This window comes from Ascaphus truei, chromosome 5 (assembly GCF_040206685.1).
Source record: "Ascaphus truei isolate aAscTru1 chromosome 5, aAscTru1.hap1, whole genome shotgun sequence".
Classification (NCBI taxonomy): domain Eukaryota; kingdom Metazoa; phylum Chordata; class Amphibia; order Anura; family Ascaphidae; genus Ascaphus; species Ascaphus truei.
Window position 1 is genome coordinate 95055422 of NC_134487.1, and position 72089 is coordinate 95127510.

At 43.3% G+C, this 72089-nt stretch overlaps 1 long non-coding RNA gene across 1 annotated transcript; it reads right to left on the reverse strand.

The window, feature by feature from the left end:
* Positions 1 to 3127: 3127 nt before the first annotated feature.
* LOC142494405 (uncharacterized) lies at positions 3128 to 46242 on the reverse strand. The gene is made up of 3 exons (XR_012801420.1): positions 46170 to 46242; positions 45644 to 45805; positions 3128 to 3633 (listed from the first exon to the last, which is right to left on the reverse strand). It is a non-coding gene; the product is annotated as an uncharacterized LOC142494405 (long non-coding RNA).
* Positions 46243 to 72089: the final 25847 nt, after the last annotated feature.

Sequence of the window (72089 nt, forward strand, 5' to 3'; positions counted from 1 at the left end):
ATCAAAGAGATTGGCCATTTAGGAAAATATATAATCTTTATTTTTGATTTATTAAACTAAAATGTATATATAATATATATATATATATATATATATATATATATATATATATATATATATTATATATATATATATATATATATATATATATATATATATTATATATATATATATATATATATATATATATATATATATATATATATATATATATATTTACATTGATATGGTCTTTATTCATTTTTCATTTATTTAATTAATTGTATAATTCTGTTCCTCGGATTTAAGTGTTTAGGTGTTTTTCATATATGTTTGTAGGTGTTCTTATATCTATTCATACACATTTTTTCTTTTATCTGTTTCTTTATGTATTTGACTTGTTTCTTTTTGGTGCCCAGATGTAACAGTTGTATCTTTCTGGTTGACTGGTTTTCCAGGGATAGCTACAACGTTGTAAATATATGACAAGATCTGTATAGCTTGTACACAAATTCTAAGATGTTTTGAGCATACTTTAGAACATCAGTGATACTGACACCAGTTAGAGATAAGCATGTGAGTTGTTTTTAAGTTGTACAGGCTCCCTTTGTGGGCTGACTGTGGATCTGTCGACAGGTCTCACCTGCAAGCTTTCATTATCCCTCAACTGATCATACTCCTTCTGATTCATGAGACAGGTGATTTTTGCTGGCATTTGCGCAGAGGCTGCTATAAAGGGAGCCTTTTAGAAGAGGCATGGCTCAGTGAGTTACGACGCTAACTCTGGCACTGAGTTTGAAGTAGGGGATCCTGGTTCAATTCCTGTGTCATGACCTTGGGCAAGTCACTTTATCTCCCTGTGCCTCAGGCACAAAAAAACACAGATTGTAAGCTCTACAGGGCAGGGACTGTATCTGTAACATTCCTCTGTAAAGCACTATATAAAACTAACAGCGCTATACAAGAGCAAACAATTATTAATTATTTTTACTAAATACAGGTCACTCTTTGAAAAAGCCCTCCAGAAGCGGGAAATACATCAGAGGACCCATTTTTTTCTGTCTGTAAGTCTTTTGGCTACCATGCCGTAATAAATGTTTCATTTTTAAACATTTTTCCTCCAGCCAAGTTCTTAAACTGTGCGCAGCCCTTCCTTTTTTATTTTGTGTTCCTGTATCGCACTGGTCTGCAGCACGCCACGGGAACATTTACTGCATGCATATCAAGGAGTTGGGAGTATACTCATTGACTCTGGATTGTCATTACTCGCTCTAAATAGCCAGTGTGGGTTACGGTGATTCATGTATTGATTTGGAGCTACAGGAGAACACTTACCTGCAACCTACACTTGCCTGCAACCTGGAGGGGCTCTGGTGATGCAGGACCTTTTCCATGGCTATACAGGTTTGACATCGCTCTTTCCCTATATTTGCTCACAGTGAGAATCAAGAAATATACTCTATCCCTTATTTACCACACAACACTGGGCTTATTATACACATCAACAAAAAGAACTATATCCAGCAGTTTTTATGGACTGTTCCACTAGCACTCAACAATTGAAGTGTATACTTTTCAAGGTCTGCATACCCACCATTGGAGTTAGAAGCACCCATTTTTGGATTAATTTCCTAATTTTTCTAAATCCACAGCTAAACCCTGAAACAAATGGTTACAGCTTGTGGCTTCACCTTGTCTCCTCCTCCGCATCCGCGTATCGATAGTGGATTATGTTTTTATGTTTGAATTATTCATTCATCATGCAGATTGCAAGTGATAGAATGGTTTTTTTTTTTTTTTTTTTTTTTATTTATTTTTTCTCGGAAAAGCCAGATTGGCCTTTTTGAGACTCATCTGTGGACCAAAGGAAGCGGCAGATCCAAGGCGGATCCACATCCATCAATTTTTTTTGGCTATCTCTATGTGCAGTATGTGCAAGATTGTGTGTGTTTATGTGACCGTATGTAAATGTGTCTCTACAGTATGTACTGTTAGGCTGCGAACCCGCTGCGGCCGGCGGGGCGCGTGGCCGCGAACCACCAGACCCCTGTCTGAATGGTCCCTGCCCCCCCTGCCTCCTTCCGGCAGGGCTGACTACGTACTGTGATGCGTCAGCCGGCCGATGCTGCAAGAATCTTGTGAATTTCGGCGCTGACGTGTCACGTGGTATGCGAGTCAGCCAATGGGGAGGAGGGGAGGGAAGGAGCTAGATGGGAGGCGCCTTGGGCGGGGAGCAGGGAAGGAGCTGCGGGTTAAAGTGTGTGTGTATGTATGTGTGTGTGTATGTGTATATGTGTGTGTGTATATGTATATATGTGTGTGTGTGTGTGTATGTGTGTGGGGGGTGGACGGCACCCCAACTAGATCCCGACCCCCTCCCTCCCACTCCGGCTCCCGGCTCCCTGCAGACCGCATATCGCGGTCTGTGTCTGTCAGCGCCCCGCCTGTCTCTATGTGCAGTATGTGCTGACTGAGGGAGCGGGGCCTTAGCCTAAGTGTGGGTGTGCTTTTGTGTGCTGTTGTACAGTATCTATTTATGTGTGTGCTATCATTATATACATTTGTCTAAGTTGGTGTGTATGTGTGAATAACCACATACTGTATAAAAGTGAGTCTATACATGTGCTTGTGTTCTGTGTGCTTGTGTGTAAATCAGCATGACTGTCTATTTATGCATTGGCTTGTATGAATCTGCTTAATCCCTGCTATAAGCATTGCAACTTTGGAATCAGCATTTTTGCTCATATTCTGAGATATTTGTTAGTGAAATTTATGGTAAGGCTTACAGTTTAAACTAGCAGCAGGATACTGTATGTCTCTATAATTGGGTCCCTACAGTCAGACACTTTGCACAGCCAATTATGTTGTCATATAACATTTTGCCCTCCTGACATTTAAATATGCACATTATGCTTCCTGAACCACGAATTCAGAAAGACCAAAGACTTATCACTACTGGGGTTTATTCAAGACTATTGCATGACTACTGAGGAGCCTGAAAAGTACATTTCCTTGAAAAATAAGCAGATCAGTCAAGTTAAATTATACTATTGAAAAGACGAAGCAAGCCACTTCTAATAGGATCACAATGGGGTAGATATGCAAAGCTCCGGTAAATCTGGCCTACTAGTAAGTGACATAACGCCCATGAGCATGTAGCAATTTGAAATGTAAATACAAAGAAACTGATTTAATTGGCCACATCAGAAAAATAGCTCAATTGTTGATTTTGCTGAGCAAGCATCCACCTCTTCTGCTGGAACAACTTTAGTGCTTTAGTGTCTTATGCTCTGAGGATTTGCAGCCTCCAATACACTGATCAAGAGCTGGAAATCCTGATCAATGGAGTAGTTGACAACCATTCCAAACTCATGGGCTTTGTCATCCCGCACAAGCACAGCTAAGTAAAAACTGCATATTTGGGGAAACATTCTCCACTAAATTAATGCCCTGGGGGAAAACTACTCAGTTAATATGCTGAAAAAGCACTAGGCAGACAGCAAGTGCAAAGTCAAGTGTAAACTGGCTTCCCAGGAAGACAGAAGGGGGATCACAGCCATCTCACCCATATAGAGGAGCAGCTGTGTGAGGGGATTGCCATCTCTCTGGTAATTGGTCTTTCTGGAATCGTGGACACGAAGGATCTGGAGAGACCTGGTAAATGAAAATACATTACATATGTTATACACTATATATCTATATTATGTGTACATGTCGCTTTATACACAACCTTGTGTGCACTCAAACATACAGGGGGAAGGAGTGGCTCAGTAAGTAAAGACACAGACTCTGGCACTCAGTTTGAAGCAGGGGAGCCTGGTTCAATTCCTGGTGTTGGCTCCTTGTGACCTTGGGCAAGTCACTTTATCTCCCTGTGCCTCAGGCACCAACAACATAGATTGTAAGCTCCACAGAGCAGGGACCTGTGCCTGCAAAATGTCTCTGTAAAGCACGATGTAAAACTAGCAGTGCTATACAAGAACATGCTATTATTATTATTACAGTACTTAGCTACTCTAAATAATGTATGTGCTATGGTTACTTGTGTGCCCTCGTGATTAGGAGATACTAGAATCCATGTCTTGTATCTCCTAAGAATCATCATCAGCAACTTGCTTATAGTCTTAAGGTTCACTGATAAATATTGTTGTTCCTTCTGCTAACGATCACCCCACTGCTTTAGTTATTGGCCTGTGTCCCTCAAATCATCTTCCCGTCTAAATGCTGTGATGTCTCGTCACAGCGTAGGATCTTGTGTCCGAGATTAAGGCAGGAAACGTAGTATTTCTCTATATGGGGTTTATTTACAAGATTAAATAATACAATAACAGGCCCACCGTCCCTTTAAGTCAAAACAAAATCATAAAACATATGCCTACTCCTTTTAGGAGACTAACTACACATTCAGCTTCAACCCTTACTAACTGGATGGACAAATAAGCTGGTTACCACCCCAAAACAGGTACTATTATAGTTAACCATATACAATCTCTGCACACAGTAATATAGGGTTTCTCTTTTCTGCTATTCCAGGGTTTGGTGCAGATGTCCATGCTCCAGCATCGTCTCGCGTCCTTCCTAGGGGAGGTCGGCCCAACGAGAGCTCATAGAATCTCTTCCATGTAAGTCCGATATTAAGGACAGGACATCCCCACTTCAGCACAATCTCGTGTCTTTCCTTCTTCCTGTGATTAACAACCCATGCAGTCCCAGCAGGCTCCGGGACCACTGTCCAGTGAGCCTAGGGAACTGTGCCAGTTTCACATAGCTGGGGAGAACTCTTCTCTGTCCCCGTTCCCTGGGAACAGCAGTCAGTCTCATTGTGTATAGTCACTTCCTGACTTTTAAAACGCCATGAGCAATCAGAAGTTCAGCCTGCTCAATTAGCAAGCAGCAGCTCCTGGCTTCTCTAGGGAGATTAACTCTCTGTGCGCTGGAAAGTCCCAAAACTGCCCTATTCCAGCACCTAGAGGACAATGATGGTATCGCAATGCATTCAAGACTTCTAATGTTTTCCATTGTGAACATGTTATTTTAAAGTACTTAACATGATGCTGTGCCCAGAACATACTTTAAAATAAGCAGTGTATCTAAATGTACTGTACTTGCTACACAAAAGGGTGATAAACTATAGCCTGCCTTAGTTCTTAATCATGTGAATGGTAGTAAAGGCCTATAAACATTTTGCAAAAGTTTGTGGGTAAGGAGTTCTGTTTTTTGTTCTGCGAAAATGTTGTCTAAATAAAAAACTTATTTCAAAATGGATGTTTTATGCAGATATTATATATCCAAATATGCGTATTTGTACTCACATTCTGTATGACTGTGTTTGATTTTAATATGTCATTTTTCTTGCATGACCATAAAGCAGTCAGCACTTGCGCCAGGCTGCAGAGTCTATGAAGGAAGAGTAGGCTGAGGAGGAGATGGTGACCCTGCCCCCACGAGTTTACTCTTGAGCAGTTTCTTGTTCATAATCTAAGTGCCCCTGCTGCTACTGCTGCTGCTGCTCCAGCCGCTCCTCCCGCTGCACCAACTGCTGAACTTGCTGCCCATACAGCTGCACCAGACATGGCACCTACAGCTGCCTCAGCTGCTCCACCACCAGACACTGTGTCAGCTGCCCCAGCCAGTGCAACACTAACTGCATGTGATACCACTCCTACTGCACCAATCTGCCATACTTCAGCACCCCTGGCTGAGAGCAGCCTTCTGGCCCATCAGCAGGAGCTGCTGGAGATGCAGCAATGCAGGTTCAGGAATCCTACGACCCAGCTTAGCTACATTGAGGCTACTTCACAGTGGATGGAGTAGACCTCATGCTACCTGGAGCAAGCAGGCTGCCACAGGGAGCAAGCAGGCCACCCCCACCAGCGCATCATGACTCATGTCAAGCGGCAGCACATTAGTGCAGTGCTAAATGGCATGGGTCAGATAGCAGCAGCTCTCTATGGCCTCATATGGCTATGACACAGGGCCTGGAGGGCATCAAAGTGCCTCCATGCTCCGTACACTCGGTACCTCCAGTAAGTTCCTGCCAGCATGAGAGGTCACTGTTACTGACCACCTCACCTCTTCCTCCTCCATCCTCTGTGGAGTTGGCCACTCCATCTACAGAGGCCGTGCCTATATTGAGGGGTGGCATGCCTCACACCAGAGGGCAGACTTAGCCGACTAAGAGCAGGCATTGTATTATTTTTATAGTTACTTTGTTTATCTGGTTATTTTGTATATATTGTTAATTAGTTATGAGTTTATTTAAATTAACTGTGTGAATAAAAGTTATTTAATCAACTTCTGTCTCTTTGTAATTCTTGTTCATATATGTTGAAAGATTACGTGAGGTTTCCAGCACCTCGGCAGACGGTGATCCTCGCTGAAGGGACTTTAACCTTTTGCTTTAGGAACTTTAACCTTAGGACTTGGCTGGGGAGATTTTTACCATTGGCACTGTTATTGTTTGTTCCCTCTATCACGAACTGCAGACGTCTGGGAGAGCGCCAAAAAAGACACAGGACAAGTTGGTCCATTCAAGCGCTCTCAGTTTATTGCTATTCGAGCTGCATTTTTTTAGACTAAAGAAAACATTATCCCTTTTAGGGGCGTTTTAGGGGTGCACACTGTCAGATCGTAGGCATTTACACTGTCCTCTGGAGGTGTTCCATACCTGTTAGAGGCGTAACAGACTTTTGGCGAAAGCGACTTGATTACAAAGCTGGTTTAAACAAGAATATATGTAAAAGATGAGCAAAGTGTTTTTCTCTTGGGAATAATAAATCACGCCACATTCTGTTACACCTCGAAGGCCACTGCTTCCTGAGAACAGTCTCTTGGGTTCAGAAGTATATCTAAGATAAAAAATGCAAGCTACTTCTTTTAAAACCGCTAACAAACTATAGCTTATAAATTCACAAAATGGAGAACAGACAAAATGGAGGACAGACTAGTCATTTTAACCCTTTCATATGTAAACACATTATTATATACTGATACTTAATGCACTCAATATTATCTGCAATAGTAGGCCACACAAACATATCCTACTTTCCCTTTAATCATTAAAAAACATAGTATAGTTAGTGTCTGGATTTGGAGAACAGTCGCAGTACTGCAATCTCCAGGACTATATACTTTCCCCGACGGACCTGAGCCTCAGGGAACCCATCCAGCTACAGCTGCGGCCGCCTTTATCCTAATGCGACCGGATCCACGGCGCTCTGCTAACCGCGGCCAGATGCGGTATATTTTCTTACTTTCCGTAGCACTTTCCGGTATGTTAGCGCTCGGATTTTTAGCGCTGTCCGCTATACTGCAATACCGTCTAAAAACACATGTGGGCGTTCGCGAGCTGTTGTCTTAAAAGTCTAATAAGTCTAATGCATGTCTAATGCATTATGTCTGTGCGCGCGCGCAGTATTTGTAAAATGGAGGATTTACAGTATACAGTATTACAAAAATATAGCGTCGCATCTTCTTTGAATATAAAATTATCACATTTCTATACAGTATTGTATGTACTGTATTATTTTGTAATCAGTACTTTTACTTTTACTTGTTTTCATACTCTTTTTATACAGTATTATGTGTGTACCATACAGTACTGTATGTCTCATTTGAACATTGTTGAAACGCATAGGCGTGTTACAGTATCACATTTCGGCACATACAGTGCTCTCCCTCTCGCCCCGCACACACACGGCTAAAGTACTATTTCAACTTCTTATCTACAGTTCAGTACACCTCTCCCAGCCAGATGGCTTTCTGGCTTCAATCATCCCGAACCTGTCATCACATTCCTGCGTGTATAACGTACAGAGCCTGGTGTCACATTTCAGCGCCTGCGTGTAATCATGTGGAAGTTGAAGACTGGAAAAAAAAATATTTCTTTTTTTTTTTATGTTTCGTTTCCAGACGTGTGCCTGCATAAAAATTTGTGTTATTCTGATATTCTATCGGTACAGTAGATTTTTAATGTTACACTGGTCATTCACGTGCTTTATGTAATTTTTATTGATTTGGGGGTCTGGGGATCAAAACATTATGATGACCTGTTGAAAATATGTCTTTGAACTATAGTACAGTACTGCTAATCCTTCATGCAGCTTTACCCCCTCCCCCCGCAGAGACACACAAGGCTCAAGGATTTCAACTTCTTATCGACACCTCTTGAAAACCATTCATTTTCAAAAGCTTGGCTTTGTGCTTTTAATCGTCCCGAGCCGAGCCTGGCATCACATCTCTGCACCTGCGTGTAATCCTCTTTGGGAAGGGACCTAGTTGATGATTAATGCGCATGCATGTATAACTTCACAATCATTTTCAAATGCTTGGCTGATTAGCCAAGCATTATGCTAATCCATTATGATGATCCCCCAACCCTTTGAGGCTTTGTTTACGGTAACGCAAGCGCACTTGTGATAAACCCTTCTCGAATTTAATATGTTAATCTGATTATATAACCAAAGAATAAAAATGTAACCAATGAATAAAAATGTAAGCCTTCTTGAAGAATGCCCCCCCCCCACACACACACACACACACATTCACAATGAATTTAAAGTTCAAAAAAAATAATGTGAATGTAATGAAATATTTATTTTATTTTATCAGGAATAAAAAATACAAATAATCATTTTCAGTGTTTAACTTCTTTGTACACGTACAGTAGTGTACTGTAGTTATTCTGTCAGTTGAAATTTTAGGGCCGGTGCATAATAATGGAAGAATGAAAAATACAAATAATCATGAATAATGCAAATTTATAATAATAAAAACAGTAATACAAATGTTTAGTCTTAATCTTGTTCGTCATGGCCACATTGCATTCTGTAGTTCATTGAGAGAGGGGGGGGGTTTGTGTAAATCATGACTGTAGATACACTATACACACAGTTCACACAATTTACACATGATACCGGTCCCCCCTCCCTCCACCCGTCCTTTTATAGTGCAGCCAGCTGTCTCTGAAAAGGAAATAAAAAATGAGTGCAGTTAAGTGCATATAATTGCATTGCGTACTATAAAACTACTCCATATTGGACTACTGTATGCAGTTACTACTGTCAAACTACTGTATACTGGAACTACTGTACTGTAAAATACTTTGTAACAAGATTGGTAGTGCAGCCAGCTCTCTAAAAATTAAAAATTAGTGCAGTAAATTGCATGCTATATACTGTAAAACAATCTGTGCCATACTTACCTGTATCATGCTGTACTTGGTGTGCCAGTACTTACCATACTACAGTACAGTACTATACTACCTTCCTGATGCTTGCCCATTACGCTCTATCACAATGGGCAACACTGTCACAATATGGTCGAAATATTTATTACAGAGTTCCTGTCTTTGAGACAGGAAGAGATGTTGTTCCTGAGTATCACAAATAGTGGCACTGACCATAGGGACAGATGTCTTGAAGCCTGCCAGAAGAAACAGCACGCTGCCTGCAAGACACAGGGGAAAGAACCTCTAAACCTGAATGCTGACATAGCCTGAGGAAAAAGGCAGCAACACAGGAAGAGAGAAGACTTTCCCTCCAACTACAAGAAACAGATAAGACTTTCCTTTATAAGACTTTTTTGTATATCTGCACATATCAAGATATATGTTTGGGGCTGGGAGACATGCTTATCTAAAGGGAGTTGTGAACTGCATAGGTTTCACTAGAAATACTCCCAAGTGGAACAGAAGCGTTGTTTGACCCCTTTTTTGAATATGTTTGGATGTTTTTTCTTATTTTAAAGGAACAGGCGCAATAAAAGCCTTATTTAATTTCACCTTGACAAGTCTCCCTTGCATACCTCTGCGCACGTCCTCCTACATAAATATACAGCGATACAAAAAAAATAGATAGATACTGTATAGAAGAGTTATATAAATATTTAGCGATAACAATAAACATAGAACGATACTGTATAGAATAGAGTTATATAAATATACAGCGATAACAATAAACATAGAAAGATACTGTATAGAATAGAGTTATATAAATATACAGTGATAACAATAAACATAGAACGATACAGAACAGTACAGTACAGTACTTACGCGGTAGTTACCATTGGTGTCCTCTTTACTTTTTTGGTCTTACCATGGGCATGATAGCGCACGGTTGCTGCTGGCACAACAAGGCCAGAAGTACTTAGCCAGCGCTGAATATCCGCAATTCGCTGTCCTCTCGTGTACATCTCATTTATTCTCATGCTGAGATCCTTAGAAATCTTTTTAACAGATGCATGTAGAAAGCAATACAAGATCAAGAATGTATATTCGATGTTTAGTCGATGTGTATTCAATGTGCAGTGAATCCACAAAATGGATGGTGTATTTATACTTTAATGAGTCACATTAGAATACGCCCACTTTTAACACCTGCACCTCGTCACCATGCATAAAAGGTGACACACATTGCATAGCCTCCCACTCGATGATCTGTATCTGAACTTGCCCTTGTCCAGAGACTGCATTGTGCCATCTGCTTCCATGGATCAACCCCGATTCTACGGACACAAGAACCCACTCGCCTCTGCTGTGCCTGTCATGCAGAAAAAGCGAAAGGTGGCAGCCGTTTCCAAGCCAAGGCCAAAGCGAAAGGCTAATAAAGGCCCCCGGGCTGAAAGGCGTCAGAGGATCCGCCAGACTTTTACCTTGATGTTGGAATAAACGGTTCTTCACACCACCACTGCCTGCTTGTGATTCGTTTCCACGGCTGTGCGCCGTTCCTGCCTCCCACGGGAGGAGTGTTTATCCGTTGCTGACTTTCCCCGGCTGCACGCCGGATAGCTGCATTACCTGTCGTCACTGGACTGAGGGGGGATACACCCACATTGGCACAGAGAAGTTTCCTGGCGGTCTGCTGATCGCCGGTGCTGCTGTTCATCCTTACTTCTGGCTTGTGATTGCTCCTACAACCGTGAGTCTCCTTTTACAATTTTACTGGTGCTCTGAGGAGAGCTATTTGTTTATTTGGAGAAGACTTTCATTCACCGGTTTACTGCAGAGACCAGCCAGTATTGTGTTTATTTGCTCATATCTCATGACTCTTTGAAGCGCCTGGATAGTTAACCTCTGGTTACCTTGTATTCAAAGGCTTTAAAGAAGCCTTATTATGTCAAGAAGAAATATGATGATGTACACTCAAAGCAAAACAAATGGTCCCCTTCTGCATCAGCCCTCGCCGCCGCTGCCACTTCTCTCCTGGAAACCCAGAGGACACCTTCTCCATCATTCCTCGCCGTCGCTTCTCTCCCGGAAACCCAGAGGACACCTTCTCCATCACTCCTCGCCGCTGCTGCCGCTTCTCTCCCGGAAACCCAGAGGACACCTTCTCCATCACTCCTCGACGCCGCTGCCGCTTCTCTCCCGGAAATCTACAGGACACCTCCTCCATCACTCCTCGACGATGCTGCCGCTTATCTCCAGGGAACCCGCATCTCATCCTCTTATGCACCCATCCACACAGATGTCCACAGCACCCCATGCACAAGATCCAGCTCGTTAGACTGCATGCTGAATGGGTTAAGTGTCGATATCCCTGGGAACTCTATGCTGGGAAAGATAGATCTTCTTTTAGAGACAATGCTAAATATAGATCAACGGATGGAGAAGATTGATCAACGGATGGAGAAGATGGATCAACGGATGGAGAAGATAGAGACTGACATAGTGGGGATACATAATTTGCTCGGAGTTCATGCCCCTGTATCTCGGACGCCGGAGCAGGAGGGTGGCCTGGATGGGATGAATGGGACCTTCAACCTTCCATCACCAAGCGCACCCCCTCCATCAGAAGAATATGTGTTCATGTATGCCGTTGACGAGGATGTCATGACAACCCCATCAAGACCACGCCAGGAGGCAACACTGACAAGGAAACCAAGACAGGAGGAAAGCATCCTCCCAGACATCCTATTCTCGCCCGCCGCCACAAGCACACCCGCTCCCAGAAGAACCCCCGCTCCCAGAATCCAACCCACATATGCTTGCATTGAGAAGGTGCCCGACATCATCCTGCGTGAGCTGCCCCAGCCACTCAGGGAGAAGTATAGGTTTGCAAGTGCTCGTTTACCCCAGAGGCATGCCTTGTTAATTTTCAAGCACACGTGCCATACTCGTTGTACTTAGGGTGGGCCCACAATGTGAACTATGAACGGAATCACGAGAAAAAGGCTCTTTCTAAAAATTTGAGAAAGACTATTGTGGAGGAATTGCGGCGCTATTTTTCTATTACCGATCCTTTAATGAAAATCGTGCGAGACTCCATTAATGGCATTTTGCGGCATACAAGACATCGGCCCTGGAAGGACAATCTGCTGGGGATCGAATTCCTTTCGTGATTGCTCGTCTGTTAAAATGTTGATTCATTTCTGACTTGTTCATTGTTTAAAATTGTATTCTAATATGTTTTTTTAAATATACCTGTATGTTTTTAATTACAGTACACCATTAATGTTTTATTACTTACAGTACTCCACCAATAAAATTAATGTTGATTGTTGTAGATTGTATTCATACTGTCAATGTTTTTACTGTATTGGACACCATTAATGTTTTTGTACTTACTGCACCCACCAATAAAATAAATTGCTGTTTTTTTTAAATATACCTGTATGTTTTTAATTACACTTACTGCGCATTACAGTACATCAAAATAGTATTAAAACGCATTATCTGTATTTGTATTATTATTAGAGTAGGACACACATACTGTACTGTAATAAATGTACAGAATAAATGCATACTTTTTATTTTTGGGGGTTATTATACAGTACTGTATGTAAAAAAGTATGTAATAAAGCTCAGTTATTCTATCCTAATCAATAAAAATTGCACTGATTCAGATTCAGCAGTGTGCAAGCATCGTTACAAAAAGCGATATTATCCATCGAAATCCCTCCATTTGCCGTTCTCAGGCTGATGACAAAATTTATTTTCTGAGGAAGAAAAATAAATACTGTAAATACTGTAATGGTTAGTTCAGTAGTCAGTCCCCTAAAGAAGTTCCCACAGTCCGTACCCGCAGTCCCATCGGTCAGTCCCAACAATTATTTTCTCGGGGGCGTCTCTTGTTCACATACACGCATGCGCCTAGATGTGATGAGACGCATACAGTATGCGTTTCAACAAGGTTCCAATGCGCATGCGCCTAGCTGTCCACCAATCTACTGTAGAAGCTGCTCAGCCAATGATATTGCTGGACTAAAGTTTGGCGAATTGTGACTAAAATAACTACAGTAAATAACCATAAGCAAAGAGATTGATTACAGGAGAATCGCTTTACTGTGCATTGATATTGATATTTCAAAAAAGAATAAAATACGGCAGCCGTACTCACCATAGACTTTGCCAATCGGTTGGCGACAAGCCACTGCCAGTCCCGTAGTCTTGATTATAAATGTAGTTGACAGGTGACAGCGGGCCTGCTAGACCTGTAGTTGCCAGCTGATGAAGCTTGAAATCGCTTTGGTATATGCAAGCTTGCTGGTATCTGCACGTGAAATCCTGCTCAGGCTGCAGGTATCCAGGCGGGGGCTGATAGCAAGGGTTGCCGGTCAGCAGGTTTTCACAGACGGTCGGACCGTTATTGGAAGCCGGTGCTGGCGCATTGCTTGCCTGGGACTTACGATTCCTAGTTGGTTTTACAAAGGTACTGGAAAATTCAGGGGCAACACACCAATACCCTCCTCCTGTAACTCCGGGTGCAGGAGCAATACGAAAAAACCGTGGATCGATACTTAACTTTTTCCTTATCGCGCGCTTCCACCCCAGAGCATCTGGTGAAAATCTGTAAAAGTCATAATTTTCGATAAAATATTGATAAATTTGACCAACTGTGGCCATCTTATCATCTGTTGAACTAATTGCTGACCATATTACAGTAAATAAGCGTACGTTATGTTGGGCTTTCTGAACACGGACTGCAGTGATGTACTCATCTCTGGACCTTTCTGGACAATGGAATAGAACACCAGACAGTTTGCATTTAGTTTTTAATATGAAACGCCTAAATAGATACAATGTTGTACAACTTTTTCAGTACCAAGGTCAATTCACAAAGGACCACTGGGGTATTTTTTATACACCTGCAAGTCGACACATTACTGAAGCGCATGCGCATTACAATTCATGAATATCTGCCACGCGAAGAATTGCAACCAATTAAATCCGAAACATTCTCATTAAACAGATCAAGTGCGGTGGACGCCGGCATGATTGCGACATGAATACGGCACGAACGACGCATGAACGCGGCGAAGCGCGTGGCATTCGGAAAAAGTCACCGGAAAATATCGGTGAAGTGTTAGAATAAAAGGGGCCGTGGCTGTATGTGTGACTTTAGGTATGGATCTTGGGGTTGAAAATTGGAGTCTGGGAGACACTGTAGGGCCCTAGTGCAACTAACCGAAAATAGTGCGAGTAAGACAGGGAGAATTCTAGGGCCACAGGTAACTTTATCCCCAGACCCTCCGCAGTCAAAAAGACTTGCTTTTCACCCCAAAACCCCACCTAAGACTTAGAGTCCCAAAGTTTGGAATCTCTAGGGCACAGGGAATAGAACAGAAAAATAATCTCTTCATTTCTGTCTGCCTTATTTCCCCAAACACTTTCCCTTTAACTCAGTTTAGACTCTCAGAATCCCCCCAACCTTATGTATGGTTGGGCACCCATAAACCATATATTTTTTGTGGGTCACCTTGGCACTTGCTGGGGTAACCCCCTTAACCCAGGGATTCCCTCAGCTCTGATGATACACATTTATCCCTGTGCCTCATACTCCTTTCCGAATTGTGCTGAAGCAGGGCTCCCTAGTGGTGAGTCACGCTTACATACAATATGCCTACATGTATCCGAGAATCAGGCATGATTCCCGGGTGCATCTGTTGGGGAACTGGTAACTCTGGACCCCAACCTCATAGGCCCATTCAGACAACAGTTCCTATGCAACACCCCCTCCCCCCCTTGTAACTCATATACTAGCAATCCCTGCTTGATTGCCTGCCCGGAAAGGGATAAACACAAAAAAAGTTTTTCAGAAAAAGTACAATGCAATAATACAATGTTACTGGGTCCAATAACTCACTCTCAAGGACCCTTATACATGGAGCAGGGGTAACCAAACGGGCTTTGAACTTTATTATATAGCCTGGTTAACCCTTCATGTCACTTTCACCAAACGGAAGCACGGCTGTGCATTGGAATAGGAGAAGCCAGTGTTTTCCGAACAAGGTCTTTAGTCGGTGCTCTGAGTGGTCTCAATACTTTTAAATTACTGGTGCAAGTGAGTGTATTTTCACTGCTCTGGTTTATATTTTAATTTCATACAACATGTATGCACTATGCTTCCTATATCTCTATGGGGGTCTGAAAACATAGACATCATTGTAATGGTCGTGCTCGTCACAAACCAGGACCGGACCATGGGGATATGAAAACACCGACCTGAGACCGCAAAGCCAGGTCCTGATTGCGGATTCCGTCGTCGTGGGTAGCCATGTCGGGGTTGGAGAAGGCAGGGTAAATGTTATCCAGGCTTGAGTCAAGGCAGGCAGCACAAGAGCGATGGTCGAGGTCACATGCTGGGGTCAAGGCAGGCGGCACAGGAGGAGGTCGAGGTCACAGGCTGGGATCGGTTTCAGGAAGACCATTGTAGAGCTTCAGTGCACAGCTTCAGCATAGGTGCTTCAGCACAGGAAGGCTAGACGGGCCAAGGAGGGTTGCTTAGACAAGCACAGAAACAGATCAGAAAATGTTGAAGGCCTCTGGAAGCAGGGTATGCACACAGGCCACAGGAACAATGAAGTATTAGCACTGGGGATTCAGCGCTTCAGCACAGGAATGGGATTTCCGAAGCAGGGTAGGAACTGTGAGTAATGAAGGCCTCTGGAAGCAGGGTATATGCAGACAGGCCACAGGAACAACAAGGCTATAGCACTGGGGATCCAGTGCTTCAGCACAGGAACGGAGTGGCCCAAGGTAGGCCAGGCAGAGGTGCTTGTAGCAAGCACAGGTTACATCAATGAAAGGATTTATGCTCAGCCACTTCCTGGGGGGAAGGGCTGACCCTAAATAGCATAAGCAGCCAATAGGGGAAGAGCTGCACACCAAGCAGCATCAAGACAAGCAGGAGTCTTAGTTCAGAACAGGTGATTCCAATTGCTGCTCAGGGTAGGGTTGCCAGGTGTCTGGTTTTTACCCTGACATACCGGTAATTCCGATGCCTGTCCAGTATAAAATCGGTGGGAATACTGGACATTTATTTGTCCAGTATATACATGTTGCGGGCAGCGGAGGCAGAGGCAAGCGCAAGGGCGGTGAGTGCGGCTGTAAGTGCTGTGATGCTATTGGAGGAGAGGACGGCCAATCGGAGGACAGCAGAGGCAGAGCCCACACCCCGGCAGCCCCGAGACAGGTCCGGTGATGTCTGCGTCCTACCAGGAAATAAGGTAAGGGTGGGGGGGTGTAAGATGATGATTGGAGCCAACCTGATGAGGTGATGATGATGGGGGGAATAAGATGATGATATGGGGGGGCCACATCCGCTGCCCTCCTTCCGCATCCATTGCCCTCCCTCTGCATCATCTGCCCTCCCTCCGCATCCTCTGCCCTCCCTTCACATCCTCTGCCCTCCCTCCATATCCTCTACCCTCCCTTCGCATCCTCTGCCCTCCCTCCGCATCCACTGCTCCCCCCTCCGCAGCCACCGGGCCCGACCTGACACCATCCCCAAGATAATTTTATATGTATTGGGGAGGTGGGTGTATTTTGTATATGTATTGGAGAGGTGGGGGTATTTTGTATATGTATTTGGGGGTGTGGGGGTATTTTGTATATGTATTGGGGAGGTGGGGATATTTCGGTTTTGTATTAGGGTGGTGGGGGTATTTTTTCTATGTATTCTGGGGCGTCGGGGTATTTTTTATTTGTATTCTGGGGGTGTGGGAGTATTTTTAATATATATTCGGGGACGTGAGGTTATTTTTTATATGTATTCGGGGGGCGTGGGTGTATTTGTTATATGTATTCAGGGTGGGGGGGGGTCGCATCTTTTACCATTGTGTCCAGAATTTTTGGACAAGCCATCTGGCAACCCTGGTTTAGGGAGTGTTTTGCCTGGAACCTCTATAGCCCTGGAAGGGTGAGTTCTAGCCAAACCAGGACCGAATCCCTTACAATCATAAAGGAAAAGAATCAAGACTCTACAATAACCCTTCATAGATTTGAAAAAATCTGCATTTTTCTTATACCATGTGAGTGGGCAGTCTATAGAATTTATTGCGCACTTTGCTAATTTATTTTTTGTAATTTTGCACTATATAATTTTTTTTCTGTCTCTCTATGAACCCTGACAGCGTTTGCAATTTCCATATGTTGCTGGGTAGCACTCAAGACCTGCTCTTTTTCCTTGTAGGCTAATCCCTGAAATAATGCTATCATAATGATAGTCTGGATCTGAGAAATGGCATGTTTTGGAGGATGGAAGATCTGCGTTCAATAAAAGGCTCATTGAGCCTTAAATATGTAATACATTCAGATACTATACTAAATATCATGACAGTGCTGCCCTTATAAAGTTCCATAAACATCATAAGGGCATCATGAGATGTACAGTAAAGGATCTGGAAAAATATGGTCTACTTATAGCGATAGTGTAGCATGATATCCCATATGATGTTAAAAGGACTAAATCTACAGTAGCTGATTAAAGCATTTAGTTCATCAGGCTTTGTAATTATTCTTAAATAATATTTCAAAGTTACTATGTAAACATGACAGGTTAAAATGTAAGGTGTTTTACATCCTACAGCTACAATATTGTAATTTGTGTAATAGCATTGTGCATTAAGCAGGACTTGCTCTTATCTTTCACTAAGAGGCCTATGCTAGAAGCCTTTCTTAAATCATCTCGCTGGGCCTGTTACGCCGCCAGTTTTGTCAGCGTAGATATCATGGTATTCACAAAGTTTCTGTAGACCGGCGATAGCTAAATTCCCAAAACTGGCGAGGAGCAGCGATGTGATATACTCCTCTCTCAAAAGGCTTCATTCATCTACCTGAAGCAATCTACTGTGATCTAGCCTGCGCATATCTCGCCAGCGATCGCAGGGTTTTAATAATAATTTTAATACTAGTGTACGTGTGCAGGGGTCTCCTGAGAAGACCTGTGTTGATTTGAGGTCAGGGGACCCCCTGCTTCTCGAGATACAGGCCCGTTATGGGGTGCCCGGTATCTCCTATGCATTTAAATGTCCCGGTCACGTGATACGAGACAATTAAATGCATAGGAGATACTGGCACCCCATAATGGGGCCTGTATATCGGGAAGCAGGGGTTCCCCAGACCTGAAATCAATGTGGTTCTGCTCCTGATACCCCTGCTCGCATACACTAGTAATAAAATCGTTATTAAAACAGCTTCATTACCTTAGCGTCAAGTCGCTAAGGTAATGAAGGGGTTCAACTGCAATAGTCTGTTTATTGGGGGAAGAGGGTGTGGATGAAGGCGACAGTAGCCTCAGGGTAGGTGTTAGGCCTGCCGGGAAGGTTGCAGGAGGAGTTAACCCCTTCACTACATAGCAGTGGGAACCGCTATTGTAATGAAGGGGTTAACCAGTCCCACTACCCCCCCCCCCGAAGGCCTAAACACCCACCATTGGGGCTAAAACCCGTTTCATCCAATCCCTCTATCCCAATAAAACAAAATAAATACAACAACCCTACTACTCACCTCCTCTACCCCAACAAACCCCCTACCCCCCTAACACATACAGTACAGTAATGGGCAAAATTACTATTATCCAGATACGGATAATAGCTAATTTGCCCATTCAAAATCAAACATTAGCCAGCCAGCATAAATATATTAAATAAACAGTACTTCTTACCCCTACCATCATGAAGGGAGTCCTCATCAGCATACTGCAGGTCCATGTCCACTGTTGGCAGCAAGAGTACAATAAATAATACAATCTAATGGCCCATAACCCCTTAATCACCTTAGGGGCTAATAACCTCTATAGTAATTAAGGGATTAACCCCTGTCCCCCGCTACCTACCGGGAGACCTAACACCTACCCCGGCCCCACTATACCCACCCTCTACCCATTGATTGGCATAGTGGTACATCATGCCCATATTATATGGGCATGATAAGCCACTATAGCAGTCAATGGTCAACCTAATAAAAATTGTTAAGGCCAAAAATACACAATAATTAACGAAATATACAAGCACCTAAACACCCCAACAATAAAATAACTAAAAAGCCGAAAGTACACATCAATAAAATTAATCTATCACCAAAACAGCAAAATAATTAAAATTATGCTCTTCCAAAACATAAGAATATAATTAAATAAATACCTATCCAACAAATCAATTAAAGAAATAAAACTACTAGCCAACAAATCAATTAAAGAAATTATGCAGCTACCCAACAAAACAATTAAATACATAAAACCACCAACCAATCCTAAAATGTAGTAAAAACAAGCCATGCAAATACCAAACAGTTTAGTGAAAACAATAAACAGAAATAGAAAAAATAATAATCAAGCATTTGACAAAAAATGCATTGCCTGTACCCTATATCTGTACCCTAACAGGTAAATACATTGGCAGTCAATGGACGATGAAACACATACATATAAATAAATACAATTAAAAAAACCTGAACAAAGACAATTATATACATTCAATATTTATCTTAACTTTAGAAGTCTTCACCCTCTGAATAAAGGTGTATCAGAAAGCTCTCGACCCACGATGTCATCCATTGCAATCAGACTCCATCATCCTTGAAGAACAGCATCAGGTACAAAAATCTTCTTTCTTTCATCTTCTTTGTCCTTCTATCTTCTTCTGTCATTATTTTCTTCTTTTCTTTAATCTTCTATCTTCTTCAGTTGTAATCCAAAATACCCCATGGTGAATCCAGCAACGGAAATTGTCTCAACATCTTCTTGAGTGAAAATGAGATAGTACAGGCCTTATATAGGGCCTGTGATGTCACATTTTAGAGTCAGATGGTACAGCTCCAATCCGATTGGACGCTGTATCATATGACCAGCTTTTTTTATTTTAAGGATGCAATGTCATCTCCAAGGGAGGTATATCACATTCTTTAAACCACATGGCTCATATAACATGGTATTACAGCCAATGGGACTGAAGACAATCCCATAGGTTCCTGTACCATGTGATATGTTCCATTAGTTAAAAGGATGTGACATCATTCCTTAAAGTGATATGAACCATATGGTTTTAAGGATGTGATGTGCCTCCCTTGGAGATGATGTCACATCCTTTAAAAATAAATAAAAAAGACGGTCCCATGATACAGCCTTCAATCGGATTGGAGCTGTACCATCTATATAAGGCCTGCTCCATCTCATTTTAGCTCAAGAAGACGTTGAGGCAACTTCCGTTGATGGATTTACCATGGGTACTTTGGATTATAACTGAAGAAGATAGAAGATTATAGAAAAGAAGAAAATAGTGACAGAAGAAGATAGAAGGAGAAAGAAGATGAAAGAAAGAAAGAAGATTTTTGTACCTGATGCTATTCTTCAAGGAGGATGGAGTCGGATTGCAATGGTTAATGTCGCGGGTCAAGAACTTCCTGATACGGCAGGATTCGGATGGTAAAGACTTCTAAAGGTAAGATAAATATTGAATGTATGTAATTGTCTTTTTTCAGTTTTTTTGAGTGTATGTTTTTCCTTATCTATTGACTGCTAATGTATTAATCTGTGCCCTACAGATAAATACAGTGAAAGGCAATGCATTTTTTGGCAAATGCTTGTTTACAATTGAATGTTATTTTTCTATTTCTATTTATTTACCAATTATTTGATATATGGATGGCTTGTTTTTAGTACATTTTTTGATTGGTTAGCGGTTTTATTTCTTGATTTGTTTTGTTGGTTAGTTGTTTCTTTAATTGTATAATAGTATTTGGTATAACATAATTTTTATTCTTTTGCGGTTTTGGTGTTAGAATAATTTTATTGATGTGTAGGTGAGTCTTTTTAGTTCATTTATTCTTCTGGTCTTTTGGTGCCTGTTTATTTCTTTAATTGTTGTGTATTGTTGTGCTTGATTGTTTTAATAGGTTGGCCATTGACTGCTGTAGTGGCTTATCATGCCCATAATATATGGGTATGATGTATCACTGTGCCAATCAATGGGTAGAGGGTGGGTATAGTGGCCCTCGGGTGGGTGGTTAGGCCTCCCGGGTGAGTAGTAGGGGACAGTGGGTTAACCCCTTAATTACTACAGCCGTTATTAATCTCTAAAATGATTAAGGGGTTAGGGGCCATTAGATTGCATCTTTTCTTGTACTCTTGCTGCCAACGGAGGACAAGGACCCGGAGTATGGTGATGAGGATGCCCTTCATGATGGTAGGGGTAAGTAGAAGTTTTATTTTCTTTATTTATGCTGGCTTGCTAATGTTTGATTTAGAATGGGCAAATGAGCTATAATCTATATCTGGATAATAGTAATTTTGCCCATTACTATACTACTTCTGTTGTTGGGGCTAGAGGAGGTGGGTAGTAGGGTTGTTGCGTTTTTGAATGTTTATTGTAGGTAGTGAGTATGGATGTCATTGGCACTTGGCCCTTGGTGGTTGTTTATACCTACCGGGTGGGTAGCGGGATGGGTTAACCTTTTCATTACATTAGTTGTATTAACCTCTAAGGTAATGAAGGGGTTAACTCCACCCGCAACCCCCCACGCAAGGCCTAAACACCCACCAAGGGCCAAATACCACCTTCACCCACTCCCACTACCCACAATAAACATGGCACCGGTAGTTAACCCCTTCATTGTCTTAGCGGTGAGGAAGTTGCCTGTAAATGCATTTTTCAGGCATCTGATTTATGCCAGGGGCCTCAGGTGCTGATATTAATGTGTATCATCTCCAGAGACCCCCGGCTTCAATCCGATGCAGGAAAGATACATTTTTTTTTCTAAGTCCTTCTCTCACCACCGCCTCTGAAGCTTCTTGGCAGCTTCATGCCAACTTTTTCTGGTGAGAGGAATTTGGGAGGAAATCGCCATCCTAGATTAGCTAATCGAGGCTACTAGAATTTCACGAGTTTTAAAACCTGTCGATAAGTGGCTTATCGCGGCTCACTTGGCAATGTGTTTTTGACGGCAGCAAAAAAAAAGGTGATTCAGCCCACTTATCGAGGCTTTCTGAATCGCTGTAGGCATTTTTGGCCGATAACAGCTAAAAAGCCTTGGTAACTGGGTTACGAAGGATGCTAGCATAGGCCCCTGAGTGTCCTCCACTGGGAGAAACTGTTTATTGATATACGGTAAAATATATGGTTTAGGATGCTATTGAGAAATAACTTTAGTAACAATGAAATAGTAAAATTGTTGTTTTGTTATTTACAGTGATTTTATTTCTGTTCTTTATTTTAGAGCTAGTGGGACTGTTCCTTTAAGTGCTAAACAAAAAGCTCAGTAGCTGTAGAGAAGCAGTTTAGATTTATTGAGCTTTGGAGACTCTGAGAGATAACAGTTAAATACTGCAGAGTTTGTTTGAGATAAGCAACAGCTGCACTTGGAAGATGTGAAGTGGAAAGTTGCTATACTCCCTGGATTGAAACAGGATAATCAATCATCAGTGAAAGTTTGGAAGCAGAAATACTTCCATAAAAGATCTGATTCTCAATGACTGTAGGAATATTCATGTTCAACTCTAGCATCCATGAGAGGATAAAAGACTATAAAGAGTGTTCCTGTGTCTTTCCCTAAGCACAAAACAATTGAATTTCATTTATTTACACATTAGTTTATTGTAATGTAATATTTTTTATATATTTACATGTGAAATATTTTCATATTTTTCTTTGTTATATATGTTATATAAAATATGTTTTTAAATTACGGAACAGTGATAAAAGAAGTGAAAGAATTTAGTTCCAATTAATATTGTAACTGTCACCTATGAGATGGTATCCACTGTAATTTATGTAATAAGTTACAGAGGATGCTAGTGTTTAACTTTCTTTACCTATCCTAGTTTGGCTTTACTATTTAAACACTATTACAGTGCTTGCTCGGGCTAGATCACTGTGGTTAACAAAACACTGTGGTTTTTCGTCTGTTAGAACGCTGTGGTCACAGATTGTATTGTATTGTATGTCTTTATTTATATAGCGCCATTAATGTACATAGCGCTTCACAGTAGTAATACATGTGGTAATCAAATAAATAACAGATAATATAAATAACAGATCATTGGAATAAGTGCTTTAGACATAAAAGTAACATTTCGGAAGAGGAGTCCCTGACCCGAGGAGCTTACAGTCTAATTGGTAGGTAGGTAGAACGTACAGAGACAGTAGGAGGGAGTTCTGGTAAGTGCGTCTGCAGGGGGCCAAGCTTTATGTATCGTGTTCAGAATATCCACAGTGCTATTCATGTGCTTCTTTAAGCAAGTGTGTCTTAAGGTGGGTCTTAAAGGTGGATAGAGAGGGTGCTAGTCGGGTACTGAGGGGAAGGGCATTCCAGAGGTTTGGGGCAGTCAGGGAAAAAGGTTTAAGGCGGGAGAGGGCTTTAGATACAAAGGGGGTAGAAAGAAGACATCCTTGAGAAGAATGCAAGAGTCTGGATGGTGCATAACGAGAAATTAGGGATGAGATGTAAGGAGGGGCAGAAGATTATGATTTCATTAGGATGAGGGTTTTTTCTGAATTTGAAAAGCTCTCTCAGTAACTCTTGAAATTGAATTAATATTGTTGTTTTTGGATATTGTGTAGAGAGCTTTAGGGGTCTATGTTAGAAGGTACGATAAGTAACTCATTGAGCATTTTGAGCACTTCTCAAATGAGTTGGCATATGTAGCTATTCAGAAAGCTTGGGAAGCATGCAAAACTCGCTTGGGAAGTGCTTCTCCCTGCTCGGTCATCCTCAAGCACAGCTCCGTAGTCTCTTGAATTCTATCCGATGCAGTAAAAATAAATTTTTCTTCTACAGTAAATCACATCGTGGATCCCAGCTCGCCAGATGAGAACAAGTGAGTTGCTGTGAGTTGCAGCCATGATGTGAATATCGAAGCTACCTGAATAGCGGGATATCAAAAAAAAAATGGGAGTTTGAGGCATTGTTTAAATGTCCCATGTCACGTAACGAGGAGATTTAAATGCACAGGAGACACTGGCACCCCATATCTGGACCTGTAACTCAGGAAGCATGGGGTCCCCAGGGCTTTAATGAATGCAGTTAAGCTCCGGAGAGCCCCTGCTACAACACTGTTATTAAAATCAAATAAAAAATGTGTGGTCACCTGTAAGAGCTGTTTAGAGAGATGCAGCACTCTCTATGAAGCTCTCTCTGTGCAGTTCTAACATACTGTGAGCAGATCGCAACAGCAGAACTTAGAAAAAGGCTAAGATAAGGCCACTGGTATCCCGAGCTATATTGGCAATTTCCTACCTCACTGTTTCTGACTTTCGATAATTCTTTCTAGATACCTTGATAACACAAATGTTAGACCGTGAGGTAGAGTCATGCCAAATCGTTCGAATAGGCAGTGATCTTATCAAAGCTACTAGAATAGGCCCTTTAACTTATATAAGCAGTCTGTTTCTCACTGTTGATTTGCATTCTTATGTGAGGTGAAATAAACACTGTGAGGAAACTTAGAATATTTACTTTGGCGGATCATTGATAAATTAGTATTTGTGCCAGATGGAAACCTCTAAAATCTTTGCTGTTTGGTAAATCATGTTCAGTTCTCTAATCATCTTTAGCCGTGAATAGAGATGGGTGAATTTTTGGGGCAAATTTGGATCCTCAGTGGATCTTAAGGTTCCTTTGGTCCGCAGATTTCAGTGGGTCAGTGTCAAAAAGGACAATTCGTGTTTTGCGGATTTTTTTATAATTATTACTAATACACTCTGCGGATTCCGCAACCCACGGACGGATTTGTAGAACCCAACTTGCGGATTCATCCATCCATTGGCGGATTGTTAAGAATTGCTGAATCCGTGGATTGGATTTTACAAATCAGTCCACGGGTTTTATATAATGGCAGATTTTGATGAACCCACACGGATTGAAACTGCCCAAATTCCTTTTGCGGATTTTACATTGCAAAATGGATTTTGGGGTAACATCAGTGAAAATCTGGGAAACGGATTTAGGCAGATTCTCTCATCTCTAGCCGTGAAACTGTTAGCCTTAGTGTAGGCTTAGACCTGGAGAGTGTTATATTTCCTTTCAATAATCTTAATAGCTAAACACTAGGTTGTGCTGGAATCTGTTGCTATGCACTTGAATCTTGTCCTGTGACCTTCTACAGCTAAAATTTAAACTGTTTGCATTAGAGGCAGCTGCATCATAGAGCATGTTGATTTAACCATCAGCTGAACTATTATATAGAAACCTATTAGGTGACTACTTTGTTCTGCCTTCTACCTCTGATTATTTATTTATTAATAAAATGTTTTACCAGGAAGTAATACATTGAGAGTTACCTCTCGTTTTCAAGTAAGTCCTGGGCATAGTTAATATGACAAATAATACATGGTTACAAATACAGTTACATAAATGAACAGGGTATACATTATATACAATACATTGCATGCACAGTTAGAGAAGATGTATATTTTAGGCGTATGTAATAGTTACAGACCAGATTAAAATGTGAGACAGCCTTAGTTTTGAAAGAACTTAAACTGGTGGTGGATGTGAGAGTCTCTGGTAGGTTGTTCCAGTTTTGGGGTGCACTGTAAGAGAAGGAGGAGCGGCCGGATACTTTGTTGAGCCTTGGGACCATGAACAGTCTTTTGGAGTCAGATCTCAGATGATAAGTGCTGCATGTGGTAGGAGTGAGGAGCTTGTTTAGATAGGTGGGTAGCTTGCCCAGAAAGTATTTGAAAGCAAGACAGGAAAGGTGAACTTTGCGCCTAGACTCGAGTGATGACTAATCTAGTTCTTTGAGCATTTCGCAGTGATGTGTGTTGTAGTTGCATTGGACAACAAAACGACAAATTGAATTGTAGAGGGTGTCAAGTTTGCCAAGGTGGGTTTGGGGTGCCGAGCCATATACTATGTCTTCATAGTCGATAATTGGCATTAGCATCTGCTGTGCAATACGCTTTCTGGCCAGCAGGCTTAGGGAGGATTTGTTCCTGTAAAGTACACCTTATTTGGCATAGGTTTTGGATGTCAGGGTATCAATGTGCATTCCGAATGTTAAGTGGGAGTCAAACCATATGCCCAGGTATTTAAAACTAGTAAAAGGAGTTAGGGTGGTGTTAGCGTTGGTTCTGATCTGGAGCTCAGTCCCTGGAAGCTTTAAAAATTTAGTCTTTGTACCAAATACCATTGTTACCGTCTTGTCAGTGTTTAAAAACAGTTTGTTTTGGGAAATCCAGTTTGAGTCTCAAAAAGTCAGACTGAAATATGTGTTCAAGGTCAGAGAGGCTATGACTGTGTGCATATAGGATTGTGTCATCTGCATACATGTGTATTGAGGCTCCCTTACAAGCTGTGGGGAGATCATTGATGAACACTGAGAAGAGTAGGGGCCCCAGAACAGAGCCTTGTGGGACACCAAAGGTGATATCCAGGGGGTTGGATTTAGAGCCTGAGATGGACACATGTTGGGATCTACCTGATAGGTAGGACTGAAACCAGTTTAAAGCATGCTTCCCTATTCCAGAGCTCTGGAGTTTGTTAAGCAGGATAGCATGATCAACAGTATCAAAAGCCTTTGCAAAGATTAGTCAGTCAAATAATTAGTTCACCTCCAACCACGCTTTCTATTGACTACCAATATAATGTAGCTATGGTTCCTGTTCAAATTTATGTTAGAAAGCAGTTTTTCTTTCCTTCTTATAACTATATGCAGATTATAAGATTATCTCCTCACATATATGAGTACTCCCCTATTTTTAGTCACACTCCACTGCCAATATTTTAATTCCCTTGTATATATTCCACACCCAGTGTGTTATTTTGCAGATATTAATAAATGATTTTTTGTTTTTTCTACTCATTATGACTGGTTATACAGTATAGGATACTATCCTGGATCACTGTTATCCTAGCAATAATTATATCACATGAGTGCAATTGTGAGGGATTCTTGTGGGGATAGGATTTTCTACAATCCTATCTCCTATGTGTGTATATAGTATTCAATCATTCCCTTGTGCACCTGTGATATCTTTTATTTACTAAGTTGTTATAATAGGAGAGCGGTGGATCTTGTTATAACTATATGTGCATTTTCTGACATTATTGTATTAAAAAATAAACTACAGTAACAGATACACGGAAAACAAAGAACAATTCCCGCACTCCTCCCAATTGGGTTACAATATACTAGTGACATGTTTACATTTAGAGCCTATATCTGTGTGACAAAGGAGTCATTTGGTTGTATCTTTTAATCAAAATATGATTCAAGTCGGCAAACCTCGTCAAGGTAGACTCCGTTTAGCAGGTACCTATACTGTATATATGTAATTTCTTATTGTCCCATCGACTATATTTTGTGAAGTATGTGAATGTGCCCTGAAGGGGTTAAATAAATTAAGCATACTGCTGCGGCACACTTTATTCGAGCATTTGCCCGTTCTGTGCCGCAGCAGTAGCCTGGCGCGCGCCCGAGTGTGACGGGCGCGCGCCGAAGCAGCGGAAGAGCGCCCTCCGATCGGGGCGCTCTCCCTACCGCTGCCGGGTCCGCCGGGTCCCCCGGAACCCCCTGCCGCTGTCCCGCGATCGCGGGACACCAGGGCTCCCTCGGGGAGTCCCTGGACACGCGTGCAGGGGGCGCACGCTCCCGATGACGCGTGACCGCGCGTCTATGACGCGCGGCACGCCGAGGGGCGGCCACTAGCAAGCCGGGAGATTTCCCGGCTTGCGGTACCGACCACACTTCAATAAAGTGTGTCGGTAGTGGATGCTCATCTGTGATTTGATGCAATTAAAAGCTGGATAAAGCCAGTAACAAAGTTCCCTTATTATAAAGGTAAACTGTGGGTGCACACATACCCTAGTGTGAAATATTAATACTTACACATATCTCTTCTTTCTGTCAGCCATAAACACTCACCTACCTCTTCAGTGGAAGGTGAAGTAACAGACACATGCCAGGTACATAATCACAGACACAGATAGTATTAACATGTTACATCTACAGGATTTTTGCAACTTTTTTTGGGCTGATCTAGAAGATCATTACAAGTCTGGATTTTGTTCCCAACTTGAAATTCTGTCTTACTGGATCAATCAATGCTCGACTACCTGACCTAATTAAATGACTCTGCTTCTACCTGGTGCTTTCAGTATGCATGTATGTATAATTGTACTATATAGCAACAACAATGTAGGCAGTGCTGTACAAAATTACAATACAAGATACAGTACATCAATTACAAACAATGGTATAAGTGGAACATGTAAATGATAACATATGGTAAGGGGAGAATCTGCCCCAAAGAGCTTATCATTTAAAATGTATTTTGGGAGGCTTACAGACACAGTAGGTGTATAAGTGCATTATTAAAAATGCAGTGAGGGAGATTAAGGGCATGTGGAGCTTGTAGTATCGGCATAGAATATTTAAAGAGATGCTTGTTTTTAGCCGGGCTTTGAATGTGGAAAAGGAAGGGGCTTGAGCATTCCATAGGAATAGAGAGATTAGAGGAAAAAGGTTTAAGACAGGAGGGAGTTGTAGAGGTAAAAGGTGCAAAGATGAGACAACTTTCGGTTGAGTGTAAAAGACAAGTAGGGGTTTAATGAGAGATCAGACTTGAGATACAGCATATGACGTAACAGAGGAGTGTAAAGCCTTAAACGAAAAGAGGAGAATGTTGTACTTTATACGGGATTTAATAGGAAGTCGGCAGGCAGAGTTCAGAAGGTCAGAAGCAAATATTATTCTAGAAGAGCAAGAGATGATTTGGGCAGCAGCATTTTGAATGGATAGTAAAGGTGACAGGGTTGAGGCAGGGAGTTCAGATAAAAGTATGTTGCGGTAATCAATACCAGAGAGAACAATGACATGCATTAGGGTACTAGTGGTAATGGAATATAGAAAGGGGTGTGTCTCAGCAATGTTGCGAAGGAAGAAATGGCAAGATTAAGTACTAGCATTTATACGTGGGGAGAAAGAAATGGAGGAGTCAAATGTAACTCCTAGGCAGCATGCTTGCGAGACTGGGTGACTATGTGTCATGGGAGAGGGGGTTTGGCCCGGTATTAAAGGGGTTACACCCCATTTGGCCACCCCTTGCTCTCACTTGGGAAGCAAGGGGTTAACTGGACTGCCGTCCAGTAATGTGTTTTTCCCCTGCTTCAGCAACCAAATGTATATTCCCCTGTAAAAGTGTATTGTTCTCATTCCCGTGTTTGCACCAACACATACACTGGGATTGATGCGGGAGGGAAGGGGTTAATGTTCAGTGATTATAGCCCTTTGTTCCCTTTTCCTGCCTTTTCAGGCTCCATTTTGCAGCCTCCCATGGGTCGCCATTGCAGCTCCATGCATTCCAATGGCAGATCTGGCGGTTTTGGGCCTGTTTCCATCGAAGACCAGCAGGTGGCGTCCGAGAGGAGTAGCGGCGGTTTCCCATTATAAGTCAATGGGGCCATTGACTTCAATGGGATTCCTCGACGCCGACCTCTAGGAACGGGTTGGCAGCCATCCAAAGCGCAGACCGCAACAGCGGATACAATGTCTTTAAAAATAGCTTTTATCACTGAGTTCAAGTTCACCTGCAATTGGCGTGGGAACCTTAGGTTCTAGGGCACCTCGAAATAAAATTCTTGTTGCGCTAACCCCTAGGAACCCCCCACACACGACCACCACCGGGTCCGAGAATGAGGGACCCCTGTAAAGGGTCGAGCTCAGCAAGAGGGTCGCGCCATTGACTCTAATGGCGGAGCGGAGGTCCCATTGAATCTAATGGCGGCGCTCGCCCATGCATTGCCTATGGCGGCAACGACCATTGATTCCAATGGGAGAAAGCCGCGTGGCATTAAAACGGCTAAGTCCAAAACTGTGAAATGTGTAAGTCCATATCTCCGGTTCTGCGAGGACCAGGGGGCTGGGATTTGGGTCGCAGGTAGTCACTGCTCCAGCATGACCGCATGGCCATTTCCAGCCCTCTCCGAACAACCAGATGGAGTATGGGCAACTGTAAAGAACTTTGATTTTCCCCATAGACTCCAATGGCGGCGTTACTCCATTGAAAGGCTATGGCGGAGAAGCCTCATAGACTTCAATGGCGGAGTTGCCCCATTGAAAGTCTACGGCGGCGGAACCCATTGACTTCAACGGCGGAGTTGCTCCATTGAAAGCCCATAGTGGCGGAGCCCATTGATTTCAATGGGAATAGAGTGAAAAGCAGAGATTCATTTTAAAGCGGAGAATCCTGTATTAAAGTAATAAGAGTTTTAAACTGCATTTGTGTATCTCCGGTTCTGGGGGTCGCAGAGAGCTGAAACTTGGCCACCATGGAGAGTCATCTCCGGCATGAGGGAATGGCAAGTGTTAGCCCACTGGGCCCAGCAGAACGGATTATTTTACTATGTGAAGGTATTAAAGTATGAATTGTATTTTGGGTCTGGTATAAAAACTCAGAGCCCATATGTTATGTTAATGATCAGGATGGGAGACAAATGGTCGATCATAAACTCCTGATCAAAGACTCCCCACCCTGCTTGTGTATGTGAGCACACAGGAATGCAGGACATGGGTACTTGATATTATGTGTGGTAATTCACACCTGGGAACAAAGGGTATCCTGGCAAAGCCAGACTTGAAGACGCCAAGCTTGTGGGAGAGGGGCTGAGGAAATAAGCCCCCTGTTTAGAATATTACCCACCCAGTGGGCAGGTATTACGGTGCCCCTCAGGTGAGGTGGCAAGGAGAGATTGGGTGCCGGTAATTGGTCTCGAATGGTATGCACTCAATAATAAAGTATAGGATTCGAATTACATATAAACCAGTGTCCATCCTATGCTCTGTGTTCTTCGTGTCTTTGTGTATTTTTGTGATTGCTGCATGAATTGCTAATCGTGTAACCTGATTACTTCATCATTCCAACCCTAAGTAAGTGTATATTTTGCCTGTTATTTGTATATCTTGTGTGTTCACCCTCTTTAAGGAATAAACTGTATTTATTATATCTAAGCCGTGTTCAATTCAAAACAGAGATATATTTTGGTGTGTATTATTATAGCCTCTCACAAGTTCCCATGACACTATGGGCTGGCCCTAAGCTTGCTGGGCCCAAAGCACCATGCTGGCAGCGGGCCCCCCACTATAAAAAAGTTAAGGGGACTTAGTTTGAAGAGCGGCAGCATTGAAAATCACAACTTTCATTTACTACAGGGTGGCTGACTATTGATTGCTCCTGAATGGGCAAAAGTGCTTTGAGCTAGATGGCTAATAGGGCTTTTGTCCATTAATGTGTGTGACTGGGTGTGGGGGACAGTAGGGTGCCCATTGGTTGTTAATGTGGCTATCTGTGTCCCCCAATGAGGGCATACAGTAGATACCCACAGTGACAATCAATAGATTAAATGTCTTTTGTATTTTTTAAAGTTTTGTAATTAGTATGTTATTTTATTTTAATGTACAGTATAGTATTTTTAAATGGGCAAAAGCACAATTAGCCATATTTGTCTTAATAGGGATTTTTCCCATTCCTGTGTGATGGTGATGAGGCGGTGGGGGTTTGTTGGGGGTAGAGGAAGTGGGATAATGGGGTAGTTGTCCATGGGTGCATGGTTAGGCCTCCATGGTGGGTAGCGGGAGAGGTTAACCCCTTCATTAATTTAGCGGTAGTAACCGCTACAGTAATGAAGGGGTTAAGCCCTCCCGCAATCATCACGGGAGGCCTAAACACCCACCCTGGGACAACTATAACCTTCACCCACCCCCTCTATCATTAAAAATCTGGGTACTGGCGGTTAACCCCTTCATTACCTTAGCAATTATCCACTAAGGTAATTGAGCTATGTTTTTATTTAATTTGAATAGCATAGTATTAAACCAGGGAGTCTCTGGAGCTAAACAGCATTAATTTCAGATCCAGGCACCCTCTGCATGTCACGTGGGTTATTAGGCGTTACTGGCAGGTGATACGGGGGCCTGTACCTCAGGAAGCAGGGGGTACCCAGAGCTGAAATTAATGCGGTTCAGCTCTAGAGACCCCGTGTTTCAATACTATGTTTTTCAAATTAAAATAAAAACAGAGTAATTGCCTGTAAGAGCTGTACAGGGAGATGCAGCATCTCTTTGCACAGCTCTTCCAGACTGCCGGAGTGAAATCGAACGTGAAGTTCATGTCAGTCTTATAGCAAATACTAACTTATACGGTATACCATTTTTTTAACAAATGGTATCTAACATGCGATATATCTTACTAAATACTGTTTTACACAAATATCATGCCTTACGGTAGGAACATATCAACATGTTCAATGTTGCAGTGATAACATCGACACTACTGGAATAGGCCCCTAAGGCTCTTGCCTTCAATTTCCCCACAATATTTGATATACTGTATGTGTCATGATAATGTCATGAGATATTATGTATTTTAATCTATCTGGTGCTTCAGGGGGTTAATGGTGTAACAAGTTGGGTTTAAAAATACAATATGCTTTGTTGTAACAAGTCAGGACTTTACCAGGTTTGTGCTTGTCTTCAAAGCGAGCTTAATTGGGGGATGGAGGGCTATCTTGTATGGCCCACTAAATGTGTCAGGTCGGTTGTATGTTACTGATAGTCTCAAAATAACGGCAGTTGTCTAGCCAGAGATGGGAATAAAATATGGCCCTGTGACAAGTTTATAAACACGATTATTTTAGTGGAAGCTTGAAAGGCATTCTCTGTAGGGTTCTGCAAGGTTCAGGGGGCATGGCTAAGAAAGTATTCAACATAAGAATTACTTTATTAAAATTGAGAATATCATGTGATGTCATCTCCTCTGCATAATATAAGTTACAAATCTGTATTTGTATAACAGAATGGCATGTTCTGACATCATACACTGCATGTTGAACAGGTGCTTGGGGACAGATATTCATTTATCGCTCAGGTTTAGTAGTCAGACAGTCATGCATAGTTTTGTTGTGTCCGCCATGAATGTATTGATGTGACTCATGTGTGTGTAAATATTAGTGAATGAAAGTAATGAGGGCATTCATGTTACGATATTGAAGAGAAGTCGAACTTTCATTTGTAAAGGTTTTTTTTTTACTGTGTCATAAAACTGTCAATCTCACAGCTGATTTACGACAGGGTTGGGCTTCTGTTGTTTCCATGGAAAAAGAATGTATTTAAGTCTTAGAATGAAGAAAAAGGTGTAAGCGCAAATAGTACTACTTAAATGTGCAAAATACTAAGTGAACATAAATAAAGTTCAGTGTGAATGGTGATAAATCAAAAGTGATCCTATCCTTGGTAGAAAGTGCAGCTCCCAAACAGGACTCAGACCTAGTCCAGACAAAGTATTGGCAGAAAAACCAGGGTCAAATTTCATCCAGGGATATAAATAAATAAATAACAACAATAGTGCAACATAGTGTACACAATCTAAATCAGAATCGGATAAATCTGTAAATGTTAAACTCACGTGCTCCACGTGGAAATCAGGCAGTGTGGTTATATAGAGTAACCAGCTCAGAAGAACATCTAGATAGGCTCTTCATACATCCAGAAACAAATTTCCATAGAGTCAGTAGAGGAGAAGAGAGGGAGGGGAATCCAACATACAGGTCTGGTGGACTAGAGCCGATAATTCGTTCCAGATATTCAGCTCTGTGATTTCATGTACTGCTTAGCGGCCGTTTAGCGGGTTCAAGGGAGTTTGGGAGTGATGTTGTCCAGTTCCAGTGCTTTGACCCAGGATGGTCTGAATGCTCACCTCACACACATTTGTGTAAGTTCATTACTTTGTGTTTAATATTTATTAAAGCAATCTTCACTATATTTGCTTTGTCTCCTCTATGTAGGATGCCCCTCCCTCACTTCTCCTATACGGACCATATGGAAGTTCGTTTCTGGATGTATGAAGAGCCTATCTAGATGTTGTTCTGAGTATTTTACTCTATATAACCACACTGCCTGATTGTCACGTGGAGCACGTGAGTTTAACATTCACAGATTTATCCGATTCTGATTCAGATTGTGCACACTGTGTTGCACTATTGTTGTTATTTATTTCTTTTATGTCCTTTGATCAAATTTGCACCCTGATTTAAGTTTTAGCAAAGATTCTGAAAATCAGATTTCAACCATGTTGTGTTTGGACCAAACATGTGAGTCTCAATTTTGAACCAGTGACCTCTCTGGGAGAAAACCTATGGAATTTGGAAAACTGTTCTGCATCTATTATAATTGTATTTTCTTGTAATCCTTTTTCTGTAATCTAAGCACTGCATTTTTATATATATTAAAACATTTAATAAGTGATGCTGTGGGCTCTGAATGAACTGATACGCTCTGGAGAGAGTATTTACATTTTCAGACACATTTTGCTACAACAGATTTTTGTGTGTTAAAGTGCATAGTTTTTTTCTATCTTAAACTGGGACCTGGACCCTGGCAAATATTAATTTGACATCTTGTCTTTATTTGCCTATCTCGGGTGGTTGCAGCGTATATATATGATTGCAATTGAGTAAGGGGTAATATTAACTTATCAGAGGTACCTTGCGTAGGTTAAAGGTGAATTGCCTAAAGTAGCCATGTGTATTAACCCTGATTGCATATCTAAGTCACGTGTCCACTTGTGTGCTGTTTGTGACAGGTGGTATACTGTCCTGGCCAACTTAAAACTAATTTGGCTGCCGCCGCTGTTTAAAAACAGCAGCTTATCTATTGAAGCGGCAGCCGCGCGTGAAACTCCGTTTTAAACGGAGAGAAGCCCCGCGGTTAGCCCGCTATACACCCGGCTAGCTTTAGAATAAAGCTGGCCGGGACAGTATGGGGACAGATTTAGGGGAGATATTACTCATTTTAGGGACCTTTGAGGAGGTGAAAAGTGGAACCGCTTGTGATCGGAGTATTAACCCTTGTCCTGAAACAGGTCATGTGCACACCTGTGTGCTGTATGTGACAAAACCTATTACTGATTCTCAGTCTTCTATTTCAGAAACAAGCATACCTGTCCCTGTTTCCTCTGCAGTACTTGGTATAACCACTACTGATTCTCAGACTCCGCTTCAGAGACAAGCATATCTCCCTCTTATCCCTCTGCAGTACCCTTTATAACATCTGTTAATTCTAAATAAATATGTTCCCATTTTAAAGGCAGTCTTACTTATCTCTGATTCCTGTGCAGAGCCTGTGGTGCCCCTCATTGATCCAAAGGCTCCCACTACTGACTCTAAGGCCTCGGTCCCGCTGCGCTCGGTGGCGCGAGCAGCCACACGCGAGTTCCCCACCAGCAGGGGAATCCTGCGGAGCCGGTCCTGGTCCCCCCTGGCTGCACAGCTTACTACACGCTGTGGCGCGTCAGCCGCTATGGGATACAAGAGAATGGTGATCCCTAGCGTTGACACGTCACGTGGTGTGGCTGTGAGCCAATGGGAATGGGGAGGGGAGGCTTCGGGAGGAGGAGAGGCTTCGGGGAGCGGGGAGGAGTGTGGAGTGAAAGCAGCATGAGTGCCTGTCTGTGTGTGTGTCTGAGTGCGTGCGTGCCTGCCTCTGTCTGTGTGTGTGTGTTGCTTTACTTACCTTCAATCAGCAGCCCGAGCCGTGGAGGGAGGGGGGGGAGAGTAGCGGGTCCCTCCGCTCAAGCCACGCCCCCCTCCCGCTCAAGCCTCCCACTCCCGCCCACCTCCCGCTCCGGCTCCCGCTCCCTACAGACCGCATATCGCGGTCTGTGTATGTCAGCGCAACGCCTGTCTGCAGTGCGGGCGCGCTGACTCTGGGAGCGGGGCCTTAGCCTAAGGCTTCCACTTCAAAGACAGGTTTACCTCTCACTGATTTTCTGATGGTATCTTATATAACCCTTACTGATTATAAGGAACCTACTTTAAAGAGAGAGTTACCGCTCATTGATTCCTATTCAGTGACTGTTGTACCGGTTGCTGGTTCCTATGCTCCCGCTTTGAAGATGAGCGCACTTTTTTTTGATTCCCCTACAGTATCTTATGCACTCTGCTGATTTTATGACCCCATTGCAAAGACCAGCTTTTTGCACACTGATTCTCTTGCAGAGCCTGATGTATCCATGACAGATTCCAAGCCTTCCATGTCAAAGACAAGTTTATGTATTGATGCATTCTGATACCCAGCTGCCCAATGGTGCTAGCCTCCTACTGACCGCAGATAACTACAGTACTTTGTCACATTGACTGTCAAATATAAGTGGCTATGTGGCTATGTGTGTCTGGAAATGTGTAATCCCAGCCCACACTAGCAAGGTTTTATTCTGGATCTGGTCTGTGCTGAAAAAGGAGCACACCTGAGATACCTGGCTAGAAGATATGCTAATGTCTATGCAAAGTGAGTCTCTTATAGAGTTGATTAGCCTAAGACACCAACCTAATGACTAGAATGGTGTCAGGCCCAACAGGACTTCAACCTACAGCTACTGTATTTCTAGGCCACGGCTCCAGCAGAGTGAGCTAAACCAGCTGATGGCTTGCCCTGCACACAGTCTACTTAGAGCATACCTCCAAGGGATATCTATTTTGTTGCTTGTAACCTTGAAAGCACTTGAAGCACAAAGTAATAATATGTACTCAGGGATATGAGTTACTGAGGCCAGGTGAGATTAAATAAAAGATGAACAGAACATGGGCTACCTCGCTTTACTGGGATAGAAGAAAATGGGTGCCACCTCTACTGCTCTAGGGATTACAAAGTTAGAACTGTGCTTTAACAAGCAAGAACTATTATTATTTGTAGACAAATATTCTTGGTACTATCTGTTATTAGATTACTTTCATTTTATTAGTCCTGATCTGTGCAATCTCATTTATATAGTTTGTAAAGAGGGCATTAAATCTCTTCTATGTACCAATCTATTTAAGCAGATATGGCCTCTTTCAGGTTGATTGCACCTCTGAAGAAGCTAACCTGTGATTTAATGCATTTTGCATTTTCAATCTGCATTGTCAAACAAGCTCAGGAGTCTTTTGTTCTGCAAATATAAATATACAGGCTTTGTTCATTGCTTATCATTTTGCTTAAAATACCACTAAATACCAGGTCTCACTTCTAGGACCAGTACACATTATGGTTTGATCACCCTAAGATCTTGTGCTTTTTATAATTCCGATATCTTTTATTATTCACTTAATTCTGTCTCTTAATAAATGTATAACATTTTAACTCACTCAGTTAGGTTAATACATCACGGATACATTGTATTACGTTATGCATCCTCTATTTTGCAGCTGTTTGGAGGTCTTTTCTAAAAAAAAAAAAAATTATATGTCTTAAAAGTTACTTTGTTCAGGTCATTATACATCTCTAAGGAGTATTTTACCACCTGGAGTATTTAAGAGTACACCTCCTCTAAAGGATTGTTTTTTTCTCTCTTCATATTCTAATAGAGATTAAATAAAACACATGTTTTCTGACACAAAAAAAACCAAGGTGAAGCATAGCTAATAAAGCAGATGAAGAGAGAAAGTACTATAAGAAAGTGATCTGGTGACTTGAGTTAGTATTTCGAATTTTAAAGTCATAAAGACAGTGGGCCATATTTACTAAGCAGTGTTCGGTCAAAAGGCACCTTTGGTGCTGCAATACATTATAGCCTATTGAAGCAAATGGACAGCATGGTATCTTCCCGTGCCAAAATATGTTTCATGGTAGAAGACTGCTTATTAGATATGCTTCTCTATCCTAGAAGATGTGCTTTGTACAGGTATGAGCACTCAACAAAAAGTAGCGCTAAAAAACAAGTATATTGTGACAGTGGTACAGCCATGACTGGTTTATTTCACACTGCTATAGCTGTTCTGAATAAAAGAGGTATACATTGGGAGATTTAAACATTACGGGGATACCGGTACACCATACCGGGACCTGTATCTCGGGAAGCAGGGGTGCCTGGACCTGGAATTAATGCAGCTCATCTCCGGAGACCCCCTGCTACAGTACACTGTTATTAAAATGTAAATAAAAACAGCTTCATTGCCTTAGCGGCCACATATGATAAACAACATTGCAATTTTTACGGCTAATTCGGTCAATTTTTACGGCTTTTGAAAGTGTTCCTCATTGCAAGAGTTTAAGAAACCGGCTTTAGATATGAGAAGAAGATTTAAATAACGCGGACATAGTCAGAGATTCATCAAAAGAGCATACCACAGAGCACTGACTACATCAAGACCGCAACTCCTAACAAAAAACACAAGAAACCAGACCCTTCTAGAAAACACAATAAAATACATTGGCACATACAATAATCAATAGGGTGCCATACATAACATCTTCATGAGGTATTGGCACATTCTCATGGAAGATGAAGATCTCAGACAGATATTAAATACTACACCCAACATGGGGCCTCATTCTGTAAGCGTCGATAAGGCACTTATCAACCACTTATCAGCCAAAATGCCTACTCATATTCGGTAAGCCTCGATAAGTGGCTGATAACGGCTTGTATCGCCATAAAATCTTATGACCAAAATAAAATCGCGATCAGCCACTTATCGACCATTTTCGGAATGATCATAAACTTGTGCAATTCTAGTAGCCGCGATTTGCCTATCACCGCCTATCGCAGCCTATCACTGCCCTAAAAAGTTTAATACCGCTAAGGTAATAAAAGGGTTAACCCAACCGCTACCCACCCGCAAGTTCTAGACACCCATCCTTAGGGCTAATACCCCCTTCACCCACCCGGGAGGCCTAAGCACCCACCCCGGACTGACTATACCCACCCTGTACCCATTGACTAGTATAGTGATACATCATACCCATATAATAATATGGGCATGATAAGCCTCTATAGCACTCAATGGGCACCCTAGTTACAATACATTAATGCACCAGACACACAATAATTAAACATAACTCCAAAAAACCATACTTCACTAAATAAAAACAGTAGCCAGCTAATCCAATGAATACAAGCAATAACAACATCAACAATGAATTAATTAAACCATTAACCAATCCACACAATTAATTCCTAAAACAACTCGGAATTATTTTAAACAGTAACCATCAAACCAATTAATTTCTACAAAATTAATAAATTAATTGAAACATTAAACTACAAAGAAATAAATTCAAACAATATCTGAAATAACCATTAGACGCCTTAGCTAACATAATACAACATTAAGTAAAAACGAACAACAATCGGAAACATTTGATTTCCATCAAGCAGGAAAAAAACAAACAATGACATCCACATAATAAACTGTAATTGAAAAAAACTACAGCAATACCAAGCCAGAAATGCCCCCCTAAAGTTGTACAGATTAATATATTATCAGTCAATGTGCCTCCCTCAATAAATCAAAAAACACATCCAATGAAAAAACCTGTTTAAAAATACTTTTACAAATATTCAATATATTACTTACCATTAGAAGCGCTGGCCCTCCGACTCCCGGGGAAATAGGAAGCTCACGTACCTTGAAGGCCTCCAACAGCATCCGATGCCATCCGCCATGAAGATCCGGATCAGGTACCCAATCTTCTTTTTTCTTTCTTTAATCACCTTCTTCTATCTTCTCTGTCACATTTCTTGATCTTCTTTATCTTCTATCTTTATCTGTCAATCCAAAAAGCCGCATGGTAGTTCCCAACCGATGTTGTCTCGTCGTCTTCTTGGTCTCAAATGAGGCGTCATGGCCTTAAATAGGGCTTGTGACGTCACTTTTAGCCTCAAATGATTAACAGCCACCTGATTGGCTCTTAAAACCATGTGCCGATTTTAATTTTTTTTTTTAAATGACGTCACTTAACCCTTTCCGGTCGAATGTCGGAGTATATCCGACAAAATAGTTTTGTACTTAAGGTCCAATGTCAGATCGGGAGGGGGGAGGGGAAGATGTGGAGTGAGGCACCGTCAGCACATCCCCCTTGCACCGCACTGATGCTCCCCCCCCTGCGCCGACCCCTGCACCCCCAAAACCCCTGACAGATCCGCCCACCCTCAAAGCCCTGCGCAGATCCGCCCAGACCCAAATCCCTGCGCAGATCCGCCCACCCCCAAATCCCTGCACAGATCCGCCCACCCCCAAAGCCCTGCGCAGATCCGCCCACCCCCAAAGTCCTGCGCAGATCCGCCCACCCCCAAAGCCCTGCGCAGATCTGCCCACCCCCAAAGCCCTGCGCCGATCTGCCCATCCCCAATGGCCAGATCCGCCCACCCCCAAAGCCCTGCGCCGATCTGCCCACCCCCAATGGCCTGCACCGGTCTGCCCACCCACAAAGGCCTGCGCCAATCCGACCCCCCCTACCCCCCTCCAAAACCCTGCACCGATCCCCCCCCCAACCCTACACCGATCCGAATCCCGCCCCCTACAGACCTGCACTGATCGCCGCCAGCAGCCTGGCACGATCCACGCAGGCAGCCCCACGATGACTCCCAGCAGCTGACACCGGAGGTAGGGAGGTAGGGGGTAGGGAGAGGGGGGGTTGTGTGTGCGTGCTGTGAGTGCGTGCAGTGAGTAGTGAGTTTGTGCGTGCGTGCAGTGAGTAGTGAGTTTGTGCGTGTGTGCAGTGAGTGCGTGCGTGCGTGCGTGCAGTGAGTAGTGTGAGTGCATGTGTGTGCAGTGAGTACTGAGTGCGTGTGTGCAGTGAGTGCGTGCTTGTTTGCAGTGAGTGTGTGCGTGTGTGCAGTGAGTAGTGAGTGTGTGCAGTGCTGTGAGTGTATGCAGTGAGTAGTGAGTGCGTGTGTACAGTGAGTAGTGAGTGTGTGCAGTGAGTAGTGAGTGCGTATGTGTGCAGTGAGTAGTGAGTGATTGTGTGCAGTGAGTAGTGAGTGATTGTGTGCAGTGAGTAGTGAGTGAGTGCGCGTGTGTGTGCAGTGAGTAGTGATTGCATGTGTGCAGTGAGTAGTGAGTGATTGTGTGCAGTGAGTAGTGAGTGATTGTGTGTAGTGAGTAGTGAGTGAGTGCGTGTGTGCGTGCAGTGAGTAGTGAGTGCGTGTGTGTAGTGAGTGTGTGCATGTGTAGTGAGTGCGTGCATGTGTGCAGTGAGTGCGTGCAGTGAGTGCGTGCAGTAAGTGTGTGTGTGTGTGTGTGCAGTGAGTGTGTGCGTATGTGCAGTGAGTGCATGCATGTGTGCCGTGAGTTCGTGCGTGTGTGCAGTGAGTACGTGCGTGTGTGCAGTGAGTCGTGAGTGTGTGCAGTGAGTGCGTGCATGTGCAGTGAGTAGTGAGTGCGTGCATGTGCAGTGAGTAGTGAGTAAGTGTGTGCATGTGAGCAGTGAGTTGTGACTGCGTGCATGTGTGCAGTGAGTCCGTGCGTGTGTGCAGTGTGTGTGCAGTGTGTGTGTGCAGTGAGTGCATGCGTGTGTGCAGTGTGTGTGCAGTGAGTAGTGAGTAGTGAGTGCGTGCATGCAGTGCGTAGTGAGTGTGTGCTGTGAGTAGTGAGTGTGTGATGTATGTGTGGGGAAAAAAAAGAAGCTGTTTGTGGGTTTTTTTCCTGAAAATTAATTTAGACCAACTGGCGCACTTAATGAAAATTTAATTGGACCGCAAAGGGTTAAAGGGAATGATGCCAGCCAATCAGAATGGCTGTGCTTCATTTGCCTTTAAGATGACGTCACTAAATCCAAGATGGCCGGTGTCACATGGTATTTCAGCCAATCAGAGTGTGGAATTGGTTCCCACGATCTGATTGGCTGAAATACCATGTGACGCAGGCTGCGTGTCGGGTATGATGTACCACTATACTACTCAATGGGTACAGGGTGGGTATAGTCAGTCCGGGGTTGGTGCTTAGACCTCCCGGGTTTGTATCGGGGCAGGGTGGGTTAACCCCTTAATTACTATAGCGGTTATTAACCGCTAAGGTGATTAAGGGGTTAGAGGCCATTAAAATGTCTTTATTATGTATATATGCTTTCTGGCAACGGAGGACAGAGGGACATGCTGGTGTGGTAAGTAGAACTGTATTTATTTACTTTATTGATGCATGCTAATGTTGTGTTTAATAATGGGCAAATAATCTGTTATCCATATCTGGATAATAGTTATTTTGCCCATTACTGCGTGTGTTTGGGCGGAGGGGGGCGTATATTGATGTGTATTAAATATTTTTAAATATACATTTCTTTCATAGTGCCTATGTGCAGGGGGTCTCCGGAGCTGAACCACGTTGGTTTTATGTCCGGGGACCCCCTGCTTCCCAAGATACAGGCCCCATTATGGAGTGCCGGTATCCCTCTGCATTGAAATGTCCCGCGTCACGTGACCGGGACATTTCCTTGCATAGGAGATACCGGCACCCCATAAAAGTGCCTTTATCTCGGGAAGCAGGGGGTCCCCGGACATAAAACAAACGCAGTTCAGCTCCAGAGACCCCCTGCACATCTACACTATGAAACACATGTATATTAAAAAACATCATTTGTGGGCGACATTTTCGCTGTGAGAGGCGGCTCTCTCAGAGCCACTCTCTCTGCAACAGAAATGTATCGCCGGGTGAGGCCTTTTCAGAGGCTCTATGCTATCGCTGGCAGCAAATCGCTCGTTTTGGGAATTTTGCTATGAACGGTAATGAAGGCTTACTGAATACCGTGATAGCAACGCCCCATAAAACAGCGATTTAAATGCCCTGGCTTCTAATTTTAATCAACCTTTACTGCATGAGGCCCATGGTCTGTAGAAGAACACAAAATATAAAAGATAAACTGGTACCCAGCCATTTTAAACAGACCTCTGCACAAACCTGGTTACCACCGAAACCTCAAGGCTGTTATCAATGTGGTTGGTGCAAGGCTTGTGCATCTGTCCTCACTACCAAAACTTTCTCAGATTCCCAAGGTACAAATACGTACCAAATTAAACAGTTTAGAAATTGCACTACAAAACAGGGGTGATCTATCTCATCATCTGTAGCTGTGGAAAACATTATATCGGTAAGACATTTAGGCCCTTCAAGATTCGTATACTTGAGCACCTTGGGTCAGTCCGCAACTACAAGGACACCCCGGTCGGAAGACATGTAGAATTGCACAACGGGAATACATAGTTACATAGCTACATAGTAGATGAGGTTGAAAAAAGACATGCATCCATCAAGTTCAACCTATGCTAAATTTAGACAACAGATACTGTACTTTATCATATATCTATACTTACTTATTTATCCAGAGTAAGGCAAACAAAAACCCCAGTGACATGCCATCCAATGATATCTCATAAGGGGAAAAATAAATTCCTTCCTGACTCCAAGCATTGGTAATCGGATTACTCCCTGGATCAGCATCCTTCCCATGTTTACTTATTTGGTATATCCCTGTATACCTTTCCTTTCTAAAAATATGTCCAACCTTTTTTTGAACAAATCTATTGTATCTGCCATCACAGTCTCCACAGATAATGAATTCCACATTTTAACTGCCCTTACTGTAAAGAACCCTTTCCTTTGTTGCTGGTGAAATCTCCTTTCCTCCAACCTAAAGGAATGACCCTGAGTTCTTTGTAATGTCCTTGGGATAACTAGTTCCTTTGAAAGCTCCTTGTACTGTCCCCGAATATATTTCTATATAGTTATCATATCCCCTCATAGATGCCTTTTTTCTAATGTAAATAAATCTAATTTAGCTAGCCTCTTCTCATAAGTTATATTGTCCATCCCCTTTATTAATTTGGTGGCTCTTCTCTGCACTCTCTCTAGTTCCATAATGTCTTTTCTAAGGAGTAGTGCCCCAAATTATACTCCATATTCAAGGTCTGGTCTTACTAATGCTTTGTAAAGGGGCATAATTATGTTTACTTCCCTTCCATTCATTGCCTGTTTAATGCAAGATAAGATCTTGTTTGCCTTTGCAGCTACTGCATGACTTTGGGCACTATTGCTAAGCCTACTGTCTACAAGCATTCCTACTACTTTTTTGCTGGTGAAATCACCTTTCCTCCAACCTTAAGGGATGACCCTGTGTCATTTGTACTGCACTTGGGATGAATAGTTCTTTTGAAAGATCCTAATTTTGCCCCCTACACTGGCGACACAGTTTATTACACTGCGGCCAGATCCGCAAGCCGGGAGATTTCCCGGCTTGCTAGTGGCCGCCCCTCGGCGTGCCGCGCGTCATAGACGCGCGGTCACGCGTCTTCGGGAGCGTGCGCCCCCTGCACGCGCGTCCAGGGGCTCCCCGAGGGAGCCCTGGTGTCCCGCGATCGCGGGACAGCGGCAGGGGGTTCCGGGGGACCCGGCGGACCCGGCAGCGGTAGGGAGAGCGCCCCGATCGGAGGGCGCTCTTCCGCTGCTTCGGCGCGCGCCCGTCACTCTCGGGCGCGCGCCAGGCTACTGCTGCGGCACAGAACGGGCAAATGCTCGAATAAACTGTGCCGCAGCAGTATATATATTTGTATTTAATTCATATCACTTGTTAGGTACTTCTTTTCTAATGTAACAAATCTAATTTAGCTAACCTCTCCTCATAAATCAGATTATGCATTCCCTTTATTAATTTGGTGGCTCTTCTCTGCACTTTCTCTAGTTCCGTAATGTCTTTTCTATGGAGTGGTGCCCAAAATTGTACTCCATTTTCCAGGTGTGGTCTTTCTAATGCTTTCTTAAGGGGCATAATTATGTTTATTCCCTTCTATCCATTGCCCACTCAATGCATGTTAAAGTAAAGTGTAGCAGTGTTCCCTCTTACCTCCGGTGCCGGGGAGGGGGACGGCTGAGGTGTATGGGAGTGATGGAGCTCTGTGGCATACCTGGCAGATGGGGGGCGCCATGTTGCAGTTCGTGCATGCGCAATTGCAGCCATGTGCATGCGCAGAGAGGTGAGAAGTTGTGGCCATTTTAGGTTTGTGCATGGGCAGTGGAGTCTTTACGCATGCGCAGTCCCCAGAGTTGCGGCTGCCATCTTAGGAGAGGCTTCGCAAAAGGACTACATGTCCCATGAGCCTGAGGGACATGCAGGCAGAATGTTGATACAATTTGGCAGTTACAGGCAGATACAGGCAGTTACTGGAGTTGCTGGCAGTTGCTGGAGTTACTGGCAGTTACTGACAGTTGGAAGGAGGGAACCGTGGAGGTAGTGTCCCCTGGACTAGGACTAGATTTGTCCCTTAGGTCCCAGCTAGGTCCTAAGTCCCCTTCTAGATTGTGGCTGCTTTAAGGAAGACCCCAGACAGGGATGTTACCCTTTAACCTTATAGTGTCAGGTGTAGCACCAGTAAAGAGACGCCATGCGGTGACCTGCAGCCTGCGGTTTGGGATCAGACCACAGGCAACTATAGACATTGGGGGGAATGCACTCCAGCTGGAGCTCCCTCAGGAGGCGGATGCCTATGCGGACCAGAGAGAGAGGATTTAGCAGACGTCGTTGGATCAGACGGATCCTTTTTGCTCATTCAGCAGTACCTGGGTACAGGAGTGCCCAGGGAGGTAAAGTGCACCAACGGTCCACAGGGGTAGCACTGCTCCCTACATGTTGGTGGGACTGACTCTCATTGGGGGAGGACACAAGGGATATTGGTGCCACGCACCCTAGGTACTTTGGGGAACACTCACCCTGCGATGGGATCCCTCTCAGCTGGAGACGCTGCACCGAGCAGAACGAGAGCTCACCCCAGGCTCCCAGCTGTGGAGGCTCAGGCCTTTTGTGAGTCACAGGTAACAGCAGCACACGGAGTTCCCTTAGACAAAGGGAAAAGGGGCTACACAAGGAAGGACCTATAAGAAGGTAACATAAAGTAGAATATCTTAATTAGAGGTTCACTACATCATTATGTGTGATGGTATTACCTATGTAAATGTAGTATCATTTTCAAACATGTATCTATAGTCATATGTGTAATAACTACTGTATGTCATTGAAATGTCTCCAACCATGGGCTGAAATGTAACATAAAATGTATAGAGTTGTTATATATACTGTAATTTGGTTGAAGTTTATTATAATAATGCCATTTAGATAATATTTTGTCTTCTAATGTACAGTGACATTATGTCAGTCACAATTTGTGTAATATAAATAGAATGTGACTAGTGAAGAATAGTGTTTGTAAAATTGTAAGACTTCACATATTTTCATTACCTGTACTGTAGCTTACTTGGAGAACTGCAACTCCATGGTTGAGTAGGCACAGGTTCAGTACGGCTGGATAGACCTACAGTACAAGAAGGTAACATACAATTGAATAATTACAGCTTCTGTACATTATGATGTGTGATGGTTTCAGACATTGACATGTCATGTACTTACATAGAACTAAATGTGTATGTACTATATTTTATTCTAATGTGCAACAGTATATGCAATAGCAATTTCTACTAAAATTTATAAAGATTGTACATTATATGTACATGTATATATAAGTTCACTGACTATGATTATAGCCAGTGTTCAACAAACCTATACATTTGCTCGCCCCGGGCGAGTGGATTTAACCCCCGGGCGAGTAAATATTGGCCCAAGCAGCACACGTTTGGTACTAGGTGGCGAGTAGATTTTTTTGCGTGGCGAGTAGATTTTTTGGTGATTTGTCAACCACTGATTATAGCGTATTATGAATATGTGCTAATTAAATTTATTGTGATGTAAATGTAATGTAAATCCCATGCTAAATGTAACATGGATTTAATGTTTAAAATGTGTGTATAGAACAGGAAACAGCACAATAAGCAACAAATACTCATTGCCTTCAAATCAGCTAATAAACATTTTCATGTATACAAATCACTAGCCTTTACATTGATAAGTAGAGGGCATAGATAATGAAATGTTTCAGCCATACATCGGGGGATTAAAGGCCTGCTGAAAGGCCAGGTGGCCTGAACCGTCTGTGGGTATTTGACTGCTACTTTTCCATAAAAATAAAACCAAACATTCTACATGAATGTCTCAAGCGTGTATTCGCTGATTTGAAGACCCTGAGTCTGTAGTGCTTACTGTGCTGTTCCCTCTTCTGTTTTTTGTGTTTGTTTATGTGGTGTGGTGACAATTTATATTGATCCAAGCACCTTTCCTAAAAATTATAGCTTGGTTTCTGATAAATATTTTTTTGTATTACACATAATTCAGTAATTATGTGACTATTGAACTATTATCTTTTTGGTAACACATGCCATATTTGTTTAAATGGTAGAGATTGGCTCCGATGCGACTGAGGGTAGGTCCAGTACGCCTGGATGCACCTATAAGAAGGTAACATATAATTTATTATGTAAATTATCAATCACATCATCACATCTCCTCACACTCCTCTGCTCCTCTTCACACTCCCCCCACTTCGCTGCTCCTCACTTCCTCCACTCTTCACTCCTCCTCATACTCCCAGAAGTTACTCAACTCACTCTAGTCTTCTCCATCTTTCACTCTCACACTAAAAAGTACTTAATACAATCATACAACAAATATGAAGACACAGACAAAAGATAAACTAACTGCAAAATACAGCAACAATCACTGTCAATCACACAAGCACCACACAGACAGACAACAGAAAGCACAGGATAACTCAACAAGCTCTCAAAATCACTATAATAACTGAATAAATCTCCAACTACCTGCAGCCATTTAGTCGTCTCTACCTCCCAACAGCATTGGCAACGTGTGTCAACGAATCAGTGGTTTATATAGTCTTCTACGTAGGAGAGTCTTGCAAAGGCGTTCCCGCCATTTTAGGAGAGGTCTGCAACTTGGCTGCTATTTTAGCGATATTGTCATACTGTATTTATAGACAAAAATATGTCACTTTTTCATGCCACATTGCACATTTTTTATGACGCTAGAAATATTGATGCATTCCTACTTATTGCCACGCTCTTAACGTGCCCATTCTATTTTTTCTCGGAAAACGCGAACAACAACATTTTACAGAAGTTTGATGGATCCAGCCATAAGACAGATATAACCGAGATTGGCCACAGAATGGAAATTATTGAGGAGGAAAAACAGATATTAATTGAACAGCAAAATAATATGTTAGCTATGATGGAAGAACAGGATAAGAAAATGAATGATCTTCAGTGTCAGATCGAGGATCTGGACAATTGCGAGAGGTGGAATAATATCTGCATTAGAGGCATCCTAGATTCTGTCCAACCTCAAGATATTGATTTCTCATTGCAGAGATGTTTCATTCTATCTTGGTAAATGAAGAGCCAGCAGCGATCATGCTAGACAGAGTGCACAGGGCGCTGAGGGTGAAACCTCCTCCAAATGAATCCCTGAGAGATATCTTAACTAAAATACATTATTTCTCGTCAAAGTGAAGATAATGGCTAAAGCTAGAAAAATGAAAGTCATCATATATCTCCAATGACCCTTCAACAATGTATAAAGAAGTAATTCTACCTTTACAAAAGAACAGTGCCCTATACAAACAGCAATGATAAAATCAACACAGGAGGATGAGTGCTTCTTGAAGAGGCTGAACCTACGACCACTTCTATTCAGGGATCATCAGAACACTACTCCGGCTGTCCAGGCCAGAGAGCTATGAAGTCTTGTGAATTGCTGTGGGGCCAAGAGAGGGGACAGCCCTGCTATGAGAGCAAATGAGCTGTCAGGAGACAGTGGCTCCATCATGGGATATCCCTCTCTGCAGCAGGCAGCTTGAAGCAGCTGCAGACGCTGGACTAGAACTGTAAGACTTGCTCAATTCTTCACCCTACCATGTACTGTATGTGTGTATTGTGACAGCAAAGGGGCAAAGTGACCGCTAAAATAAATGTTAAGCTTGGTCCCTGGCCCCTGCTGTAATTCCCTGGGCTCATATGGCCACCAGACTCCTTGGATACCCTGTTATTACTTACCCATTAGACCCTTGCATCCTATGTGACAATTTATGCTTTATTCTTCTGTGTGAAACTGTATTAAAAAGTATAACAATGTGCTTTTGCAAACAATTAAGCACATCCAATGTCTCTGGAGATGCAGGGCTGAGAAATCCTTTGCACGGCCTCCATGTCCAGAGAAAATGGCTGCTTCTGGATGTGGAGGGGGAGGAGAGGCGCAAACGACAAGAAAATCGTGTCCAGGAGTGGAGATCGTTCAAGGGGGGTATCCACCCAAAGACGGGAGTCATTTTCTACCTACTCAGACAGAGTGGTGCCATCCCATCAGGATACCCTCTCGTCTGGGGGAAGTCATTGCTGAGTCCCCCTAGTAGGCACTGCGCTCATTGGTCCATTTCAATTTCCTTCCACAAAGCCATTTAACTCTGAATACCCAGCCCCAGCCCTGACTGGTCCATCGAGGCAAGCGCTCACTTCCTGATTGGTCCATTAGCTGAACCTCTGCTTTGATTGGTAACCAGCCCCTCTACCATGCTTTTCATACAGAGAGGAAGATAGAAAAGGGGATCCGATCAGCACTCCACAACTCACTTGAATCCTGTTGTGCAGGCGATCTAAGCAGTGTGCTCTGAGGCTGTGCGGAGTCACCCGAAGGAATATCGGAGAGGCCGAGGAAGTGGAAAATTTGAAGTTGTTTTGTTCTATGGTACCATAGCTTTGTCAGCAAAGTGGAGAACATGACTTTAAGTGGGAGATTTAAAAGTGCCCTGCCACAACTTGCGCCTGAGAGGTCTGGATGGTCCCTACCCCATCGGAGAGTGGAAACAATCCCTGAGTAAGACTTTAATGTGGTGTTAAGCGCCTAGCAAGCTAGGATTCCCTCCGTTTTTTTGTTAGTATACTGTAGCTCTGATTGTGTGTTTTGTGCTGTGTTTTATGGCTCTAGCTGCAACATAAATGTTGGTCTACCTTGACATTTAAAAATTTATTTATATAGCACCATCCATGTACATAGCGCTTCACAGCAGTAATACACATGACATAATAATATTGTATAATGTATTGTATGTCTTTATTTATATAGCGCCATTAATGTACATAGCGCTTCACAGTAGTAATACATGTGGTAATCGAATAAATAACAGATAATATAAATAACAGATCATGGGAATAAGTGCTTTAGACATTAAAGTAACATTAAGGAAGAGGCGTCCCTGCCCCGAGGAGCTTACAGTCTAATTGGTAGGTAGGGAGAACGTACTGAGACAGTAGGAGGGAGTTCTGGTAAGTGCGTCTGCAGGGGGATATATATATAATATAACACATAATGATAAAAAGCACTTGAGACATAACAGTAACATTAAGAAAACAGAGTCCATGCTTTAAAGAGCTTACAATCTAAGTGGAAAGTAGGAATAACATATAGATACAGTAGGAGGGTGTTCTGCCATCTGCAAGGGGCCACGGTTGATGTATGAGTTGTATAGTATCTGCCACAGAGTTACCCAAATGCATTGTTAAAGAGGTGTGTTTGAAGATGGGTTTTAAAGGTGGAGAGAGGGTGCTTATCAGATATTGAGGGGAAGGGCTTTCCAGAGATGTGGGTCAGTGGGTAAGATTTTAGGCAGGAGAGGGCTTTAGATACAAAAGGGTAGACAGAAAACATCCTTAAGCCGAACGCAAGAGTCAGAATGGTGTATAGCGAAAAATTATGGCTGATATATAAGGAGGGGTTAGAGCTTGTGTTCACTAATTGTCAACTAGTAACAGTTGTTTGGAGGTTGGTGGCCCCTCCTCCCTGGGTTTAATATCACTCCTCCCCACTTTTTAAGCAGCAGGTGTTTTCATTTACCTGTGCAGGGCAGGTCTATTGAGACCTTTCTCCCTCCACTATAGAGGTAAATGAGAATACTCACAGATAGTGTTAGGACCTGCATAGTGGTCATGCTGTGATGTGGCTGTGGGCTTATAATGCTTTGGCCAAAGGGTTTAACTAAATTACCTGTACATTTAGAATACAAACATGTAAGAATTTTACTATGTATTTTCTGTTACATTGGATGCAGCATTGGGTATTTTTGTATTTTATTGTATTGGCCACGCCCAGTAGCACTCCTTTTAACACAAATATATATACAGTATATATACTTAGGTCCGGAAATAATTGGACACTGATACAAGTTTTGTTCTTTCGGCTTTGTACCAAAATAAAGTAAATATCCCCGGAAAGACCCATGGGATACGCCCACAGAGAAATCAACAAATGAGGAGGAGGTGTTAGCAAATGAGACACTGAAAGTACGATGGGAGAGGTAAAAGGAAATCCAGGGTAGAGCTCTGTTATGGATACCAAGAGTAAGGAGATTGTGAAGGAGAAGAAGGTGGTCAAAAATATAACAACATGCAGAGAGGTTGAGTAATATAAGCAGAGAATAAAAGACGGCAATTGCTATGTACAGATATACAGTATACTAGCTGATATACCCGGCGTTGCCCGGGATGTAAATGCGTAATAGGTAGTATTATTTATAAATCGTGGAACAATAGGTGACTTATTTGTTGTAAAGGTTGGATAATAATGTTGAAAAGAAAGTGTATGGGGTGTGGGCAAGGAGTGGGGTGGAGGCAAGGGGAGGGAGGAGGGGAGGGAGAGGGGAGGGGGGAGGGGGGGTCCCCTTGGTCCCCCAATGGGTTGGTCCGGGCCACGGAGGCGTGTGCAGGCGGCGGCAGGAAGCGCCATGTGTGGTCCTGACCTGAGGCGGGAAGTTGCGCGGCTGAAATAGGTGAGTTAGGGGGGGACATAATTTATTGATTATTGTGCGCTCCCCCGCTCGTTCCTGGTCAGTTGAGGCAGGACGCGCAGGGCTGTGAGGCGCAATGGGTGTAAGGGGTGAGGCGGGACGCGCAGGGCTGTGAGGCGCAGTGGGTGTAAGGGGTGAGGTGGGACGCGCAGGGCTGTGAGGCGCAGTGGGTGTAAGGGGTGAGGCGGCAGGGAGGGGTGTGAGGTGGCATTTTGTATTAACTTACCTGGGCGGGAGGTGGCAGCTGGTGCACATCGGTGGTAGCCCATCTTGGAGAAGAGCACGCGGTGTGAGTGTGTGTGTGTGAGTTATGTTAGACTCCACCGGCCAATGAGAGCCGTGGGGGGGCGGGGGGCTGACTGAGCAATCTGATTGGCCAGAGGCTGGGACCAATCAGATTGCCCATAGGAACAGTGCGACAGTGGACATACAACGGTTTCGTAAATATGGATATAGATTAGCAGATGCTAATGCCAATTATTGACTATGGAGACATAGTATATGGCTTGGCACCTCAAACCCACCTTGGCAAACTTGACACCCTCTACAATTCAATTTGTCGTTTCGTTCTCCAATGCAACTACAACACACATCACTGCGAAATGCTCAAAGAACTAGATTGGTCATCACTCGAGTCTAGGCGCAAAGTTCACCTTTCCTGTCTTGCCTTTAAATTCTTTATGGGCAATCTACCCAGCTATCTGAACAAGCTCCTCACCCTTACCACATGCAGCACTTATCACCTGAGATTAGACTGTTCATGGTCCCAAGGCTCAACAAAGTATCCGGCCGTTCCTCCTTCTCTTACCGTGCACCCCAAAACTGGAACAACCTACCAGAGACTCTCACATCCACCACCAGTTTAAGTTCTTTTAAATCTAAGGCTGTCTCACATTTTAATCTGGTCTGTAACTGTTTCATACACCCATAATATATATTTTCTTTAACAATGCACGCAAAGGCTTGTATATAATGTATACACTGTTCATTCATGTAACTGTATTAGTAACCATGTATTATTTGTCTTAACTCTGTGCCCAGGACATACTTGAAAACGAGAGGTAACTCTCAATGTATTACGTCCTGGTAAAATATTTTATAAATAAATAAATAAATGTACAGTAGATGCTGCTTCCTCAGTCTGTCTCTAAATATTTAGGCCTAAGAAGTCACCTGATCCCAATTAAGTTCTTCCCAGACATAGCTCAGTTAACACATGAGAGGCATACAGATGAAGCTACCTGTATTCTCCCCTTTGCCTTAGGAAGATCTGTGGCTATCTCTCAGAAAAGCTGCAGCCAGGCCTAATGGCCCATCGGATTAACACAGCGGGGGTCCCCGCTGTTCCATTAAAACACATGGTACCTACACTGTGTTAATCCGATGGGCCATTTGTCTGGCTGCATCTTTTCTGTGAGATAGCCACAGATATTCCTATATTTTCATGGACTAGCAGGAGAGTACAGGTGGCCACATCTGTAGAAGACAAATGTTTTTTGTAATCAGACATTTCTCATACCTGTTGGATTTACTAATTAGTTCAGCATAGCAGATGTTACTAGCAGAGACAGTATATTGTATGTTGTTATCAATGACAAAAAAGGTGTAATTTATTTTGGGATGTGATCACATTTAATTATTTAGAATATATTGATAACTTGGATAGCCAATACATTTTTAGAATAATAAAGGTCGAGGAAAAAAAAGTGGTATTACTTCTTCAGCTCATTCATGTATTAAGAAAATGTTTGCAATTTGGCAGTTGTTAAAATATTACACTTGCATCCTACTGAACAAGAAAGCAAATGAAATACATGTTTGAGGGACAGGATATTATTTTAAGATCACATCACAATACACTTTTGCAGCTAAATAAACATAATATGGCTGTAGGCAATGTCAGAAAGAAGAGAGTAGTGAGATGGATGGTTACACTGCTCACGGACAATATCTCTATCGAACTGTTAAAAGAACCACACATTTCCGTGCTAGGATTGTTGATTTCTGGTACAGCACATAAATGCCAACCCACATTGCAGTCTAATATTTAATGAGGGAAATCAGGCTGATGTGATCAGTGAACCTTGTTGGTAGATTGATGCAAGCTTGTCTGTTGTGGATGGTAAGAGAATGACTGGCTTTGCAGGAGTGTGTCTATAAAACAAAAACAGTTGTGTGCAATTTTCCTTACTCTTGTAAAAATACAAGGGCTCAGTTTGCAGAAGTGGCGGCTCTGCTAACATTACTGCATGACAAGATAGCTAAAGTTTTACTGTATGTCATCTGGTCGATTCAATGTTTTTGTTGGGAGGTGCAGTTATCTTTCTACAGTTTTGGAGAAAAAAATCATGTCTGTACACTGATGGCACACTTATTCTTTACAAAAAAGTTGAGGGAAACAATAGATCAGCTATCATCATGTCAAACTCATTAAGGTCAAATCTCACCTAAAGAAAGGTGTCATAGCTTCCTGGACCAATTTGAAAGACACTGAGTCTAAAAAAGCTGATGAGGTCAGTCGTTCATGGGAGGAAGAGCATACTTTAACCCCCATTGCTGTACTAACCCACTCAGAAACAATAAAAAAAAACAAAGGAAGGCATATCACAGAATCAGAGAGAACTTAATGGTGTGGCGAGGTCCCCCCTGGATCCCCCACTGGCACCCTTGCCCCCCAACATGGCAGGGGAGGCGCGCAGAGAGCGGAGGCTGCTGCGGGCGCTTAGTGCAGGCACCGCTGGAGGTGGGGGAGGACCCGCAGGTGTTAAGGATGGCGAGCGAGTTGCCGGATGTTCGCGGCGGCTCCCATCGGCGTGCACCGCTATCTTCTTGCAGCTGCGCATGCACATAACGTTTTGCGCTTGCACAGTACAGGTATGGGTTTCGGGGGCCATCTTGGCACACCCCATGCTACGCAGAGCATCACACAGCGGCGGCCATTTCAGCAACTACTTCGCAGGGGAACTACATTTCCCAGCAGCCCCTGGGGCTGTGGATCACCTGCTGCACTACAGCCAATAGGGATCCTGGATTCTCATGCTCCCATATTGCTACATTTGGTGCACCAGTCCAAGCTGGGACACGATAGGGAGAGGGTGTATGTGTAGGGTACCTGTGGCCCCTGCACTAGGTCAGGGATCCCCTATTAGGTCCCTGTTCGACCATGACTCCCCTCTAGGACTCCCGTTAGATAGGGACACTGCCCCTTATCTGATTAAGTGTCAGGGACACAGCAGAGGACGCCGCACAGCAGATGAGGCCTTTGATCTGGGACCAGACCACCACCACTGCATAAAGAGACTGTTAAGGTGGGACCCTCCAGCTGGATACCACCCCATGTGGAGGTAGACGCCATCACGGACAATGTCGCTGGATCAGCAGATCCCTGTTACCTTTCTGTCGGCGCTACCAGGTGTTGGAGCACCCGGCAGGTATCACATCCCTCTACAAGTGCACCAACGGTAACACTTATTGTATGCAGTGCTGCCTCACACTTCTGGGTGGGTTGGCGCCTGTGGACACCATGTTGGGTAGGTGCCCAGGGCACCTCTGTACATTGGGGGACATTCTCACTGGGGTGTGGACTAGGTGGTTGACAGTGGTATAGGGTGTGTGTGTAAGGCCATGCAAGGCTCGAGTTCTATGTGTATTGTGTTGCCAATTGCATGCTAGTACATTTGTTATTATATACACAATGTGATTTTATTGCATTGGGTCCTGTGAAGGGGTTATCTGGCACTGTCAGGATCCCCCATAGGTGGAGGTACTGTCACCAGATGATCCAGGTAAACCCCAGGCTCCCAGCAGCAGACGTTCAGGCCTCCGGTGAGCCACAGGTAAAGCACCACATACATAATAGCTCCCGTATCTCCCATAGGGTTGGGGAAACAGAGCTACAATGGTTTAAACAGAATCATGTTTGCGAAACAAATCCTAAGATAATTAATGACACATGGTGACATCAACAATTGTGAGGGCAGTACCATGACCCATTTGAGAAAATTGTTACTGACGTGGATACATGGCTCAGAGGTAGGATGACATCCTAAATTACAGTAAACTCTGGACTGTTAGTAAATTGGGGTGTGGTCCACAATATGCAGGGATGTGTAGGATCACATTAACATGTGTCTTACATGTGTTAAACAATACCCAGCTAGACAGCTAACTAGAGGTGCACCTATTAGAGATGCTCCTATGGGACAGGTTACATATCGATTGTGTAGGCATTTTGTCAACCACTCATGTAAAAATAAATTCCTGATGGTAGTGGTAGATGCATTCTCTAGAAGGGTGGAACCTTTCCCCAGTCATGAGAAATTTGCAAGCAGAATTGGCAACATTCTTGTGAAACATATTTTCTGCAGGTGGGATTTGCCAGCTAGAATGGATTCAGATAACAGAGGAGAGTTTGCGAGTTATATAAAAAAACGAGGTTGTGAATTGGCTGGATTTGCCCTGGAATTTACATATTTCATACCACCCCCAGGCAGGAGAGCTTGTGGAAAGGATGAATGGCCAGTTAAAGACAGAGCTGAGTAAAATCTGCAATGTTAATGCCAGTAATTGGGATGATTTCTTACCTTTTGTATTATACTGACAAAGATAAAGGTTTAACAGACACACAGGTATGACCCTATATGAAGTCCTGTTAGGACACAGAATGCCAGCCTCGGAGAATATATTACTGCCCATAGACACTCAAACTAGCATAACACTGACATCTGAAGAATAGGTTCAGGATTTACAGGCATGACTGGCCACTGTCCAAGGACAGATTGCTCACACTGAATCTGCTATGGCAGAAAAGAGCAAATGTAATTTTGACAACTGGCAGATTTAAGACCGTACCAAGTGGGTGAATATGTCCTTTTGTCAAAACCGGGCAAAGGCCACATGAAGACATTTTTCAAAAACAGTTGGGAAGGTCCTTTCCTAGTTACAGACAAAGTAGCTCCATCTGTATACCTAATTCAAATACAGATGGAAACAGTGAACACAAACATGCCATGCAATTGAAAGTCTTTAAAGGCAAGGTAGGGGATATTGTGTAGATATGCACTATTTTTATCCACAGATTTTTACAAAGGTAGAGTTTGATACATGGCAAAGCTGAAATATTTAACATTATACATTTTTATTTATTTAGCAAAGTATATATAATGATTACATTTGCTGCTTTGCTGAAATTTTAATTAGTAATTTATAAATGATAAGTAATTAGTTAAATAATGTTACGTCTTATGATATTATTCTGTAAGACTGATCTTGGGCTTTTTCTTCTTCAGGTCTTGTGCAGACTATTCAGAAGCATGATTCAATTGCATCCTTTTCGCAAACTGGAATTTTAAAGGCTTCCTCGAGAATGCGATGCTTCGGACACTTTTTTGAAAATATCCGACTCCTACATTTTGGATTATCATACTTTTCCCAATTGGTTTTGAATTAAAGTAGAAGCCCAGTGCCTGGAGTCAGGGATATGAAATATAAATTGGTTACATGGGTGATTAACCCAAAAGAATGGTTGGTTACATCTAAATATCATATTTGCACCACATACACCTAATTTCAGATAAAACATTGCATACTTGATTCACTTTTGCATGCCTACATAAAAAGCACAAATATTGCTACTATATTATAAGCAAGAGAAAGTGTTGTCGTGATGTGATGAATTAAATAGATGATGAGATCCTAAGGGCAACAATTAAGTCTGAAATGTGGCTACACAAAGGTACTTGATGCACAAACTATTCTATTATCAGTGTATCAATTGGATCTTTAGCCCACATACATCAAACTCTACTAAAATCGAGTTAATATTACACCCAGCTCCCCAAAAAAGAACACGTCTTATCACCGCAGTGTTGATGACTTCTGTCATAAAATTGCGGTAATAAGACGTGTTATTTTTAACAGGTGTGATATTTAACCCAAAATAACGATGTGGGAATTAAAGTGACCGTTAATATCACATCAATTACCGCTATCACATTAATAATATTTTGATCATAGGGTTCTGTAATATCTATTATTACAGAAAGCTATGGTAGAAATAGCATTAACCCCTTTGATTCCTGTGGCTACCTCAGCATCAAAAGGGTTAATACACTCCCAAAAAATACAATACCTACCTCCCTTGGTAGCAAGAAATGCACTGTCACACACTATGCTGTACTGACCTCTAAGGCAGCGGTGCGCAAACTGAGGGACGCGAGATTGTCTGCAGGGGGTGCGGGGTTCACAGAGGGCCTGCGCACTTCCCGAAGGCACTTAAATTAAGTTCCGGGGAAGCGGCGAAGTCCTCTGTAAACTGCACTTACCTTGCTTCTGGAGATGCGTCGCCATGGCAGTGGGGCGTCAAATGATGCCGCAAGGTCATGTGACGTAATGTTGCCATGGCAACATAACATCATGACACTGGAACCAAGGTGGGAGGGGGGTGGGCACGTAAAGAGGGGAGCAGCCGGCAGTGGGGCGCCAGGAAAAAAGATTGCTCTCCCGTGCTCTAAGATAATCTAGGAGTTAACCCCTACCAACACCCCATGGGGATCTTAATCCCCGCCCCGGGGAACTACCCCCATCACAACCCCACAAAGCCCAACAAACCTGACACACACCTCTATACTAATAGGCAATTACAAAAATATATATTAAAAAAAATATTTAAAATAAACAATACCTAATAAATAATAAAACACAACATATTTAAAACATAAATCCATTGATTGTCGCTGGCTACCTTAATGGTTAGTAAAGCATTGCTATGCTAAACTTTACTGAGCACTACGGAAAACAAGGGGTTAAACCCTACCAAACCCTACCAATGCCACACAGAAGCCTATCCCCCCCCTACCCTGCGCAACTACCGCAATCACCCCCACTACACTAATTGGAAATAGCCCTATAAGCCAATGTAAATAATAGGGATGTTGGCTAATCAAGAGCAAAGCAAATTATTTAGTAAAAAAAAATATACATTAAAATTATAGTTAAAAAGAAAATCACTTAGTAAAATACCCTTTTAAACTATAAAGCCATTATTTTTTTACTGTGACCACCAATATACATTTACATACAGCTTTGAGCGCTAATCACACCACACTTTTTTTCCCCCACCAATATACAGTACATTATTACACTTTTATACTTATAAATAAAAAATTGTAATTGCAAAACTGTTTATACTATACTTTAATACTGTGGGAGTTTCCCGAGAGTGTCTGTGCATAGTGCTAAGCTGGGTGTGAAAAAATTTACTTTACTATTTTTTTGTTATCCGGGTACTTGAAGAACTTTTCAGGGTTGATCTTACTTTATATTGCAATCCTTTTTTTCATTTTAAAATTTTGGCAATTTGATTGCCCTTTTGCCACTTTTGTTATATTCCTTATAATTCTGATATTATGACTCTGTGCCTTCTGACTTTAAGGGGGCGTTTCACTTAGCACTGATAACTGCTTTTAAGTATGATAAATGCCTTTTAAGACCGATACTGCCTGCTGTGTGATTCATTAAGCAGTGATAACAGTGCTTTATCGGCTGTAAAAGGCATTTTTTCAGCCAGGGAAAAAAATATGTCCGATCAGGCAAAAAACGACAAACGCACCGTTTTTTGCCAGTCAGCGCGATTCACTAAGCAGTGATAAGTACGCCAATTTTTTTGCACCAGCTAAAGGCTGGCGTAAAAGAAATGGAGCCATGAAGAAAATCATTATTTACATTTTTTTCGCCACACAATTAATACAACAGGCTGGCGGGTGTCCCCGGGTGATCCCCGCGGGATTATGGGCCCACGGGTGATCCCCGTGGGAGTCCGGGTTCCCCGCTGGCTGGCCTGCGGTACTAATCCTGTGCCCAAAAAAACACAACAGCCAATACTTTCAAATAAATACACCCCCCCGCCCCCTAACACATACAGTAAAATAATGTTCAAAATTACTATTATCCAGATATGGATAATAGTGCATTTGCCCATTAACAATAAAACATTAACAAGCAGAAATCAAGTGCGGGGGTATACTGAGAGCATCAGGACTGTATAGTGCCTGTAACGCTGCTCCTGGCTTCTCCTTTGACTTTTCTTCCGATAGACACATTGTAGCTAAGCTGTGACAGGCAATCGGAGGCTGCGGAGGGGGGGGGGGGCTGTGGAGGGCGGAGTGTGATCGGAGCTTTCCTTGTTGTATGCATAAGAATATACAAGAGCGTACTACTCGTGGCTCTGCTTTTAAGCTGCAACTTTGGCTTCTCTACATCAGGTAATGGAGTGGATTATAAAGCAGGGGATTTAATGCTCCCATAACAGTGCTGGGTTGTCCTTTTACTTTGCAACATATAATCATAGACTAAAGGAGTGTGTTTACATCTAATATAAAATACATCAGTGCATTCAGTTTCTTTAAATAGGTTTTAGTTCTCTGCTATGTGAAGTACTTCACCATTAGACCTTAATAACAAGCATGGATCCTTTATCACAAAAATAAACACATTATAATATTCCACAGAAGAGTATAAAAGGCATTACTTTGCATTCATCTTTATTTTGAGGATTACTTGTTCCCTTTAGAATACTTTACCATACCTAAATATCAGTGTGAAATAAAACTTTGCTGTTACAGTATATACCTGTGTACTCACCAAATATATACAGTACAAAAATCCATCATCAAATGAAGTGAAAACATAGATGATCTTTAGATGTATTTCAACCTGCACCCTTACAGCTAATCGCAGATTGGGCTACTAGTTAAATATGCTGCAGGGTGTAATGGTTATGGTGTAAATTTCCACCTGTGACAGTGACAGACATCAGATTGCAGAAGTTATATATGCTGCAAATGTAGGTATGTATGGTATATCCCCTAAATGCCACTGCTCTGATCTGCTCTGATCTGCCTCTTAGGAGCGTGATACAACAAAGTAGTGTGGAGCAGATATTTATGCATTTATCCTTCTTTGCTTCCACCACACAAATTAGGTGTTCCCCTGCACTTATAATTACCTGCTTTCAGGGTGTGCAGCAAACATGTACGTTGCAAGTGTCGGCAAGTGTGGTATATCCCCTCCTCCAAACCAGATGTAATAAACTGCCTATTAGGTGAATTTTTGCACCAGTACAGTTTGAAGCAATTTTTTCAGCCTTTAGCCTTTTGTACTGCACGAGTAGGAGGTTTCCCCATGTAGAGAAACTCATCGGTGGTAGAGGTGAATAATTGCAAAGGGGGGAGAAGGAGGTGGGAGATACAATAGCCTGTAGCTATAACTCTTCCTGGATCAACACCGGCTATAGTATGAGGGACTGACACTGCTAGATTGCCTAAGGGGCTGCCATAAAAGGACAGGGAGACCTGTATGAGAACTGTAGGAGACCTGTAGTGTTGAACACCACAGGGAAAGATACAGCCGGTGTGGACCCATTGTACATTTCGCTATATGTGAAAGCTCCTTGCAGGGTGTTAAAGGCCAGAAAGATTATCTCACCTTTTGTTAACGAATGGTCAAACAGGATCAAGTTGTTCATCCAAAAATTATTTGGTTTAAAATATAATATTTTTTATACTAAAATCACATTCCTATGGCCATTCCAGCTCATTCTAAAACAAACAGTAAAGCATTATTTATATGATTTATATAATTATTGCAAGTTTACACACTTCCAGTAATCAACAATTCCCTTCTTCAGTTTTTTTGTTTGCCAGCTTGACATCGTTTTTCAAGGGGTTATTTCAATGCATTCTACACTAGTTCTATAGGGTTCAAATGAATCTGCAAAATATAGAGTCAAAGGCAGTATGGTTATTGACAATACTCAAGCAAGCACACACAGCAGCACAGTACTGTTAATAGTATACTACTACTCGAAACAGTTGCAGTATTTAGTCTGGTGGTGTACTGACACATTTCATTGCATGGTCCTTAATAAAGATAGATAGGCAATATCGAACCAAAGTCCAGAAAACCAATGCTTCTGAACCTCTGGAATATGTGTATAAATATATTTATATATTAACACACACACATTTCCAGTAAGCCCAAACCCTTGAGAATGTGTGTGTTAATTCAATTTCTAACTGGAAACAGTTGTTTGGAGGTGGTGGCCCCACTTCACAGAGCTCACCCCTCCCCACCTTTTTAACTTTTTTACATTTTGCGGTATGAACAGGACTTACTATGGTTGTTTCCCTTCATACAGAGGTAAAAGGAAAGGTTCACTGTTTAGTGTTAGGACCTGCAAAATTTGGTTATACCTTGACATAGTATGAAGGCTTATGATGCTTTAGCCAAAGGGTTTAACTAAATAACCAAGAAAAATATTATTATTGAAGTATTTACACTTTATTCTTATTACTGTGAAAGCGTGAAGAAAAAATACAAATTAGGGTTCAATGTAACAGAAAAACAAGTTAGTTTATTAGCATACAGGTGTACACTTGTATAGAGACAGTATAGGCAAAAGCTGTCTCTTAGCTATACGGTATACAGCATATTTATACCCTAATACTAAAGCTCACGCCCCCTTTATGGGGTGACTTGTACGTCATAGAAAAGAACTAAAATGTATATGAAAAACAAATGAATATGAAAAAAACATCTAAAATCCTTATACAAGCTCAGTAACCTTTCCCTCATTTACGCATCTGGGTGTTTGTGTATAGGGAGACACTGTTACGCCGGTGCTGCCCGCAGACCAGACCCGTCCCCTGAGCTGAAGGGGGAAGTGGTAATACACGCACCCGCAGCAAAGGGAGCGTGTCCGGAGTGTGGTATGAAGCGTTGCCAGGCCAGGTGTAGTAAGGTAGATAATACTTGCCGGTACCAGTTATAGAGATAGAGTGATGAATGCCTTGCCGAGGTCAGGGAGTGGAGAGTGGAGATAGGTCGTAGTCCAAGCCGTGTTCAAGGGGTTACCAGAGTGAGCGTTGTCCAAGGAGTGCCGAGATCGAGAGCCAGAGGGGGTAGTCGTACAAGCCGCGTCAGAACCTGTGAAAACACTGAGAGAATCTAGAAGTACTTCCATACAGAGACTATGTCGAGCAAAGACTGAGAGCAGAGAGGAGCTAGATAAAGCAGGAAGGTCCAATTAGGAATGGAGGCGGGACAGGAAGAGCTACGGGGAGACACTGCAGATTGGTGCAGGCATAACAGGCCAGGTGAGTCTTGTTGGTAACCTGAGTATGCTCGTGCAGTGTGCGGGGGCAGAGCCTGAGGTCCGGAGGACGGGAAGAAGAGTGTGCAGACTGAGCGTGCTCCGTAACTCGTGTACGCGCGTGAACCGAGCCAGTGGATGGTGCAGGTGTGCGTGCAGGAGGGCGTGGGCGCGCGCGGCACTGTACAGAGGAATCGCCGAGAGGAGTGATCCCGCGACGGCGGCAGGGGCGGGGAGCCGTGGAGGCCGGTAAGGCAGGATTGTTTTGTGTGTCCAGGGGCTCCCTGCGGGGAGGGAGGGCTCTGTGTGAGGAGCGTGGAGAACGCCGATTCCTGACAGTACCCCCCTCTTCAGGACGGTCCAAGAACGGTTTCTCCGGAAACTTTTTCCTGAAGGACTTAAGAAGAGCAGGGGCATGAATGTCCTTTGAAGGAACCCAGGATCTCTCTTCAGGGCCAAAGCCCTTCCACTGCACCAAGAACTGGAGCTGACCCATGGATAGGCGAGAATCCAAAAGAGAGTGAACCTCGTATTCCTCGTTATTTTGTACAGTAATGGGATCCGGTTTACTAGTCTGATCCGGAAAGAAGTGACTGGAGATAAATGGTTTTAAGAGGGACACATGAAAGACATTGGGAATCTTCATACTGGGTGGTAGTTGGAGCCGGAATGCCACGGGATTGATTTGTTCACAAATAGGGAAAGGACCCAGGAACTTGGGTGCCAGTTTAGGAGATGGTACCTTGAGGTGGATATTCTTAGAGGAAAGCCATACCAAATCCCCTGGTTTGTAACTGGGCGCCGAACGACGACGACGATCGGCCTGTAGTTTCGACCTGCGGGAGGAATTGAGAAGGGTAGACTGAATCCTGGACCATGCGGTTTGGAGGGAAGAAATGCGTTCATCTACGGCTGGTACTCCAGAAGGAATGTTGGGGATGAGAAGACAGGGAGGGTGGAACCCATAATTTATAAAGAAGGGCGACTCCCGGGTGGACTCGTTTTTGGCAGAATTGACGGCATACTCTGCCCAAGAGAGGAGTTCGAGCCCAATCATCCTGGAAATCGGATATGAAACATCTCAGGTACTTCTCCAGGGATTGATTCTCTCCGTTTGTCCATTGGACTGAGGATGATAGGCGGAAGAGAAAGAAGAAGAGATGCCCAATCTCTTCGTGAAAGCTCTCCAAAATTTGGATACGAACTGAGAACCTCTGTCAGAAATAATGGACGAAGGGATCCCATGAATCCGGAAAATCTGTTCCGTAAAGATATCAGCAAGGGCGGGGGAGGTGGGTAATCCTTTAAGTGGAATGAAATGGGACATCTTTGAGAACCTGTCCACGACCACCAAGATAGTGTTCATTCCTCTGGACCTGGGCAACTCCACGATGAAGTCCATCGAAATGTGAGACCAGGGGCGGTCGGGAACTGGAAGGGATAACAGAAAACCCTGAGGCTTTTGACGGAGAGTCTTGCTTTGAGCGCACGTGGGACAGGCGCGGGTAAACTCCAGAATATCTTGAGACATCCTTGGCCACCAGAAATTCCGACGAATGAGATCAATAGTCTTCTTGAAACCTGGATGACCTGCAGATTTAGAGGAGTGACCCCAAGACAGGACCTCTGGAACAAATTTGGAAGGTACAAAGAGTTTGTTGTCGGGAACGACCAAGTCCTTGGGAATGCGTCTCTGGGAGTGCAAAATCTTGTCAAGATTCTTAAAAGAAGACGTGGCGAGAATCCTCTCATGTGGAAGGATAGTCTCCAAAGATTCCTCTGGCCTCTCTTCAGAAGAATGTATTCGGGAGAGTGCGTCTGCCTTAACATTCTTGGTCCCGGGGATATAGGAAAGGTGAAAATCGAATCGGGAAAAAAAAAGGCCCAACGAGCCTGTCGTGGACCAAGGCGTCGAGCGTTCTCTATGTAAAGAAGGTTCTTGTGGTCCGTGAGGATAGTAAACGGCTCTTTCGACCCCTCCAGCAGGTGTCTCCACTCTTGAAGAGCCATCTTCACGGCCAGAAGTTCCCTGTTACCCACGTCATAGTTCCTCTCGGCGGACGAGAATTTCTTGGAAAAATATGCATAGGGATTTAACTTATCTTGGGGCGTGGGTCTCTGAGAAAGAATGGCACCAGCGCCGCAATCAGAAGCGTCGACCTACAGGACGAAGGGAAGTTCAATGTCGGGATGACGGAGAATAGGTGCGGATATAAAGGCTTCCTTGAGGGTCTCGAAGGCAGAGATGGCCTCGGATGACCAAGCAGAAGGATCAGCTTCTTTTTTGGTGAGCGAAGTAAGGGGTGCCACAATGGTGGAAAAACTCCGTATAAACTTACGATAATAATTAGTGAACCCTAAAAAACGTTGTATGGCCTTGAGAGAGTTGGGTCTTGGCCATTCAGTGACTGCTTAAAGTTTACCGGAGTCCATCATAAACCCCTCATCGGAAATGATGTACCCCAGGAACGGAGTAGAGGTCGTATGAAAGGTGCACTTCTCCAGTCTGGCGTACAAATGGTGTTCCCGGAGATGGGAAAGGACGTAGGAGGTGTGGCGTATGTGGTCCTGGAGATCTTTGAAAAAAATCAGGATATCATCCACGTATACAATAACAAAAATATTGAGTACCTTACGAAAGACGTCGTTGATGAAATCCTGGAAGACAGCGGGAGCATTACATAAGCCGAAAGGCATTACCAGATATTCGTAGTGTCCACTACGCGTGTTGAAGGCCGTCTTCCATTCATGCCCCTTCCTGATGTGCACCAGGTTATAAGCACCACGCAGATCCAACTTGGAAAAAATCTTGGCCCCCTGTAATTTATCGAACAGTTCGGTAATAAGGGGAAGGGGGTAACGATTTTTAATAGTTATCTGGTTTAAACCCCTGTAGTCGATGCAAGACCTCAACGACCCGTCCTTTTTCTTGACGAAGAAAAACCCAGCCCCTGCTGGGGAATTGGAGTGACGAATAAAGCCTTTCTTGAGATTCTCTTGGATATATTCATCCATAGCGTGAGATTCTGGTAACGACATGGGGTAGGTCTTGGACTTGGATAGGGAGTAACCAGGAACTAGATCGATTGGACAATCGTAAGTCCTGTGTGGTGGCAAGAGGTCTGACTGTACCTTATTGAAAACGTCCCGGAATTGATGGTAAACGGAAGGTAGAATAACTTAGGGAACAGAGGTATTGGCCTGCAGTTGATGAGTCTCGTCTGACCTCGGCCTCCAGGAAATGGGAGCGGAGGAATTCCAGTCAATGAGAGGATTGTTAAGCTGTAGCCAAGGAAGACCAAAGGTGATGGGTATCCCAGGAGCGTGAATGGCATCGAGAACTAAGGTTTCCTTGTGCAGATGTGAAGACAGAAGCAAGGGAGCCGTCTCTAAGGAGATGTAGACCGGGGTAAGAGGACGTCATCGATACCGACGAGTGCGATGGGAACCTTCTTTCTCACTAGTGGTATGCGGTTTACCCTGGCGAATTCAAGATCCACGAAGTTTCCTCCAGCTCCTGAGTCAATGAAAGCGGCGGTAGAAGTCTTGAACTTATCGCCTGAAAGGAAGACTGGAAATGTAAGTTTCTTAGGGAGTTCATCTTTATGAAGGGGACGTGGAGACATTACACCCAGAGAGAGCCCCTCTGTACTCACTGGGTGTTCCCGTTTCCCGGACACAGTGGACACTCCCGAACCAGATGTTCCATGGATCCGCAGTAGAAACACAATCCCCGGCGTGGCGGAACTGCCGTATCGGTGTGCGGATGCGTTGTACCCCCAATTGCATTGGCTCTGGCAACTCCAGTGCAGGACGAAGAGGTGTGGTAGCACTTGGGGGAGCAGGAGTGCTGCTGAGAGTACTGGAGAACGGAACTTGAAAGTTATGGAAGCGAGTGCGCTGACGCTCTGAGCGGCGTACCTGGATGCGTTGATCCACTCGGACGGCCAAATCAATCAGGACCTCCAGTTGATCCGGCCTGGATTGACGAGAGAGTTCGTCCTTGATGGGATCTGCCAAGCCTTGCCAGAATACGGAGACGAGAGCCTCTTGTCCCCAGTTAGTCTCGGCTGCTAGAGTCCGGAATTCGACAGCATACTGTGTCACCATCCGCCGTCCCTGAGTGATCTGGAGGAGAGAAACAGATGCCATCTCCCGACGAGCGGGGGAATCGAATACCCGTTGAAACTCGGCTTTAAATGCCGGGTAATCTTGGGTAAGGTCAGAACGTTGCTCCCAAACCGGGGAAGCCCAAGCCAGGGCGCTGCCAGTGAGGAGATTATAAATGTAGGCTACCTTCTTGCGATCAGTATTGTAGAGATGGGGGGCCATTTCAAACTGCACCTCACACTGGTTTAGGAAACCCCTACAATCTTGCGGTTCACCTGCATAAGGCTTGGGGGGAGGAATCCTTACATCTGAGCTGCTAACTGCGCTTGCGGAGTGGGGGCTTACATTTGGCGGGGTCGCGGTCGGTACCCTGTCTGAGAGTACTGCGACCTGGCATGTAAGTGCCACAATTTAATCCGCCATGGCCTGGTTTTGCTGAACCAGATTAGAGAGAAACTGCTGTAGTTCGGTCTGGTCTGCGTCTTGTGGGCTCGACATAATGTTACGCCGGTGCTGCCCGCAGACCAGACCCGTCCCCTGAGCTGAAGGGGGAAGTGGTAATACACGCACCCGCAGCAAAGGGAGCGTGTCCGGAATGTGGTATGAAGCGTTGCCAGGCCAGGTGTAGTAAGGTAGACAATACTTGCCGGTACCGGTTGTAGAGATAGAGAGATGAATGCCTTGCCGAGGTCAGGGAGTGGAGAGTGGAGATAGGTCGTAGTCCAAGCCGTGTTCAAGGGGTTACCAGAGTGAGCGTTGTCCAAGGAGTGCCGAGATCGAGAGCCAGAGGGGGTAGTCGTACAAGCCGCGTCAGAACCTGTGAAAACACTGAGAGAATCCAGAAGTACTTCCATACAGAGACTATGTTGAGCAAAGACTGAGAGCAGAGAGGAGCTAGATAAAGCAGGAAGGTCCAATTAGGAATGGAGGTGAGACAGGAAGGGCTACAGGGAGACACTGCAGATTGGTGCAGGCATAACAGGCCAGGTGAGTCTTGTTGGTAACCTGAGTATGCTCGTGCAGTGTGCGGGGGCAGAGCCTGAGGTCCGGGGGACGGGAAGAAGAGTGTGCAGACTGAGCGTGCTCCGTAACTCGTGTACGCACGTGAACCAAGCCAGTGGATGGTGCAGGTGTGCGTGCAGGAGGGCGTGGGCGCGCGCGGCGCTGTACAGAGGAATCGCCGAGGGGAGTGATCCCGCGACGGCGGCAGGGGAGGGGAGCCGTGGAGGCCGGTAAGGCAGGATTGTTTTGTGTGTCCAGGGGCTCCCTGCGGGGAGGGAGTGCTCTGTGTGAGGAGCGTGGAGAACGCCGATTCCTCACAGACACCTAAGGTTGCATTTTGGGGTGCTCCATCATCTGATAGTGCTTGTTGGTATACAGTTGAGGAAGAGGGTGCCTGCCCTTTCCTGTCATAGTCTCGCATGACACTGCGGCCAGAATATCTTCCAGAGTTAGATCGTCATTGGTATCTTCTTTCTTCGGGGGACTGTTGCTGTTAGCATTTGCAAAAAGGCCATCAGTGTAACAGTCGTGCTCGCCACAAACCTGGAACGGAGCGTGAGGCTGAGGTGGGGATGGGTATACACCGACCTTAGACCACGTAGCCGGGTCCGGATTGCGTAGTCCGTAGTCGTGCGTAGCTGGGTGAGGGTTGGAGAAGGCAGGGTAATCCATAGGCAAACTGTGGTCAAGGCAGGCGGCATAGGTGTGATAGTCATGGTCTCAAACTGGGGTCGGCATTAGGAAACTTCAGCGAAGGCGCATCAGTGTAGACGCTACAGTGCGATGAAGGCCTCTGGAAGTGGGACAGGAACAGGACATAGAGTAGGCCACTGGGAACAAGGGATGCAGACAGGCCACAGAAACACTGGGGACTTCAGTGTTGCCACTTCAGCAAAGTGCTTCAGCACAATGAAGGCGAAGTCTGCCAGGGACAGGAAGCTTTAGCACAGTGGCTACAGCACAGGAACGACCTTTAGATGAAGGAGGTTGCAGGATATCAAAAGCTTCAAGATAGGACAAGAAGGCAAAGTCAAACCAACCAGAGGTGCTTGTGTCAAGCACTGTTACATGCAAGAAGATCTATGCTCAGCACCTTTCTGGGGGGAAGGGCGGACTCTAAATAGCCTAGACAGCCAATAGGGGAAGAGCTGCACAGGAGGCAGCATCAAGCAGACTGCAGTGATTCCAGAAGCAGGTGATTCTGATTGCCAGTTCAGTGAAGGATTGCTTAGAAGCTCTATAGCCCTGTAATGATGAGTTCCAGTAAAACCCAGGGCCGGATTCCTTACAATCAGATTGAAAAAGGGGTAGCAAATTTATGAATCATACTTTTGCAGCAAGTGACACACACATATATGACGAGTACCACTAACACACACAGCAAGGCATTCACCAGTTTCCATGATCATGCAACATTAATTCTAAAGTACCGGCAGTAATCATCGGCCTACCCATTAGAATTTCATGCTGGGTTAATGGTGGGTTATACCTTATTAACTTAGTTGTGGCTTTTGGTATTTATATAGGTTAGAATGGAATAGCCATCTTTATGGCAGTATGAAATATTTATACTCATCCAGCATCAGTTCAAGCTTGAATTTTTCACTGTCATACTAACTTCTATTTTAAGCTTATGAATAGCATCAAAACTATAATTCATTATGTTTACTCCTCTACTGTCTACCAAACTACATTCATGAATATAATACCTGTAATGATATATTATATATCATTCAGTATTGTACCATTGTTCCTCCATTGCTAATATTAGGACATAGTTTGTTTTTATCATCATTGTTGTAATTTTGTCTTTCTTCTCCCCAAGAAGCAACAAGCTGCCTTGTTTTTATACTCCGTTTTTTAGTGATACACTCCTGTATGTGCCTCCCCAACACAGCAGTACTCACGAGAGGCTAGCCTCAGAGCAGAGCCTCATTGGTGGTTTGCTTTCACCAATGGGAGACTCAGCCCTGATGCTCGCGTGAGATTTTGACTCTGTGACATCACGGCTGGGGGCGGGGGGTCACGGATATATTCAGGATGGTATACAGACGCAAACTAACTCTGTGACAAAGGGACTTGTTCCCGAAACGCATCAGAGTAGCCCTGTACCCCCCACTTGTTATTCAATAAACTTTTTTAACCATTGTTGCTGGTTTTGGCCCCCATTTCTTATGCTGCTGTGCTCCGTTTTTGGACCCTATGGGATACTTAACTGATCTACCTTGCTGGCGTGATGCACGCAGCACCTCAGGATGAGCTGCTACATCAGTGAGTACTTACCTGTTTACTCCACTATGTCATTGTATATGCAGTTTGTTTCTTTGACTAGGCAGGCATGACCCTTATGTTATATATATAGGTCTGCCACCTTCTCTGGGACATTAAACCACTGCTTTATGTATGCATAAATTGACAGGAGTTCTAGACATACAGGTGCTCATTAAGTCTCACGTAGCTTGGATTCTAGCTCTATTTCCCTGTGTGTTATTTCCACTTATGGACTTTATTCATTTGTATGCCATGACCATTACTGAGCCCTGATATTGAGACTAGCTCCCTAGAACTCCATATTGCATATTTAGTTCCTGTACTGTAATTTCTTTGTGAAGCGCCGAGCACATCTACGGAACAGTTCTATACAGATAAAGACACTCAGCATAATTCTATTTGATTAAAAAAATAATTTCCGAGCTTGCTCATCCCGGGTGCACAGCCAGCCTGGGTGTTGCGCCAAATTTCCTTGGGCATTCAGTATTCCAAATATTAATTACTGGTTTTGTAATATGCACTGTTTCATATGGACAGCTCAAAGTGTAAAAATGGAGCCTATCCCACAGCCCAAATGCAGACTAAATTTTTTCGTGGCATCCCAAAAATGGGAAAAGGAAAAGAATATCTCCTGGTTTCAAAAACCCATTCGTCTGGCCAGAAAAAATAAACTTTCAAATTATACCAGTAACTGGGCTGATTTGTAAAAATGGTAAAGATCAAATGATCTTTCCACAAATACCCATTCTTTTGTCCTTCTTTCTCACTCTCCTACGGACACTTAAACTCTCCTTTGTCCAGTGTTGATCACTTCATATTATAATGGGTGTACAGCTTTTAAAAATGTAAACTTCATTGTGAGCAATTAATAATATTCTTATTTTTGTAAGCACTTGCAAGTTCTTAGATTGTGATTTGTATACATGTAATAACCTGGTGTTACCATGATTTAACTCTCACACGGATTCATTCAGGTACAATTCATGAGGGTATTCAGGTCAATTTTTACAGCTCTTGTAAAGGGCACAACAATTTAATTGACGGCAACGAGACTTGAGTTTGTATCAGGACGTGACTTATAACCACTTATTGCTATGGGAAAATGGAAGATAATGCTTATTCTCGCATACCTGACTCTGCTGCGTTGATTAGCCGGACAAGGATATGTTTAACCTCAGCCACAAAACCTCATGAAATACGAAGATTTATACTGCAAAGAACACACAGGGATTACTGAAGGTTAGAAGGTTCCACTATGAGCCCTTGCGTTCGACCTTCTTACGAATAAGAAAACTGGTGCAGCTGCCCATACGCTTCACGCTTCCTCCCATAGTAATTTATTGCAAACAAACCATTTCTAACATATTTCACCTTACACATCATTTTGGGGGAAAGAATAATAAGTGTATTGCGCAAACAATTAATAATTGTACAATTAAATGTGCCTTCTCCTGCCCAGATAACTATATTACTCTTATCTGCTTCTGTTCTCTGTACCAATTTTTTAGTATATTTCCATGTGAATAGTCCGTATAGTGTGCACATAACCTGTACCAGTGATCCATTGATCAGATGAGAACTTTGGTTCCGTATTGTTCTCCTGTTACACTAATCAAACCTAACTGATCATGTAAAATTGTTCGATACAATAATCGTAAAGTTCTTTTGGTATGTTATTGATAAAACAGAGTAAATATCCAAACAAGGACTTTTCGTGCTCAGAAAACAAATGGTGTACGAAGACCCAGGTACAGTCTGAAGACCTTTTACCCTTTACCATATTTTCTCATCATAACAATACCAAAACTTTAGTGGGACTCTTACCTAGTCCTAATAAACCTTAAACACTTATATTTGTAAATGGACACAGGAACAGATATAA